This window comes from Lotus japonicus, chromosome 6 (genome assembly GCF_012489685.1).
Source record: "Lotus japonicus ecotype B-129 chromosome 6, LjGifu_v1.2".
In the NCBI taxonomy this organism is placed as follows: Eukaryota; Viridiplantae; Streptophyta; class Magnoliopsida; order Fabales; family Fabaceae; genus Lotus; species Lotus japonicus.
Window position 1 is genome coordinate 72344 of NC_080046.1, and position 71884 is coordinate 144227.

Consider the following 71884-nt stretch of genomic DNA (forward strand, 5'->3'; position numbering starts at 1 on the left):
CTTTGAGTGCAAAGAATCAGGGCACTACAAAAGTGACTGTCCAAAATTGAAGAAGGACAAGAAGCCAAAGAAGCACTTCAAGACCAAGAAGAGTCTGATGGTGACATTCGATGAATCAGAGTCAGAGGATGTTGACTCTGATGGTGAAGTCCAAGGACTCATGGCTATTGTCAAAGACAAAGGAACAGAGTCAAAGGAAGCTGTTGACTCTGACTCAGAATCAGAAGGAGATCCAGACTCTGACGATGAAAATGAGGTATTTGCTTCCTTCTCTACCTCTGAACTGAAACATGCTTTGTCTGATATCATGGATAAGTATAACTCCTTGTTGTCTAAGCATAAGAAGCTGAAAAAGAACTTATCTGCTGTTTCTAAAACTCCTTCTGAACATGAGAAAATCATATCTGATTTGAAAAATGATAACCATGCTTTAGTTAATTCTAACTCTGTGCTTAAGAATCAATTGCAAAGTTAGAAGAAGTTATTGCCTGCGATGCCTCTGATAGTAAGCATGAATCTAAGTATGAAAAATCTTTTCAAAGATTCCTGGCTAAAAGCGTAGATAGAAGCTTAATGGCTTCAATGATCTATGGTGTAAGCAGAAATGGAATGCATGGCATTGGCTATTCTAAACCAATTAGAAATGAGCCTTCTGTGTCTAAAGCTAAATCCTTGTATGAATGCTTTGTTCCCTCTGGTACCATATTGCCTGATCCTGTACCTGCTGAAGTTGCTAAAAACCCTCTTAAAAAGGGATCTTTCTCTATGACTAAATATCATGCAAATATTCCTTTAAAATATCATGTTGAGACACCCAAGGTGATCAGAACCTTTGGGGTAACTAACAAAAGAGGACCCAGAAAGTGGGTACCTAAGGACAAGATTATCTATGTTGCAGATATCCTTGATAGCTCCACTGAAACACCAATCATGGTATCTGGACAGTGGATGCTCGCGTCACATGACGGGAGAAAAGCGTATGTTCCGAGAGCTGAAACTTAAGCCTGGAGGCGAAGTTGGCTTTGGAGGAAATGAAAAGGGTAAAATTATTGGTACTGGTACTATTTGTGTAGATAGTAGTCCATGCATTGATAATGTTTTATTGGTAGACGGCTTAACACATAACTTATTGTCTATAAGTCAATTAGCTGACAAGGGTTATGATGTTATATTCAATCAAAAGTCCTGCCGGGCTGTAAGTCAGATCGATGGCTCTGTTCTGTTTAACAGCAAGAGGAAGAACAACATTTATAAGATCAGATTATCTGAGTTGGAGGCTCAGAATGTGAAGTGCCTTCTGTCTGTTAATGAAGAGCAGTGGGTATGGCATAGACGGTTAGGGCATGCCAGTATGAGAAAGATTTCTCAGCTGAGCAAGCTAAACCTTGTCAGGGGCTTACCCAATCTGAAGTTCGCTTCAGACGCTCTTTGTGAAGCATGTCAGAAAGGCAAATTCACAAAAGTCCCTTTCAAGGCAAAGAATGTTGTCTCAACCTCAAGGCCGTTAGAACTTCTGCATATCGACCTGTTTGGACCAGTGAAAACTGAGTCTATAGGTGGCAAGAGATATGGGATGGTTATCGTTGATGACTATAGCCGCTGGACATGGGTAAAGTTTCTAACCCGCAAGGATGAGTCTCATGCTGTGTTCTCTACCTTCATTGCTCAAGTGCAAAACGAGAAGGCTTGTAGAATTGTGCGTGTCAGAAGTGACCATGGTGGAGAGTTTGAGAATGACAAGTTTGAGAGTCTGTTTGATTCCTATGGAATTGCACATGATTTCTCTTGTCCCAGAACTCCTCAACAAAATGGTGTTGTTGAGAGGAAGAACAGAACTCTTCAGGAGATGGCTAGAACCATGCTCCAAGAAACTGGCATGGCTAAGCACTTTTGGGCAGAGGCAGTAAATACAGCATGTTACATTCAGAACAGAATCTCTGTGAGACCAATTCTGAATAAGACTCCTTATGAATTGTGGAAGAACATAAAACCCAACATTTCTTATTTTCATCCTTTTGGCTGTGTTTGTTATGTTCTCAATACTAAGGATAGATTGCATAAGTTTGATGCTAAATCTTCTAAGTGTCTATTACTTGGTTATTCTGATAGATCTAAAGGTTTTAGATTTTATAATACTGATGCTAAGACTATTGAAGAATCTATTCATGTTAGATTTGATGATAAGCTTGACTCTGACCAGTCAAAGCTAGTTGAAAAGTTTGCAGATTTAAGCATTAATGTTTCTGACAAAGGCAAAGCTCCAGAGGAAGTTGAGCCAGAGGAAGATGAACCAGAGGAAGAAGCTGGTCCCTCTAACTCACAAACTCTGAAGAAGAGCAGAATCACTGCAGCTCATCCTAAGGAATTGATTCTGGGCAACAAAGATGAACCAGTCAGAACCAGATCTGCCTTCAGACCCTCTGAAGAGACCTTGCTGAGTCTGAAAGGATTGGTGTCCTTAATTGAACCCAAGTCCATAGATGAAGCTCTTCAGGACAAGGATTGGATTCTGGCCATGGAAGAAGAATTGAATCAATTCTCCAAGAACGATGTTTGGAGCTTAGTGAAGAAGCCTGAGAATGTCCATGTTATTGGAACGAAATGGGTATTCAGAAACAAGCTAAATGAGAAAGGAGATGTAGTCAGAAACAAGGCAAGGCTAGTTGCTCAAGGCTACAGCCAGCAGGAAGGAATAGACTACACTGAAACATTTGCTCCAGTAGCAAGACTGGAGGCAATCAGACTATTGATTTCTTTCTCAGTAAATCACAACATAGTTCTACATCAGATGGACGTAAAGAGTGCCTTCCTAAATGGTTATATCTCAGAGGAAGTCTATGTTCATCAACCCCCAGGTTTTGAAGATGAAAAGAAACCAGACCATGTGTTCAAATTGAAGAAATCACTCTACGGTCTGAAGCAAGCTCCCAGAGCATGGTATGAGAGACTTAGCTCATTCCTTCTGGAGAATGAGTTTGTAAGGGGTAAAGTAGATACAACTCTCTTTTGCAAGACTTATAAAGATGATATCTTAATTGTGCAAATTTATGTTGATGATATTATATTTGGTTCTGCTAATCAATCTCTATGCAAAGAATTTTCTGAGATGATGCAGGCTGAATTTGAGATGAGTATGATGGGAGAATTAAAGTACTTTCTGGGAATACAAGTTGATCAAACACCAGAAGGAACATATATCCATCAGAGCAAGTACACTAAGGAACTTCTGAAGAAGTTCAATATGCTGGAATCTACAGTGGCCAAGACTCCAATGCATCCAACATGCATTCTGGAAAAAGAAGATATAAGTGGTAAAGTATGTCAGAAGCTCTATCGTGGCATGATAGGTTCACTTCTGTACTTAACTGCATCTAGGCCAGACATATTATTTAGTGTTCATTTATGTGCTCGTTTCCAATCAGATCCAAGGGAAACCCACTTAACTGCTGTTAAGAGGATCCTAAGGTATCTGAAAGGCACCACTAACCTTGGCTTGATGTATAAGAAAACATCAGAGTATAAGCTTTCAGGTTATTGTGATGCTGATTATGCTGGAGATAGAACAGAGAGAAAAAGTACTTCTGGAAATTGTCAATTTCTGGGAAGCAATCTAGTCTCATGGGCAAGCAAGAGGCAATCAACCATTGCTCTATCAACTGCAGAGGCAGAATATATCTCAGCAGCAATATGCAGCACTCAAATGCTCTGGATGAAACATCAGCTGGAGGACTATCAGATCCTTGAGAGCAATATCCCAATCTATTGTGATAACACTGCTGCAATTTCGTTGAGCAAGAATCCTATCTTGCATTCAAGGGCAAAGCACATTGAGGTAAAGTATCACTTCATTAGAGATTATGTGCAGAAGGGCGTACTTCTTCTGAAGTTTGTTGATACTGACCATCAATGGGCAGATATCTTTACAAAGCCCTTAGCTGAAGATAGATTTAATTTTATTCTGAAAAATCTAAACATGGACTTTTGTCCAGAGTGAAGATAGATCAGAACCTCTGACTATGATACTTCTTGATCAGAAGATGTCTAGTCCAGAAGGTAACTCAATCAGAGTGTGTGTGCCCACTGGTACTGACTCTGAAGCTGAGACAACAACACGTGCGTCAGAACTTCTGATGCATAGTTCCTTGTGCCCGTGTGACAGTCTGTTGTGATTGCGTGTAGATATGCTTATCTCCTGTGTGTGATTGTGTATTTTACTGTTACTGTCTATCTTTAATTTTCAACCGTTGATCTTAAAGTGCTTTTTGAATCAACAACGGTTATTTGATAAAACCCACTATACACACACGTTCTCTCTCACTTCCGGTTTTCACTCTCGCACTCCCTGCTTTTCAAAACCGCCTCCTTCGTGATTTCTCTCTCGATCTCTCTTCATCCTTCAAACTTCATCTTCTACCTCAAACCTTCAACCTCTTCAAGATGGTGAGACAAACCAGAAGATCTACTGCAGATGCTCCTCAGTTCCCTCACATGGTAGTCGGGTTGGCAACGGGTCAACGGGGCTCTGAGAACCCAGCACAAGAACAAGCTCAAGCTCAAGAGCAGGTTGTTCCTATTGCAGAACGGGGCTGTGCCGTTCACTGTGTATTTCCTCCTGAGGAACTCCAAGTCCTGGCAGAATGGAGAATCAACTTCGACAACTTGGCTGCAAATGGGTTTGATCTCCGTCCTGAAGTCCAAGCTCAAGGTTGGGGAAACTACTTCAATCGACTTCGAGGACCGGTGTATGAGAAGCTAGTAAAGGAATTCTGGAAGCACGCTGATTGTGATGACTCTCAGGTGGTCTCTTACATACTGGGTAGGAAGATCATCATCACGGAGAAGTCATTCGTGAATCTGCTAGGTGCAGAAACTGCTCATGGGTATCGGTTCTCACTGACGGAATCGAAGCTGAAACCCAGAACCAAGGACATCGTCAACAAGGCCCTGTACACCACCTTCAAACCGGGCAAGACGAGCTACAAGGTGATGGACCTTCACCCCAAACTGAGAATCTGGCACAAGATCCTGCTCCACTGCATCAATCAACGACCAAAGGGCAGTTCTCCAGACTACATCAACTTCAATCAGAAGGCGATGCTGTTCTTCATTCAAGACAAGGAGAAGATCTGCCTTCCCTACTTCCTGTTCTCCTATTTGAAGGAATGCATCCGGAAGTCTCGCACCACCTCCTCCATCAAGTCAGCCATCAAATATATCCCTTTTGGGAGGCTGATCTCAGACTTTCTCATTGAAAGCAACTTGGTGCAAGATTTGATCAATGCTGGTTGCACAGAGGACTTGAGCACAATTGTTAGCGATGTCTTCACCGCCACCTCTCTGAAGAAGATGGGCTTAGTCCAGAAGAAGATTGCTCCTGCTCATGAGGACACATCTTCTGAGATCAGAGGAAGAAGAATGCCTCTGAATGACTACCCTCTGTGGACTCAAGCAGACCATCCTGAAGCCATCAGATGCTATGTTGAAGACCTCAGGGCTCAAGGATTCGAGATTGACCTTGATGATTTCGTCAGCAGACTTCCACCAGCTCCAGAGTTTCCTTCTCCTCCCAAGAAGAAAACCAAGAGGAAGATGGTTCTGGACGAATCCTCAGAGGAATCTGATGTCCCTCTGGTCAAGAAGGCGAAGAGCAAGCCTGATGATGATGATGGTGATGATAGTGAGGATGGTCCTCCAAAGAAGAAGCAGAAGAAAGTCAGAATTGTGGTGAAGCCTACTCGGGTGGAACCAGCTGCTGCAGAGGTCAGAAGGACTGAACCTCCTGCCAGAGTGACTCGATCATCAGCACATACAAGTAAGCCTGCACTTACCTCTGATGATGATTTGAATTTATTTGATGCACTCCCAATTTCTGCCTTACTCCAACACTCTTCAAATCCCCTCACTCCTATTCATGAATCCCAGCCAGCCGCACAAACCACCTCTCCACCACATTCCCCAAGATCTTCATTCTTTCAACCTTCTCCTACTGAAGCACCACTCTGGAATTTGCTTCAGAACCAACCCTCTAGGTCAGAAGATCCAACCTCTCTCCTTACCATTCCATACGACCCATTAACTTCTGAACCCATCATCCCCAATCAACCAGAACCCAAACCAACAGAACCACAACCCAGAACGTCTGATCACTCTGCTCCCAGAGCATCAGCACGTCCTGCTGTCAGAACCACGGATACAGACTCTTCATCAGCCTTCACACCTGTATCCTTCCCCATCAATGTCTTTGACTCTCCTCCTTCCAATACCTCTGAATCACTTAGAAAATTCATGGAGGTTAGGAAAGAGAAGGTATCTGCCTTGGAAGATTATTACCTTACCTGTCCAAGCCCTAGGCAATATCCTGGCCCTAGACCTGAACGTCTAGTTGACCCAGATGAACCTATCTTGGCCAATCCTATCCAAGAGGCAGACCCCTTAGTCCAACAGGCTCACCCTGTCCCTGACCAACAAGAGCCAATTCAACCAGACCCTGAACCTGAACAATCAGTATCTAACCAATCCTCGGTTAGATCACCTCATCCTCTGGTTGAAACTTCAGACCCTCACCGTGGAACCTCTGAACCCAATGCTCCCATAATTAACATTGGTTCTCCACAAGGTGCCTCTGAAGCTCATAGCAGCAATCACCCAGCCTCTCCTGCACCCAACCTCTCCATCATTCCCTACACTCACCTTCAACCCACATCTCTCTCTGAGTGCATCAATATTTTCAATCATGAAGCCTCCTTGAGGCTCCGCAATGTGCACGGTCAGACTGACCTCAGTGAGAATGCTGAAAATGTGGCTGATGAGTGGAATGAGTTGAGCACTTGGCTGGTGGCTCAGTTTCCCGTTATGCTGCAGCTCCTGCATGCAGAGGGAAGTCAGAGCATTGAGGCTGCAAAGCAAAGATTTGCTAGGAGGGTGGCTCTTCACGAACTAGAACAGAGAACCAAGCTTCTTGAAGCCATTGAAGAAGCCAAGAGACAGAAAGAACAAGAAGAAGAAGCTGCCCGTCAAGCAGCAGCTCAGGCTGAACAAGCCAGACTTGAGGCAGAACGTCTTGAAGCTGAGGCTGAGGCAGAGCGACTTGCACCAGTTCCATTTACTCCTGCTGCTTCTGCTTCCATTCCAGAACCTCAAGCTGCTCAGAACGTTCCTTCCAGCTCTACTCCGACAAGCTCATCCAGACTCGACATCATGGAACAACGTCTTGACACTCATGAATCCATGCTGATTGAGATGAAGCACATGATGATGGAACTTCTGCGCCGTACTGACAAATCTTAGTTTTTTTAGGATCTCTTCTTTTTCTTCCTTTTCCTTTTTTATTTAACGTTGTTTTATTTAAACTCTGCTTATTTACTTACTTTAATTTGTTCATTTGTGATTCTATATGCATATATCTATATATATTTGTGTCACATATGTTTGCAAAACCTGTTTTATTCATAATTCTTTCCATCATACATTATTCCCTATATCTAGAATGGAGGATCCTTCCTCATTCTTCTGCATTCTTGGCGCTGCTCCACTCTTTCCTTCTCCAGACGATCCAATGCATACTCTATGTTGCAAAGTTTGATGCTCAGATCATCTTTTTCTAGACTATCTTCTGTCGTCTTGAGTCTCTTTTCCACAGTCTCCTTCTCTTCCAGCAGATTCAGCTCCCGCTGGCAAAGCTCCTGAATCTCTTCCACGAAGCAGAGGAACTCCTTCAGATCTTTCTCCATCTCTGGACCAAGATCTTCTTCAAGCAGTGTCTTCGTCAGCTCTTGTATGGTCTTTGTACCATCGGGATGCCTAATATTGAGGAACATATCTTCCTCAAACGCCTTCCTTCTGAGCTCTTCTAATGCCATTCTGTATGATGCCATTTTTTTTCTGAATATTATTCGAGGTGTGAAGCTTACCTTTCTCTCCAACGTTTTTATAGGCTTCACTTTCTCTCTGAAAGTTAATGCTCTTACAGTTTCTCGAGGTTAAGTTCTTGGTAACTGACCCTTCTATTTACTCACTTGACCGGTGGTAAACGTTCATCCCTTGCATTAACTCTTCTATTTATTATCGCCTCACTCTGATTCTTACATCGTCTTCATTTTCTTTCCACTTAGACCTTCTCTAAGGGGGAGTACCTTGTACTTCAAGCTAAGTTTTTCACACCCCGAGCTTTTTGCTTATGACAAAAAGGGGGAGTAAACCCAGTTTTTGATGTGTAAGATGTGTTAGTGTGACTTATTTTTCTTTTGGAGATTTTAAGAGTTCCACCTTCATGACCATAGATGTGTCACTGGGCAAATACAAGGAATACATTTCACTTCTTCTGAAGTGATTCTAAGTTGACTCTGATACCCAAGACTCTGATACCTTGTCCATGACTCTGATCACTTATGCGCTCTGATTATTCGTTTTTCATCTATGTCATAAGCTTTTCACTCTGAACTCTTATATGATTTAGCTCAGAATCTAGACTTTACTAACGTTTTCATCAAGTATTAGATTCAGGGGGAGCTAAGCTCAGAATCAAGCAGTGACTTGAATTCAGAATGAGCAAGATAAACTATTCACATCAGGATAAGTCTTATTCTATATCTCTAAACTCTGAGTGAATTCAGTTTAATGTTTAAGAATTGTTCATCAAAAATCTTAGTTTTGTCATCATCAAAAAGGGGGAGATTGTAAGATCAAGGTTTGATCTAGTAGTACAACTCTATGTTTTGATGATTACAAGTTAACCTTTTGATATGAACAATTGTGGTACTCTAACGTGTTTTTCTGAGTGTGCTATTTACAGGCTCTGACCCTGACTCAATTTCACACAAATCAGAAGCACTGTGTATAAAGGGTAACCCAAGCAACGCTTTCGCATTCACCATGTTCAGTATGAACAGTGGAAAAGCTTCAGAAGATCTGAAGCTATACAAACTCTGATGAGGACTCAGTCGCTAGAAGCTCTGATGATCCAGAAGTTCTGACAACCAAGAAACACTGAAGGTTCAGATGTTCCGATGGTGTAGAAGACTCTGAAGATCCAGAAGCTGAATAGTGGAAACTCTGAAGTCCAGAAGCAAGAAACTCTGAAGGCCATGTTCTTCCCTCTGAGTTCAGAATCAGAAGATACAATGGTCAGAGGATCTGTGCTATCCCTCTGACTCTGATCAACCGGCTTCACAAGTTCCAATACGAAGCATTCCTCTGATCAGAAGTCTCCTAGGTTAAAAGGTCAAGTCGCTATCCAAGTACAAAAGCAAGTGTACCTTCCTGACGACCTACCTAACGTTCTCAGCCACAGCAGAAGCTGGATTTTCCAGAACTGCCCTCCAACGGTAGCATTTCCCATGCAACGCTCAACCCTAATCCTTGGAGTATATATAGAGGCTGAAGATTGAAAGAAGCGGCTAAGAAACTAAGAAGCAACACACGCGCAAGACATTCAAAATATTCTAAGCTTTCTTTCATCTTGTAATTTATTTTAGTTTACACTCAGCTTATTCAGAAGCAAACCCTTGTAAACACCAACCTCAAACAGTTGTTTGATTTTTCCTTTAGGAGATCAAGGTTGATCGGATCCTAGAGAAGACTAAGAGAGTGAATCTTAGTGTGAGCTAAGTCAGTGTAATTGTTAGTCACTTGTAGGTTTCAAGTGCAGTTGTAACTCTTACCTGATTAGTGGATTGCCTTCATTCTAAGAAGGAAGAAATCACCTTAACGGGTGGACTGGAGTAGCTTGAGTGATTTATCAAGTGAACCAGGATAAAATCCTTGTGTGCTTTTCTATCTCTATCTTTTGCACTTAGTTCTCGAAAAGATTTGTTAAAATCTTTAAGGTGGTAGTTTTGTACTGAAAACGTTATTCAAACCCCCCCCTTTCTACCGTTTTTCATACCTTCACAGGGAAATTATATAGTGAATGGTCAAAGATGGACCCTTGTGGACACACATCAACTCTATCCTCAAGACAACACTTAGAAGATCGAAGTCTCTCACTCTCTTTCCCAAACATACAATCACTCCCCAAAAGAAAGCACAAAGTATCCACTTAAAAACATTTTCAAAACCAGCATCATGTGAGTGAGTAACACTTGGGAACATGTCATTTAAGTAAAGGGCATAAAGACCAAGGTACAAAAGACTCCATAAAAAAATACATGATAAAAAAAATAAACAAAATCTATAAAATAAAAATATGCTAAAAATGCATGGACAAAAACTTAGAGTAAGAAAAGAACCTCCTTTCAAGTGATTGAGTGCCTCCAAGTGTTCTCCACTTTTATTTCCTGAAAAACTAACAAAAGAAACAAAAACGTAAACTTGAAAAAAAAAACATGGGTTGCCTCCCATTCAGCCCTAAGTTATAGTCTTAGGTAGACTATACTTCAAACTCGTAACTCAAACAAAAAACCACAAACAATCCCCGGCAACAACGCAAAAAACTTGTTGGTAAATCCGCAAGTGTACGAATCCACCCGGCTTTAAATATCGAACCACAGGGATTGTGAGTGAATAGATTCGGTTTAAGCCTTGTGTAGTAATAAGGAAAAGTAAACATAAACTCGTAAAAGAACATGCTTTGGGTTCTTGTTCAACTAGTCAATTTAAGCACATCATTTTAAGCACATGAACTCATGAATCTCTCCTTGATGCTATAGCCTAGTTACTCACTTATTGATTCCTCACATAAGCAATTCTCTCATACTAAAAGCTAAGCTCAATTCCTTGTGTACTTAATCGTTTATATGAGGTTTTAGATCATGCAAATTCAGGCCAACAAACCCCAACCCTTCCTCTATTCCTAGTAGCCAAGATAGAAGGGGTAATCCCAAATCGGTTCCCTAATCTATAACAAACTTCCGTTCTGATTATAGAAAAGCATAAAGAAATCATGCATACAAGCTTAGATTGATATTCAGAAAATGGTATTCAATGAAAGAAGAAGATCATGTGGGAAAGAACTTAAGATTATAACTTAAACATGAAAAGTCTTTCATGAAAACCAAAGCATAAGAAGAGAGATTAGCCAAGCATGGCAAGACGAACCTGAATTACAAGCTTGGAAGCCTTCTCTCACTCTCCTAGATGATCCTCTACCTCTGAATTTTACAAAGTATGAAAAGATACAAAAGAAAATGACTAGAATCCTATTTATAGGCAAAATAGTCGAGCTGGGGCGCTCAAGCGCGCGCCCATAAGGCAGAAGCCAACTTCCTTGCTACTGGAAGGCTGGCGCTTGAGCGCCCATGCCTGACGTTCGAGCGCCAGACACACGTTCTGATGGTCTTTTTGGCTTCTTGTAACCCCCATTTGAATGTTTCCCTCAATTCTTCAAGTTTTTTGGCCTTCCCTCTTCATGAGTTACCTGCTGAAGAACTTAAGGACCAAGACAAGGAAAAATATCAAGAAATTCAAAGGGCTTTCAAGCACAATAGTCCTCACAATTCCATGGAAAACAAATGCAAGTCCTAAAATCTATAAAAATACAAGAAAGACCCTTATAAAACTATATAATTACTAAAGCAATGCAAAAACACTAATAAAGATAAAAATGCATGGAAATGCAAGAAACACTACATGAGACAAAGAAAAAAGACTCAAAACCTACAACGAAATGACCCTAAAAACACTACGAAATCCGGGTCATCACACCACTATACTCAACGACAGCTCGCCCTCGAGTGTCACTAAGATTAGCTTTCCCTCAAGCACCAAGAATTACTCCCAAAACACATGCCAAAAGAGGGATACATTTTCAGAAAACCGGAGGATCAAGTAAATGCAGTTAGTTCCAAGAGAAAGATTCAACAATCAACTTCGTGCAACCCTCAAACAAAGAAGAATTAGAGTCCACTATGAGAAGCATTTAGAGCTAACATCCTAGCATGAGACAATTGTTTAGTGCACTAAGCACACAAGCAAGTTCATAGGTTCTGAGAATCATTCACTCAAGAGCAACTAAAGTTGACAATGCATTATTCAATGAGACTTGAAAAAGGTTGTAATGTTGGCTAGGTAAAGCACAAGGTAGGTGGTCCCTAAGGAAAACTAAGGCTGCACAAAATTTTAGTGTGGTCCTTCATGAAAACCGGAGCTTAAAGCAATTGATACTTAACACAAGTCTCTTAACCCCTTGTTATTTCATAACTTTTTTCCTTTTTTTTTTGGAACTCCACCTTTGCACTGGAGTTCATTTTTTTTTTTTTGACTTCTTTTTGGAACTCCATCCGGGCCATGGAGTTCATTTTCTCTTTTGAATTTTGTCAATTTTTTTCTTTGGGTTAAGAGACAATTGCATTTTTTATAAACTAGCTCCATTAAGAGTTAAGAACCACAACTCCTCATTGAATCCAACCAACCATTCAGCCCAAATAAACAAGGTAACAATAAAATCTCCATAAGGCTCAAAAGGGTCAACTAGGGACAAATATATAAAGTACAAGCTCTGCAGACCAAGAAAACCTTTCAGTCTCAAAAATGCAAGTCTCATGGAGCTACTCTCAAGGGTGGGAAAAATGAAACACAGAACCAAGAAGTGCAAGTCAGTCAGGATCCTTCAGGGAAATTATATAGTGAATGGTCAAAGATGGACCCTTGTGGACACACATCAACTCTATCCTCAAGACAACACTTAGAAGATCGAAGTCTCTCACTCTCTTTCCCAAACATACAATCACTCCCCAAAAGAAAGCACAAAGTATCCACTTAAAAACATTTTCAAAACCAGCATCATGTGAGTGAGTAACACTTGGGAACATGTCATTTAAGTAAAGGGCATAAAGACCAAGGTACAAAAGACTCCATAAAAAAATACATGATAAAAAAAATAAACAAAATCTATAAAATAAAAATATGCTAAAAATGCATGGACAAAAACTTAGAGTAAGAAAAGAACCTCCTTTCAAGTGATTGAGTGCCTCCAAGTGTTCTCCACTTTTATTTCCTGAAAAACTAACAAAAGAAACAAAAACGTAAACTTGAAAAAAAAAACATGGGTTGCCTCCCATTCAGCCCTAAGTTATAGTCTTAGGTAGACTATACTTCAAACTCGTAACTCAAACAAAAAACCACAAACAATCCCCGGCAACAACGCAAAAAACTTGTTGGTAAATCCGCAAGTGTACGAATCCACCCGGCTTTAAATATCGAACCACAGGGATTGTGAGTGAATAGATTCGGTTTAAGCCTTGTGTAGTAATAAGGAAAAGTAAACATAAACTCGTAAAAGAACATGCTTTGGGTTCTTGTTCAACTAGTCAATTTAAGCACATCATTTTAAGCACATGAACTCATGAATCTCTCCTTGATGCTATAGCCTAGTTACTCACTTATTGATTCCTCACATAAGCAATTCTCTCATACTAAAAGCTAAGCTCAATTCCTTGTGTACTTAATCGTTTATATGAGGTTTTAGATCATGCAAATTCAGGCCAACAAACCCCAACCCTTCCTCTATTCCTAGTAGCCAAGATAGAAGGGGTAATCCCAAATCGGTTCCCTAATCTATAACAAACTTCCGTTCTGATTATAGAAAAGCATAAAGAAATCATGCATACAAGCTTAGATTGATATTCAGAAAATGGTATTCAATGAAAGAAGAAGATCATGTGGGAAAGAACTTAAGATTATAACTTAAACATGAAAAGTCTTTCATGAAAACCAAAGCATAAGAAGAGAGATTAGCCAAGCATGGCAAGACGAACCTGAATTACAAGCTTGGAAGCCTTCTCTCACTCTCCTAGATGATCCTCTACCTCTGAATTTTACAAAGTATGAAAAGATACAAAAGAAAATGACTAGAATCCTATTTATAGGCAAAATAGTCGAGCTGGGGCGCTCAAGCGCGCGCCCATAAGGCAGAAGCCAACTTCCTTGCTACTGGAAGGCTGGCGCTTGAGCGCCCATGCCTGACGTTCGAGCGCCAGACACACGTTCTGATGGTCTTTTTGGCTTCTTGTAACCCCCATTTGAATGTTTCCCTCAATTCTTCAAGTTTTTTGGCCTTCCCTCTTCATGAGTTACCTGCTGAAGAACTTAAGGACCAAGACAAGGAAAAATATCAAGAAATTCAAAGGGCTTTCAAGCACAATAGTCCTCACAATTCCATGGAAAACAAATGCAAGTCCTAAAATCTATAAAAATACAAGAAAGACCCTTATAAAACTATATAATTACTAAAGCAATGCAAAAACACTAATAAAGATAAAAATGCATGGAAATGCAAGAAACACTACATGAGACAAAGAAAAAAGACTCAAAACCTACAACGAAATGACCCTAAAAACACTACGAAATCCGGGTCATCACACCACTATACTCAACGACAGCTCGCCCTCGAGTGTCACTAAGATTAGCTTTCCCTCAAGCACCAAGAATTACTCCCAAAACACATGCCAAAAGAGGGATACATTTTCAGAAAACCGGAGGATCAAGTAAATGCAGTTAGTTCCAAGAGAAAGATTCAACAATCAACTTCGTGCAACCCTCAAACAAAGAAGAATTAGAGTCCACTATGAGAAGCATTTAGAGCTAACATCCTAGCATGAGACAATTGTTTAGTGCACTAAGCACACAAGCAAGTTCATAGGTTCTGAGAATCATTCACTCAAGAGCAACTAAAGTTGACAATGCATTATTCAATGAGACTTGAAAAAGGTTGTAATGTTGGCTAGGTAAAGCACAAGGTAGGTGGTCCCTAAGGAAAACTAAGGCTGCACAAAATTTTAGTGTGGTCCTTCATGAAAACCGGAGCTTAAAGCAATTGATACTTAACACAAGTCTCTTAACCCCTTGTTATTTCATAACTTTTTTCCTTTTTTTTTTGGAACTCCACCTTTGCACTGGAGTTCATTTTTTTTTTTTTGACTTCTTTTTGGAACTCCATCCGGGCCATGGAGTTCATTTTCTCTTTTGAATTTTGTCAATTTTTTTCTTTGGGTTAAGAGACAATTGCATTTTTTATAAACTAGCTCCATTAAGAGTTAAGAACCACAACTCCTCATTGAATCCAACCAACCATTCAGCCCAAATAAACAAGGTAACAATAAAATCTCCATAAGGCTCAAAAGGGTCAACTAGGGACAAATATATAAAGTACAAGCTCTGCAGACCAAGAAAACCTTTCAGTCTCAAAAATGCAAGTCTCATGGAGCTACTCTCAAGGGTGGGAAAAATGAAACACAGAACCAAGAAGTGCAAGTCAGTCAGGATCCTTCAGGGAAATTATATAGTGAATGGTCAAAGATGGACCCTTGTGGACACACATCAACTCTATCCTCAAGACAACACTTAGAAGATCGAAGTCTCTCACTCTCTTTCCCAAACATACAATCACTCCCCAAAAGAAAGCACAAAGTATCCACTTAAAAACATTTTCAAAACCAGCATCATGTGAGTGAGTAACACTTGGGAACATGTCATTTAAGTAAAGGGCATAAAGACCAAGGTACAAAAGACTCCATAAAAAAATACATGATAAAAAAAATAAACAAAATCTATAAAATAAAAATATGCTAAAAATGCATGGACAAAAACTTAGAGTAAGAAAAGAACCTCCTTTCAAGTGATTGAGTGCCTCCAAGTGTTCTCCACTTTTATTTCCTGAAAAACTAACAAAAGAAACAAAAACGTAAACTTGAAAAAAAAAACATGGGTTGCCTCCCATTCAGCCCTAAGTTATAGTCTTAGGTAGACTATACTTCAAACTCGTAACTCAAACAAAAAACCACAAACAATCCCCGGCAACAACGCAAAAAACTTGTTGGTAAATCCGCAAGTGTACGAATCCACCCGGCTTTAAATATCGAACCACAGGGATTGTGAGTGAATAGATTCGGTTTAAGCCTTGTGTAGTAATAAGGAAAAGTAAACATAAACTCGTAAAAGAACATGCTTTGGGTTCTTGTTCAACTAGTCAATTTAAGCACATCATTTTAAGCACATGAACTCATGAATCTCTCCTTGATGCTATAGCCTAGTTACTCACTTATTGATTCCTCACATAAGCAATTCTCTCATACTAAAAGCTAAGCTCAATTCCTTGTGTACTTAATCGTTTATATGAGGTTTTAGATCATGCAAATTCAGGCCAACAAACCCCAACCCTTCCTCTATTCCTAGTAGCCAAGATAGAAGGGGTAATCCCAAATCGGTTCCCTAATCTATAACAAACTTCCGTTCTGATTATAGAAAAGCATAAAGAAATCATGCATACAAGCTTAGATTGATATTCAGAAAATGGTATTCAAAGAAAGAAGAAGATCATGTGGGAAAGAACTTAAGATTATAACTTAAACATGAAAAGTCTTTCATGAAAACCAAAGCATAAGAAGAGAGATTAGCCAAGCATGGCAAGACGAACCTGAATTACAAGCTTGGAAGCCTTCTCTCACTCTCCTAGATGATCCTCTACCTCTGAATTTTACAAAGTATGAAAAGATACAAAAGAAAATGACTAGAATCCTATTTATAGGCAAAATAGTCGAGCTGGGGCGCTCAAGCGCGCGCCCATAAGGCAGAAGCCAACTTCCTTGCTACTGGAAGGCTGGCGCTTGAGCGCCCATGCCTGACGTTCGAGCGCCAGACACACGTTCTGATGGTCTTTTTGGCTTCTTGTAACCCCCATTTGAATGTTTCCCTCAATTCTTCAAGTTTTTTGGCCTTCCCTCTTCATGAGTTACCTGCTGAAGAACTTAAGGACCAAGACAAGGAAAAATATCAAGAAATTCAAAGGGCTTTCAAGCACAATAGTCCTCACAATTCCATGGAAAACAAATGCAAGTCCTAAAATCTATAAAAATACAAGAAAGACCCTTATAAAACTATATAATTACTAAAGCAATGCAAAAACACTAATAAAGATAAAAATGCATGGAAATGCAAGAAACACTACATGAGACAAAGAAAAAAGACTCAAAACCTACAACGAAATGACCCTAAAAACACTACGAAATCCGGGTCATCACACCACTATACTCAACGACAGCTCGCCCTCGAGTGTCACTAAGATTAGCTTTCCCTCAAGCACCAAGAATTACTCCCAAAACACATGCCAAAAGAGGGATACATTTTCAGAAAACCGGAGGATCAAGTAAATGCAGTTAGTTCCAAGAGAAAGATTCAACAATCAACTTCGTGCAACCCTCAAACAAAGAAGAATTAGAGTCCACTATGAGAAGCATTTAGAGCTAACATCCTAGCATGAGACAATTGTTTAGTGCACTAAGCACACAAGCAAGTTCATAGGTTCTGAGAATCATTCACTCAAGAGCAACTAAAGTTGACAATGCATTATTCAATGAGACTTGAAAAAGGTTGTAATGTTGGCTAGGTAAAGCACAAGGTAGGTGGTCCCTAAGGAAAACTAAGGCTGCACAAAATTTTAGTGTGGTCCTTCATGAAAACCGGAGCTTAAAGCAATTGATACTTAACACAAGTCTCTTAACCCCTTGTTATTTCATAACTTTTTTCCTTTTTTTTTGGAACTCCACCTTTGCACTGGAGTTCATATTTGTGTTTTTTTTACTTCTTTTTGGAACTCCATCCGGGCCATGGAGTTCATTTTCTCTTTTGAATTTTGTCAATTTTTTCTTTGGGGTAAGAGACAATTGTTGTTCCGGTCAAGAACATAGAATCAAGGCATGGTGCCTAGAGTGTGTGGAATGTGATCGGAAATCTGAGAGATGAACTCTTAACTGTTTAGAGAGAAAAGGTATAACTGAATTTCAATGTTGTTATTGCCAAATGAGATAAGAGTCCCTTACAATTGGTAACCGTCCCCTATTTATAGATTTGGGGTTGGGCCTTCGTGCCTTTAATCTGTCTAAATGGGCCGATTGGGCCTTGGGGAGAGCGGCCCAAGGTCCAGGCATGTTCCGCGCCTAAGGCTGAGTCTCCTGGGCGAGGGACCCTGTGGTCTCGCCTAGTCCACAAGTCCACAAGACACTGAGCTCGAAGCATGGGAGCTAAGTGTGTCTTTAAACAGAAGAAACCAAGGCGAGGACTATGAAAGACTAAACAATGATAAAACCTAAAGTTTTTAACAAAATGAAAAAACAATTGCCAACATGGCTGGGAGAATAAAGTCAAAAATCTTCGTGTTCTAAACTTTTCACTGCACCACCATTTTCCTAGGAAAACTGAGTCCACAAGCAGTCACAGGGCGATGACACTTGACCTCCTCGCCTTGCCAGTACTGCGCACGTGCCCTAACTCATGACACTTTGACAGGTGTCTTGCGTTCGCCACGCGTTGCGCCCTGAAGTAGTTTTTAAGTCAGTAAATCCCCTGAATCTCGACTACCACTTTTGAAATGTCTTTTCGATTCCCAGCGAACTCTGTCAACCCGAATTTCAACCAATAAGCTTCAGTTACGGTACCTTCCATTTAATGCGTTATGTCAAACCCTAACATTTTTTGAATTTAAACCAATCAGCGTCAACGATTACAACTTTTCGCCTAACACGCTGCCTTTCTTTTTCAGGATTAATGCCACGTTTCCCAAATAATCATTCCACCTTTGTCATGATTGATGACCCTATTTTAGTAGTGTTTTTAGGGTCATTTCTTTGTTTGTTTTGAGTCTTTTTGTTGAGTCTCATGTAGTGCTTCATGCATTTTTATCTTTTCTTGAGTCTTTACTTTGTTTTGGTAATTTTGTAGTTTTATAGGGACTTTTCTTGCATTTTAAGTAAGTTTATGACTTGCATGGTTTTGTTGTGTTAAATGAAGGACCTCTTGTGCTAATGAGCTCTTTGAGCTTTTAGATTCTTCCTTGACTTGTTGGTTAGGTTTGGAGAGCAGAAACTGAAGGTAATAGAAGGCCAAGAAGCATGGAATTGAAGGAGGACTTAAAGAGGGCTGAAGAGGAGTTACAAGAAGCTGAAAAGTTCATTCTAGCGAGGCTTGAGAGCCTAGGCGCTAGTGCAATTTTCAGAGGGTTTTTGGAATTGGCGCCCAGGCGCTGGGAATTGGCGCATAGGCGCCAATTAGCTCCAGAGAGCATGTTTTGGGCATGCAATTGGCGCTCAGGCGCTCTGAATTGGCGCCTGAGCGCCCAGACTCGTATTTTGTGGCTATAAATAAGGCTTAGGCCAATTTCTTTTGAGAATTAGTCATTTTACTCATTTTAGATCAAGTTTGAGAGCTGAGGAGAACCTTGGGGTTGTAGTAAGGCTTCCAACTTGTATTTTTCTCAGGTTCTATTTGCATTTTCTTTATGAATTCACTAGCCATGAGTGGCTAGTTCCCTTTATTACTTTGGGTTAAGAGATTCTATGAAGTTTTAGTTTGTTAAATCCTATATCTATGCATGAGTTCTTGATTTACCTTGTATTTCAATTCCTTTATGCATGTTTAGCTTTGGTGCACCCTTGCTATAGGCTAGATTATAATCAAATGGAAGTTTGTTATGATTTAGGGACATGAAATGGAATAGGTCCTTCTATACTTGCTTCTAGGCATAGAGTGAGGGTAGGGTTTTGTTGGCCTGAATATGTATGCTTAAAAAAAACCTCTTATGAATGATTAAGTACACAAGGAATTGGGCTTAACTTTCAGTTTGAGAGAATTACTTTTGTGAGGAATCAACTAGTAAGTACATAGGCTAAAGCAACAAGAGAAAAATCAAGATGTCACATGCATAGGATAGGTAAACTAAAGTGGATTAGATGATCAACAACCCAAGGCAATTTTCCATTAATTGTTAATTTCAACATTTTCGAACATTGCTCTTTCGCAAAACTTTTGTCACCAACAACCCAAACCAATTTCTGAATTTTACTGTTTTAAGAACTTGCAAATTTTAGACTTAAATCAACAATTCTCACTCACAATCCCTGTGGTTCGATATTTTTAAACCCGGAGATATTTGTGCACTTGCAGATTGACCAACAAGTTTTTGGCGTCGTTGCCGGGGATTGTTTGTGGTTTTCGATTTAAGTTGAAGAGTTTGTTTGTTTGTGTTACTAAGCATTGCATTGAATAGGTGTTACTGACCTTTTCTCTGTTTTTGTGATTTCAATTTATGCAAGGTATACTTGGCACGGATCCATTGGTGTTTGATCCGGAGCCAGAGCGTACTCTCCATCGTCGTCGAGCTCAGCAAAGAGCTGCTGAGATAGCCGCCATGGCTGTCCATATGACGGAGGAGGAGTTGCAAGCCTACATTGAAGAAAGAGTGAATGAGGCTATTGCTCAAGGACTTCAAGAGCAAGAAGCAGAGAATGCCAATCGTTCTCTTAGAGACCTCACCTCGGCTGCCATGAGGTACGATTATCCGGGCAGCATAGTTTCCCCCGATGGCACGGGAAACTTTGAGCTGAGGCCGGAATTCAACAACTTGGTGAGCCAAAATCAGTATGGTGGAGGTGCTCTTGAAGATCCTCATGCACACATGGAGGTTCATCCGCAATTGCAACACTTATCGAGTTCAAAATGTTTCAGCGGACACCATCCGCTTGAGTTTGTTTCCTTTCTCTTTGAGGGACACTGCTGAAGAGTGGTTGAATTCACAGCCCCAAGGTAGCATTACATCTTGGGAGGATCTAGCCGAGAAATTAACCACAAGATTTGTTCCAAGAGCCCTCTTGAGAAAGCTTAAAAATGACATCATGACGTTTGCTCAATCCACCGATGAAAATCTCTATGAAGCTTGGGAGAGGTTCAAAAAGCTCTTGAAGAGGTGTCCTCAACACAACCTCACCCAAGCTGAACAAGTGGCAAAGTTCTATGATGGTCTTCAATATTCTTCGAGGTTTGGCTTGGATGCGGCCTCAAATGGAGAGTTCGATGCCCTACTTCCACAAGTTGGGTACGAGTTGATTGAAAAAATGGCTATAAGAGCCATGAACTCTAGTAATGAGCGCCAAGCCCGAAGAGGAGTCCTTGAGGTTGAAGCTTATGATCAACTAATGGCCTCCAACAAGCAACTCTCCAAGCAAATGAATGAAATTCAAAATCAAATGAAGACGACCAAGGTGATTGGAGGTCGAGTTGCCAAAGTGGAGTGTGTGACTTGTGGAGGGCCACATGACAGTGAAGAATGCACCAAGACTAGACCAGAGGAGGAAGTGAAAGCCATGGGTCAAGCTCGGAATGACCCATTCTCAAACACTTATAATCCAGGATGGAGGAACCACCCTAATTTTTCTTGGAGGCAAGGGAATAATGGGCAAGGAAGTGGCTTTCAAAGGCAATTTTCTAGTCAACGGTTCCAAGGCCACAGCTCAAGACAACCTCAAGAGCGAGGAGAAGTTGAAGGTGGTGGTAGCAAGAAAAGCTTAGAGGAGTTGGTGGAAACTTTCATCAACCGAACGGAGAACAATTACAAGAACCAAGAGGCGGCTATCAAGAATCTTGAGAATCAATTTGGCCAGCTGGCCAAGCAAATAGCCGAGAGACCTCAAGGTTAGTTTCCTTCCGACACTATCCCCAATCCTAAGCAAGAAAATGCCTCTGTTGTGACCACTAGAAGTGGAAGAGTGATGAATGAATTGAAGAAAAAAACAGAGGGAGAAAAGAGAGAGAAGATGGTTGAGGGGGAAGTAGTTGTGCCTATCAAGGCGAGAGAGATAATTGACCTTACTCCTGAAACTAGCAAGGTTCTGTTTCCTAAAGCATTGGCTAAGAAGAGCTTAGATAAAAAGTTTTCAAAATTTGTTGATATTTTCAAAAAGCTCCACATTAGTATTCCTTTTGCCGATGCTTTGGAACAAATGCCTATATATGCTAAGTTTATGAAGGATATTCTGCATAAGAGAAGAAGGTTGAAGGGAGTAGATGAGACAGTGTTGATGACGGAGGAATGTGGTGCCATTTTGCAGCGGAAAATGCCGAAGAAAAGACGAGATCCCGGAAGTTTCACTATTCCGGTGGAAATTGAAGGCATGGCGGATGTGGAAGCTTTGTGTGATCTTGGAGCGAGCATCAATTTGATGCCGCTCACCATGTTTGAGAGGCTGAACTTAGGATAGGTTACTCCAACCATGCTCTCCTTGCAAATGGCGGATCGATCCCTCAAGACTCCATATGGGATTGTGGAGGATGTCATGGTGAGGGTAGACAAGTATGTATTCCCCGTGGAGTTTGTTGTGCTTGATATGGAGGAGGATGAGAAGATTCCTCTCATTCTTGGTCGACCTTTCTTAGCTACTGGTAGAGCTAAGATTGATGTTGACAAGGGTCACCTCATTCTCCATGTTGACAACGGTTTTCTGTTTTTAATCCTATGATTGAGACTAACCATGAAAATGATTTTGTTTGTGATGTGATTAGAAGCAAATCCAAGCTTTCGGAAGAGACCCCCAAAGCTAATGAAAAAGTTGATGAGTTTCATCCGGCTCTCATCAAGCTTGTTAGTGGTAACGAGTACGGGGGGTCTAAGTTGTAAGATCAAGTTTTGATCGTGTAGTACAACTCTTATGTTTTGATGATTACAAGTTAACATTTGAGTATGAACAATTATGGTACTCTAACGTGTTTTTCTGAGTGTGCTATTTACAGGCTCTGACCTCAATTCAATCTCACACAAATCAGAAGCACTGTGCATAAAGAGTGACCCAAGCAACGCTTTCGCAACATCTATGTTCACTATGAACAGTAGAAAAGCTTCAGAAGATCTGAAGTTATACAAGCTCTGATGTGGACTCAGTCACTAGAAGTTCTGAAGATCCAGAAGTTCTGATAACCAAGAAACACTGAAGGTTCAGATGTTCTGATGGTGTAGAAGACTCTGAAGATCCAGAAGCTGAATAGTGGAAACTCTGATGTCCAGAAGCAAGAAACTCTGAAGACCATGTACTTCCCTCTGAGTTCAGAATCAGAAGATACAACGGTCAGAGGATCTGTGCTTTCCCTCTGACTCTGATCAACCGGCTTCACAAGTTCCAACATGAAGCATTCCCCTGATCAGAAGTCTCCTAGGTTTAAAGGTCAAGTCACTATCCAAGTACAAAAGTAATTGTACCATCTTGACGACCTACCTAACGTTCTCAGCCACAGCAGAAGCTGGAATTTCCAGAACTGCCCTCCAACGGTAGCATTTCCATGCAGCGTTCAAACCCTAATCCTTGGAGTATAAATAGAGGCTGAAGTTTGAAAGATGCGGTTGGAAGAATTTACACAAGCACAAGCTATCTTCAAAAACCTTCAAGCATTCTTTCATCTGAAATCATTGTGTTTACTATTAGCTTTTTAGAAGCAAATCTCTTGTAAACTTTCTTTGTTAAACAGTTTGTTTAAGTTACCTTTAGGAGATCAAGGTTGATCAGATCCTAGAGAAGACTAAGAGAGTGAATCTTAGTGTGAGCTAAGTCAGTGTAATTGTTAGTCACTTGTAGGTTTCAAGTGCAGTTGTAACACTTTACCTGATTAGTGGATTGCCTTCATTCTAAGAAGGAAGAAATCACCTTGACGGGTGGACTGGATTAGCTTGAGGGATTTATCAAGTGAACCAGGATAATAATTCTTGTGTGCTTTTCTATCTCTTATCTTTAGCACTTAAGTTCTCGAAAGATTTGCTAGAATCTTTAAGGTGGAAGTTTTTACTTGAAAACGTTATTCAAACCCCCCCTTTCTACCGTTTTTCATACCTTCAATTGGTATCAGAGCGCAAGTTCTGATTACCACACCTAACAGTGTTCAGTGATCCGGGCCAGTGTGAAAAACAATGGCTACCACCAGTGAAACTCAAAGAGATGTGTAACACCCCGATTTCGGTGTCGTCACTTTAGTAACCAAAAATAAACTTAATGCGGAAAAACGTGAATATATATTTTTTTTTTTTGATAATAACTAAGACAAAACTGAATTAAATAAAACCCAATTGCGAAAAGCAATAAAACTAACGTACAATATATATAACAGCCCCCGCTGTAGTAGCAACCTCGTCACGAGTAAACCTCCAGTGACGGAAAGAGAAAGATGTAACGCCCGTAGGCAATATATACAAACAAAATGAAAAAGGTAAGTGTCCGCAACACTATCCCTCAAAACTGAGAATAAGCCGACCCAATGGTCTGAAAATAAGACCTCCTAAGTCCAACCAACTCTCTGTAATTCCCGTAAAGAAACCACACAAAAGCTATAGGTGGGAAACTACCCTGTCCCCAAAGAAATAAATGTTGTTCAGAGCTAAGACTCTACTCCTACACTAATCCCATCTCGAGGAGCTCACACTAACACTCAAGCCTACATGCTAGCATGATCGTCGTCTGAATTCGAAATCCAGAACGACCTAGTCTATGTACATCATCCGTCCTCCTCTCGCTACCGCGATGCGCTCCTGTTCCAGCATCCCAACTTTAGTTCCCCCCGAAGGGTGAACCATCATGATCTAGTCCGCCATGGACATCTGACAAAAGGCGTTTGTCCGCCAAAGCACACACAGAAGACGCGAGGGTCAACTCCAAAGAATTATGTAAATAATAGCATCGATAGATACAGATGATAGAATAGCCACTTAGGCTTATAGCTAGGGATAACTTCCTAGGGTTGCATATTCCATAATGAACATAACAGCAATAATAACAATTAACATGTTCCAATTAGGATTAACAAATAACAATCACATTCAACAACTAAATTAGTATGCATGTTGCAAGATATGATATGCAGGTTAACCCAGTCAACCAATATGCAATCCGGAAAGGGATGGACATCAAACGGATCAGCCCTAACACCAGCCACGGTGGGACCATTTCGGCCCGTGTGCCTCTTACTCCAACATCAGCGGTAGTCAGATCAGTAGTAAACCCGTAGGTCTGCCATTTCGGTCTGCTACAAGAGACGTCTACAAACGCTCTTTCACGGCATTCCGGGTCTTATGACCATTTTGGAAACCGACGAGGTCCAGAGTACGTCCTGTGTTAATACCTCATTAATGTTGCATGTATGCAGGATGATTAGTCAAACAACGTCTCCGAATCTCACTCGACACGTCGCCACGTGTTCTAGGTAAATTAAAGTCTCTAAAAGCTTACCCTAAGGTAACGTCGATTCTGCGACCAAAAGACACACTTCACCACAACACATAGCTGCTCCAACAGCACAAGAGTATCATATACTCGGGAACTATCAGTTCCCCGGACTTATCCCCAGGATAGCCCCACAACATAGCTGCTCCAACAGCACAACAACAAACGCTGCTCCAACAGCACAACAACAAACGCTGCTCCAACAGCACAACAACGACATACTCAACACTTGGATCCGACGACACTTCTCGTTTTTTCCAAAATTAAGATTTGACTTCCAATGCCTTCCTTCGAGGTTGTTATCATTACTTAAAGATTTAGAGGTTATTTAAGGTCTTATGAGTTTTCTTTATAAAATAGATTCTATTTTGTCTTATCGCAATTCTTATACATTTTCAGGATCTCCCAATCCCAAGTCGCTTCCAGAGAATGTCTCGATCTACTAAACAAAAATAAGGCCCGAACCTCGTTCGTCCTATCAAACTTTCTCAAAACTCTCAAAATAAAATCGGCATGACCTGCCCGCTATTCTCACCATTCAGAATCTCAGATTCCAGTGCAAAGCATATTTAAATCATCACAATCAACAACATGTCATATATCAATAAATCTCATCATAAACACTTAGCACTTAGCATATAAAGCATACACCACACATCCTAGATTACCCACATAGCACATAGCATGTAAGTCAATCTCAAAAACATTCAGTAGATGAATCATCTACATTGTCAGCCGAAGCCTCAGAAAACATTTTCCAATCACACACAATCCAGTGCATAAACAGTAAACAATGTCGAAAACATCGACCCTAAGCATTAACTAAAGATTCAGTGAGAAGCCCTCACCTGTAGGTTCTCCAGAGTGATCTCCTAACTCCTCTTCACAAGCAAAGTCTTGTTCCTCGGGAAATTCCTCAAAATCACCTTTAGAACAAAACCACAGAAATCAATCAAAATCTATCGGAAACTAAGCTATCAATACATCACTAAGGTCACACGAAGTAGTACATGCTCCAAGGTACGATAATCTAGCGCGAAAGACAAGTTTTCGGAAAAGGAAATTTTCCTCCTCCCCCTTAATAGGTTCGGCCACTTTAGGTAATTAGGGAACTCTATTTTTCTTCGATCAAACTTGGTTCCTATGCTATCATTAGCCGTAACTAAGGTTATTCTGAACTCGGAAAAATTATCGGATCAAAAACTGTCGCAGGGGTATTTTGGTCATGATTTTTAACTTAGAAATTTCAAAACTGAAATCCCAAAAACCAAATTTTGCAGGGACGTCACCAACGACGTTTATGACAACTAATCCTACTAGCACTAAGCTAAGGCGATAGTTTTCAGCCTAAAGGTTGAAGCTTTACTCCAAAAATTCCAAAAATGGGTATTTAAGGCTAAAATTGATTCCGGCGGAATTCCGGCGACATAACGGAAAATCTAATCCGGCAGAAGTGATCTTGGGCACATAAAGAAGAGGTTTAGAATCAGAAATGAAAGATTCGGGATAGTTTTGCAAAAACCCATAAACTATCAGCTCAGAAAAGTCTACAGAAAAGCTATGGAAAAAGCGATCAGAGGTAAGGATTAGCGACTATACCTCGAAACCTTGAAGCAGCAACTAACGGATCAACGATCAAGCAAGTAATGAAGAAAATTCTTCTTCCTTGGAGAAGCTCGCGGCCTTGAGGAGAGAAAATGGAGGAGTTTTGTGTTTTTTTCTCCTCGAAACGATTGTGAGATATGGAAAAAGAGAAGTTCTAACATTTCTCTGAAGATTTTTGGAATTAACTTCCATCGTGCCTATAAGTGAAAACTAGCTATATACTAGGGTTTCTGACCTAGGTTTAGGTGTATAACGATCGTGCTATAACTTTTATCGACTTCAATACGAACCTCAGACTTTTCCTGAACTTTCTCCTTCATACATTTATTTCATTTACTAAACTCTTGTTCAGGTTTCCCTTCACGACACATCAACCCTATTCGTGAATAAGAAGTTTATTCACTTAGCATAAGCTTAAAAACTTGGGTCTTACAAGATGGTTACAATGCAAAGCCTCCCTTGTTCGACGGTCAAAGATTCGAATATTGGAAAGATAGACTTGAAAGTTTCTTTCTGGGTTTTGATGCAGATCTCTGGGATATTATTGTGGATGGCTATGAGCGTCCAGTTGATGCAGAAGGCAAGAAGATCCCAAGGTCAGAGATGACTGCAGATCAAAAGAAGCTGTACTCACAACATCACAAAGCTAGAGCAATTCTTCTAAGTGCTATTTCCTACGAAGAGTACCAGAAGATTACAGATCGTGAGTATGCAAAAGACATTTTTGAATCTCTGAAGATGTCTCATGAAGGAAACAAGAAAGTCAAAGAATCAAAGGCGTTGTCTTTGATCCAAAAGTATGAATCCTTCGTCATGGAGCCAAACGAGTCCATTGAAGAAATGTTTTCCAGATTTCAGTTGCTTGTAGCTGGAATACGACCTCTCAACAAGAGCTACACAACTAAAGATCATGTCATAAGGGTCATCAGATGTCTTCCTGAAAGCTGGATGCCCTTGGTGACTTCAATAGAGCTCACAAGAGATGTTGAGCATATGAGTTTAGAAGAACTCATCAGCATACTGAAGTGCCATGAGCTGAAGCGCTCAGAGATGCAACATCTGAGGAAGAAGTCAATAGCCTTAAAATCCAAATCTGAGAAGGCTAAAGCAGAAAAGTCAAAAGCTCTTCAAGTTGAAGAAGAAGAATCTGAAGAAGCATCAGAAGATTCTGATGAAGATGAGCTGACTCTGATCTCTAAAAGACTCAACCGAATCTGGAAGCATAGCAGAGCAAGTACAAAGGCTCTGGGAAGGCCAAAGGAAAGTCTGAATCCTCAGGTCAGAAGAAGTCATCACTTAAGGAAGTCACATGCTTTGAGTGCAAAGAATCTGGGCACTACAGAAGTGACTGTCCAAAATTGAAGAAGGACAAGAAGCCAAAGAAGCACTTCAAGACCAAGAAAAGTCTGATGGTGACTTTTGATGAATCAGAGTCAGAGGATGTTGACTCTAATGGTGAAGTCCAAGGACTCATGGCTATTGTCAAAGACAAAGGAGCAGAGTCAAAGGAAGCTGTTGACTCTGACTCAGAATCAGAAGGAGATCCTAATTCAGACGATGAAAATGAGGTATTCGCTTCTTTCTCTACTTCTGAACTGAAACATGCTTTGTCTGATATTATGGATAAGTATAACTCTTTGTTGTCTAAGCATAAGAAGCTGAAAAAGAACTTATCTGCTGTCTCTAAAACTCTTTCTGAACATGAGAAAATCATATCTGATTTGAAAAATGATAACCATGCTTTAGTTAATTCTAACTCTGTGCTTAAGAATAAAATTGCTAAGTTAGAAGAAGTCATTGCATGCGATGCCTCTGATAGTAAGCATGAATCTAAGTATGAAAAATCCTTTCAAAGATTCCTGGCTAAAAGCGTAGATAGAAGCTTGATGGCTTCATTAATCTATGGCGTGAGCAGAAATGGAATGCATGGCATTGGGTATTCTAAAACTCACCTTTGCTCCGGCGAGGGATGAAAACCAAGCATTTGGTAAAGGTTAGATACCAAAAACTTATTTAAGCCTAAAAATTTCATCATACCAGTATTTACCGGCCGTTTTGAACTGCTGCAATATGAATGAGAGAACATCATTCCTTGCATACTAGTATTTAGCACGTTTACCCGTGCTATGCACGGGGAATTTTAATTTGAATAAACTACTAATTATTATGATAGAATATAGGTGAGTACGGAATATTATAATGACGTATTTACTGATTGCAATTATTTTCTATTGATGTTGTTACATATCATTTTCAGTGTGGAGATTAATTGGATAGTTTTCCAGTTTGAAATGTGCTACGCACTCTATATGATTGTTGTTATGCACATTATTGGATGTAAATGGCAAGCAAAGTAACAAAATAATCTAACATATGAAATAAAGGTTATTGGGTCAATTAGGGATGGCGATAGGAGATGGTTTTTGGATACAGATTGCAGAATTTACATTGGGCCAAAAAAGCAAAAAAGGCCACCAAAATAATGAAATAGATACAATGAATTTAGAATCTTCAGGAGGTGTTCAGCAAAAAGACTTGGACGGTTCCTTGCATGAAAGGGTATTGGGGGATAGTTAATACAAATATCAATATTCAAAAAGATTGTGATAAACATGGGAATAATGAATTATTGACCAGCAATATTGTATTCCCAAAATATTCACTACCACAATGAAATCAGTTTTATATGGAGTGCACATGAATCTGGTTGAGTTCAATAGCATAATGATAAGATTCTCTTTGTAATTCTTTAATGATTAATATTAAAATATTCTACACATAAAATATTTTTCCACAAATAAATCATTATTGTATTTATTAATATTTATAATTCCTTCTCCATGTCACACTCAGTCAGTAAAAATACTTGAAATAGAGTACTTAGATATGCATGCTTAAGTGTCAATGATGCTCTTCTTTCTTCTACATTCTCCATAGATTGATGCAAGTTTCCTCTTTTGCTTCTTCTCTTACTTTGTCCTTTGATCTTCTTCCAAAATAATAAATGCTCTAAATATTTGCTCTCAAAATGGATAGAGTTATAAAAGTTAGAAAAAATTACAGAGTTTTCTAATATCTTAAGTAGATAAAAATATCTGCTTGACTCCTTTTACTTCTTCGGTTTTTTGAAACACAAAACTTGGAGATTCCATTCTTCAACCTGCATGAAATGTAACTATATCACGAAATGCAAACGCAACCGAGAAGAAACAAATGCTGAGTATGAGAAGGATGAACACAACCAATTCTTCAAAATATAAAATATTATAGCAATATCGTCTCCTTAATCTATATTTAGGCCGTTTACTTAATTGGCTCGAAAGAAGAATCCACCCCTCACAAATGTAAACAGTATATGATCCAGAAGTTCCTGATCAAACTTGATGGAGGATAAAGAAGCAAGAGCTTTCATCTCACCACACAACTTTGTTACCTCCAGATATTTCCCTCTAATGGCAGCATACCAAGTGATCATAGAATGGAGAGTTTGTGCATTGAGGGAGTAGCCTAACCTTCTCATATCCTTCAGCCTTTTCTGCATCTTGCATTAGTCTCTTCTTAAAAAAAGTGGATCATGTTATTCCAATCAAACTCCATAATCCACACAGTGTCCTTCCTTGATTTCCTACAATAGCTCTGTCATCAGCACAACTTCCTCTATTTATGCACCACTTTTGGTTAGCATGTCAGCTTTCCTGCAAGTAAAATGATAACATACCACGAAGAGAATAAATCAAATCAATAAGTTTTTTACCATATCTATCTAGGGAACACTTTGGCTAATTACGACAACACTCCAAACTCAAGTTGTGCTATCAAGACAAATCATGCCTAACAAAAATCAAGAAATAGAATCAACCTTTAAAGCGTCATTTTTTTCCATTGGTGATGTGATTCTTTGCATTGTAGTTTATATGGACTCCTACCATCATTAATTAAACTAAGCCTATTAATAAGTCAAATAGAGAGCTGAGAGCATCAGCTTTAAATCAAACAAAGACCATCACGTTTAAGTCATTTTAGTCTTCTTGCCTAGAGAAAGATGTATCTCTTCTCTCATAATTATCAACTTCACTAAAACCCCAAATACTAAAAACTAGAAATTATACCCGTGCGTTGCACGGGTTTATTTATAATATTTTAAAAATTATATATGATATTATAGTTTTAATAAATATATAAATATGTTTAATTATAAAATATAATAATTTAAATAACAATGGAGGTGAGACATTTCATTGAGTAGAATTAGAGTTCTCTAAATCTAAATAATTAATATTACTCAAATTTGATAATTGACATTTTTTAAAAAAAGAAAACCTTATAGAAACGCAATAAAAATGAGAAAAACCTTCTCATTTAGATAATTACATTGGATCACAACAGACCCATATCTGTTGTTCCCTACCACACCCTTGATTTGCCAAAAAGTTTGTCATAGTGTTTTCCTGACTCAATACATGCACCACACCAACACAATGAATTATAGACATCAGATGATCTATATGATTAAATACATGTTCCAATTTCCATGACCTCCTATCTTTTTTTATAAGCCCAATGACCTCTTATCTACCATAGACGTACTCACCCAACCACTGAGGAGGAATCACTCTCAACTACCACATTTGAAAATTTAAATTTCTGGAAAAATAACAAAGCATGTAACACTGCTTGAACCTTCGTCAAAAGCCCACAACATTCCAGTTCCTTTTGCAAAGGAACCTAACAAATCCCTTGCTTGATCCCTCAAAATCCCGCCAATACCACTCACCACTGGGTTCCCTTTCGACGCCTCATCTACATTAAACTTCAAAACAGTTTCTGACGGTGGCTCCCAATATACTGTTCGTGGCATCTTTTGTTTTCGTGGCCATTTAATACGCTCAAAGCCTCTAGCAAACTGTTCCAAATCATATGAACAATCATTCCACTTCCCCTTGACTCACCAAAACACACAAACCAAGCAATAGTCTCATATATGTTCAAGTGAAACAACATTGTTATTAAACACGCATGCATTTCTCTCTAGTAATTGATATTAAATAATTAGCACTGAAGTAGTCTTAATATTTTATTCATTTAAAAATATAGAAATCATTATGTGAATTTGAAATATATTAAATCAAATAATAAGTTTTTAATATCATAAATAATTTATAATGACATATTTTTTTACACTTTATATCAACAATAAAGTAATTTTAACTTTTAAAATTACAATATGAAATGATTTTATCAGTGTAAAGAATTATTTATTAAATTTAAATTATTCAACTCTAGTTATAGTTATTTTACTCTGTTATTCTTTCTCAAGTCATTTCTACTAATATATAATAGATCAAAAATTATATTTGAAGAATTTTTTCAACGAATACACACATATTATAGTTAATGGTAAATACTCATAGAGTGACTTTTTATTTAAAGACTACTTTTTCTTAATTATTTTTAATAAATATTATTTTATTATAATTAATTTTAACTCTCAGTATTTTTTGTATAAAAAATATTACTTAGTTCTATTTTAATTTTCTTTCCTTCAATCTATGATTGATAATTAATATTCTAACATTTTTTAATTAATATTGAATAAACCATTTTTTTATAAGTAACTGCAATTTATAATTAATAGTTAATACAATTAATACAAACATGGGTTTTTTATTATCTAATGTATATTATATTTTTACTATTTAATATATAATACTTTCATATGATTTAATGTAGTATTTTTATAGTTGATGAATTTTTTTTTTTCTGAAATAAAGAAATGATAAATGAGTAATGTAAAAAACAAATTCAAAATTTAGTTTATAATTTTATTATTTAGTATAGGTAGCTAAATAGTCTCTAGTTAATTTCTTTCAGTTTTCAATATTTATATTTAATGTATTTAATAAAAATAGTATTACATAACTTAATCAAAGGTTACATCATATTGACATGTGTAAAGACAAGAATCATAAAAATTGAAATGTTTCGAAAGTTTCATTATATTGAAAGTTGAATAGAAATTTAATTTGTTTAACTTCATTGTTTAATGCATTTAATATTTATAGCTCAAGTGAGCTTTACATATATATATAGATAATTAAGAAAACTTTAATAGTTTTCATTCAAGATGAACACCCATCTCTCACAGAAACAATAGTATTAGAAAAAACAAAAAAGATAAAAATCCAAAAAAAGAAAGAGAACATTCACTGTCAAAACATAGAAAAAATAATGAAGGTAGGAAAAATTAAACTCGGTCAAGCAGAGGAAGGAAGAAGAGCAGACAACAATATTAATTAAATTGAATTCTAACATTGTATAGCAGGAAATCAGCCAAGATTCAAGCAAAAATCTGATTGGAAAAAGGTAACGTGAAAGATTGATTGTTACCTATACTTAATTCCATGTTCCCAACATTAAATCAGACATTTATAACAATTGAACCATTTTTATGATTTAAATAAAGTCATAATTAAATGATATATATACGCATAGAAGAAACAGAATAATAATTTGTGAAATTAATTACTATTCAATATTATTCATTGTCATTATCTCACAGAAAAAACTAAATTAGCTGAGGAAGGAAGAAGAGCAGCCAGCCACATCATTGCAAACAACATCAACAAAATCGCAAACAAACCATGAAAAGAATATTTTTTTCAATAAACTAATGCAAAACATTGATGTGTAAAATTGCTCATGTAAAAAAGGAAAACCCATGAACTTCCTAACCTCTTAGATTGATCCCTTTTGACAGAACATAAACCAACTTATGAGCATACATCATCAACTCGTACCTACAAATCAAGATCAAACTCTCATTTAGATCCATGAGTAAAGTGGTATGGTTTCAAAATTCTTCTGTGCGAATTGATATAAAGAGGTAGGTATATAGTGAAGGAACATCTCAAGATTCATGAATTCTAAAGCCTAGTGAACAATGGGTATTTTGGCTTCATATTTAATATATAGTATGTAGTCAACAAAAGTAGCTTATAATGGCGGTGACTGAGTAAAAAAAATACATAAATTACCACAAAGGTTAAAGTACCAGCCACATTAATTGTAATACTATTGGATTGATTGAACAAACCTTTGTATAGGTTGACCTTCGCCAGCCTCACTGTAGCTACTTGAGGACCATCCCACCCTCTAGCCATAAACTCATTAACTATGTCAACAAAGTTCCCAAACAAAGACCATTGCAACTTCCCCTACAATAGACAAATTAAACACATTAATTTAATCTGTCAAACATAATAAGTTATTAAGGGATTGGCCCTCACATAGATGACCTGATGAGACATCTATAATATTGCCCTTTCTCCTTTAAATGTGTCACCAGTAGAAGAACTCTGCTAGAAAGATATATTACATAGTACACAATATTGGTAATAAAGTCACATGGCATGATATTGGAAGAAAACCATGTATTATATGGATGGATATAATATCCCATAGCATATTTGAGAAACCATCTCAATTAATAGCATGGTCATATACACTTAAAATACTTCATTTCATTTCTATTTCCATATCGATAAATGAGGAAGGAGGAGTACAACAACAGAATAGATATAACAAAATAGCCATTGATAAGCACCAAAATTCACATTAATATAAATATACTTTTTTCCATAGAGGTGGTTCTTATCCATTTTAAGGAAATTTGAGAAAAGATATTGATCTGAACATGAATCATGATAACAGTCAACAACTATACGATGATCATGATGAGGAGCTTCTTGCTGGACAATCTAAGCTTTCAATTAAAAAAAATCATATGTACACCAGAAAAGTTAGGAACATACCAGGAAGATTGAAAACAAAACTTACTATTGGAAAAATAAGTAAAGAAGAGCAAACAATTTACTTTTGATTAATATTAGTTTCATACTGAATCAAAAGAAATTTAAAGTTTAAAGCCTACATAAAACACAAAAAACATATATTTTAGTTACTTATCATGCTTATTGGTGATGATGAAGGTTAACTTTATACCATGGAAGTAATTATCTATTAAATCACTTGGAAGAAAGAAGTACGCAACCTTTCCAAATGACAATCACTACCTAAAGTAACTAATCATGCTTAATGCACATGAAACATAAAGTGAATAGATCAATGTCATGAGAAGAAAAACAACTGTTTTATTTTAATGGGCCTAACAAAATTATTTAAACAGGGGTGAAGGTGGACCATGAATACCTGTCATCTGTTAGTTCCATCTGTATAACCCTAGTAACTTTGGAATCCTTCAGATACTGCTTCTCCTCAGAAACACCAGTTACCAAGCCAATCCCATCTTCATACAAAAAATTAAAAATGAATGACCAAATGGACTAATGAACATCAACATATATAGAGATAAAGTGGATAAATATGAAATTAAACATATTTTAAAGGATTGTCAGTACACTCACCAACCAAATAATAAGATTCACCCATAGTGAAATTTCTTTAGTGTTCTTCAGGTTCAAACAATTTCCAAACAGTTCAATAAAATGAGTAAAAACATACCCATACTCAAAATATAGAACGACTTTGGAGTGAGGATTGTGTGAATTGTGGTGGAGTGAGAGTTGTGTGAGCATATTTATAGGCAAATGGATCTGAAGAAACATTCAAAGGAGAAAATGTTGTGTAAAGAACTCCACCTATAACCCTAGATCTACAAACCTAATTTCAACTTCAAATCAGAATGGAAATGACAGAGGCATAAAAATTGGATGAACTAAAGATAACAATAGGGAATGGTTGCAAACCAAGTACCAAATCCCCCAAAAAAGGAACATCTAATCAACAATATCAGATGAAAAAAACGAAAAAAAGGACGAAATTAGGAGGAAGCGTATGAGAACTACATAGCTACAGTGAGTTGAAGTTCACAGAAGGACTGTTACGAAGACTTACCCACGTAATGATTGATGGGGCGACGTGATGGCCAACGCCGGAGAAGCCATGGGAAGACGCCGAAGATCGCGGATAGTAGATCTTCTGAGCGTGGTGACGTCGAACGCAGCTGGCACGGGAGAAGAATAAGAGAGAGTTGGTGGCGTGCAACTGAGTTTTGGAAGAAGAATGAGAGAGAGTTGAGTGACCAGATTTAGGGCCGGCTTAAGAGATTTGGGTTGGGAAAAAAAAAGTCAAGCAAGAAGGACACATGGAGGAACTCTATTGGAGGTCTTTTAGGAATAGTAACTCACAAATAAGATGTAGTAGATAGATGTGGTGATTTTTAACTGTCTCTTACAGTCCTCAAATGTGAATAAGAGAACGACCGTAAAATCTCTTCTCGGCGTATGATTTCTCAGCGGTTGGGAAACCTCCATAGAGTAACATTTGCGAGAGTTTAACCCACGATCTATTTACTTCTTACCGCGTCTAAAAACAAACTTTGTTATACTGCCAGGCAGTTAAATATTGTTCCGTAGACATAAAAGAAGGCGTAAGAAATCTTGTGATAAGGTTGGCGGCACACCCGTTGAGCCTCCGAACAATGATAAGAAACAAAATCAAAATCCACGGGTAGAGCAAGGAAACTATCGTAGAACGCACACGTGCTCATGTCTGTTGTGTATTTAGTGCATTGACGTTTAACATCATCATCCACCTAGGGATTAGAGGTGAAATCAAAAGCACCATCTACCTCTTCATTAGACCATCTAGTTTTCAACACTCAACACCACTTTTTCTCTTCCCAACACTCCACATCATCTTCTCTCTCCAATTCAACACTCATTCAACTTTTACCCACTCCAATAGTTTTTCATTCAACACCCTACCCCACCACTTTTTTATTTCATATTTTTATTTAATTTTATATTTTTTTTATGATTACATAAAATTACAATTATCGATTTAAATTAAATTAAAACAATAAACATTTAACAATTTAATTTTTTTTTAAATATAGAAAATAATTTATTTTATTTTCTTAACTTAAAATGCAAGACAACAAACTACGCACACAATAACTTAAAATGCAAGACAACAAACTAAGCACACAACACACAAATAACGTAATTAGTACGATACAAATCATCTTCAATCACGAAACATTCCAAACTTTGCCCAGATGTGCTTCACTAGATCTGCTTGCAGTTCGTGATGAACATTTGAATCACGCAGCTCGGATCTAGAACGCACATGATTTGCAAAAGTGGGTAACACCTCGGCCGAGTATGGTTGCGGTGTACTAGATCCACCTTCCCCAGATTGCTCAAAATCGGTCCAACGTTGAGCATATGAATCTCGTTCATCCCCAACAATCATATTATGTAATATGATGCATGACCTCATAATGATACCCAAATCAGCTATGTCCCACAAGCGAGCTGGTTCACGGATGATTTTAAAACGAGCTTGAAGCACTCCAAATGCACGTTCGATGTCCTTCCGACATCCCTCCTGAACTTTTGCAAATAACTTATCGGGTTCACTTTGAGGAAGTCTAATCGATTTGACGAAAGTGGGATAAGAAGGGTAGATACCATCAGCTAGATAGTATGCCATATTATAGGGGCGTTGATTCACAAAGAAATTCACAGTTGGAGCCTTTCCCTGTTCCACGTCATCAAACATTGGTGACCGGTCTAGAACGTTTATATCGTTCAACGTTCCCGGACATCCGAAAAAGGCATGCCTGATCCATAGATCATGAGATGCAACTGCTTTAAAAATAACTGTTATGGTTCCCTTATCCCCTCTAGCAAATTGACCTTCCCATGCTTTAGGACAATTTTTCCACTCCCAGTGCATGCAGTCAATATTCCCGATCATGCATGGGAACCCCCGCATTTCACTAACATGTAGTATTTTTTGCAGGTCATCTTGGGTTGGTGCTCTCAGGTACACTTGCTCATACAATCGTATGATTCCTTTGCAGAATCTACGTAAACACTCCAATGTTGTAGTACCTCCTATTTTGATATACTCATCGACCGCATCTGCTGCCACACCATATGCTAACATTTGCATTGTTGTGGTACATTTTGCTAAGGGTGATATACCTTCTTTATTGGCTGCATCAACTCGCTGGGTGAAGTAGTTGTCACTACTTGAAAGGTCCCCAACGATTCGAAGGAAAACATGTTTCTGCATCCGGTACCGACGACGAAACATTGCATTGTCATATGTAGGCTCGTTGGCAAAGTAGTCGTCAACTAGCCTTTGGTTTGCCGCTGCATGATCTCTATTGAAATATTTTCTGCTACGAGGTGCATTATCTTCCAATATTTTGTTCCAACGCTCTGTAAATTGGTTGACTATGTAAGTTTCCTCAATTTCACGATTTTGAAGGTATGTTGCCATATCAAAACGATACTCTGATGGATCCATTTGTTGTGAAATTTGAAGTAGATTGGAAGAGATTTGGGATATTGGTACATCAATGGATCTATGAGTCCATATATATAATTACATTGAATGGTAGACACTGACGGATTCGAAATAAGTTATCAACTAGAGTTAATTATCGAAAAAGGACTAGATTCGAATTGAGTGGTACATATTCCAACACAGTTACCCATACATTAATGCATACACTACAGACTTGACACCACTGACAAATTATTAAAGCAAACACTAGACTTGACACCACTTGAAAATTATTAAAGCAAACACTACAGACTTGACACCACTGACAAATTATTAAAGCAAACACTACAGACTTGACACCACTGGCAAATTCGAAATAAGTTATCAACTAGAGTTAATTATCGGAAAAGGACTAGATTTGAATTGAGTGGTACCTATTCCAACACAATTACCCATACATTAAAGCAAACACTACAGACTTGACACCACTGACAAATTATTAAAGCAAACACTACAGACTTGACACCACTTGAAAATTATTAAAACAAACACTACAGACTTCACACCACTGAAAAATTATTAAAGCAAACACTACAGACATGACAACACTGACAAGTTCGACCGAATACAGACAAATACTCGTTTGAAATTAATTTCCAAATAGCTCTTGGGACAACTGCTTCAACAGCTTTTTCTTACGGTCATTGAGATGCTCTTCGGAACTTAGCTGTAGAAACATTTTCATTTTCTCCAATCGGTTAGCCTCTTGTTGCACCGATGATATTTTCTCCAATCTTTCAAGCTCTTTCTCTCTCAATTGTTTGTATTCAGACCAATCGTTGTTCAACACTTCCAAGGCAGCTTCTCTACTTTTCTTTTTACTCTTTTTTTTAGCTGCCTCCCTACCCATTGGACGAGGAATCGATCCTATAGAGTTTGAGCCACATGCATCACTCTCGTGGGATTTCTTAGATCCACTACTTCCTGAGCCAAGATTTCCTCCTACTTGACTACAATAACGTGATTGATCACGGAGAGCGCGCCATTCTTCCATCAAAGTAAATGGGTGTGAATTCTTCCCATTTGTGTATATATCCTGCGCTTTTGCCAAAATATCATTCTCTTACCAACCGCTTCCTTGCACACGCTTAGCGCCATCATAAGCGCCAATCCATTTATTCAGTTGTTTGCTCATATAATTAAAACGGTTTCGGCATGCACCTCCCTCGCGAGGAGGATCGAATGAGCAATGCTCATTACAATACTCAGCAAGTTGACCCCAATATGTTTCTCCTTTATGATTTCTCCCGACAACATTGCTTGTTCCATATTTGATCCACCCACTAATTAGCACCAAATTTTGTTCAGTGTTCCATGTCGGTGACTGGGTTTTCCTGCTCCTAGGAGTTGAATCCTCTTCATTTGGCATGACTTCATTCACAGCTGTGTTGCCACCAAGAGTCATTTGTGTTGAAAATTCGGGAAAATCAGGTACACCAACATTAAACGGGGGTGTTTGAGATGGATTCCTTAACATAGATCCATGATATTGATGAAAGTTTGGAACAGAGGATGACTGGTTGAAATTTGGTGCCAAAACAAAATTATGTATGTTTTGAGGACGTTGGTTGGAAAATTGACTTGGATCTTGATAATTGTTGGAATTTTGGTAGTTGGAAAATTGATTTGGATCTTGAAAATTGTTGGGATTTTGGTTGCTAAATGGGTAGTTAGAAGAATTCTGGGTGTTGAAATGGTAATTGTTGTGATCCATTTCAAAACAAAGGCTAATAGAAAGATAATAAGATGGTGAGAAAGATAATAAGATGGTGAAAAACTTGGATTTTTTTTCTGTGTCCAAATCTAACAAACCAAGTCTCTATTTATAGAGGAAAAAAAAATCATGAATTTTGGTTAAAATAAATTTTCCGGAAATTTTTTTTTCAATGAAATAATTGAGTTCAAGAGATTAAGAAGATAAAAATCCAGCGAGCCAATCAGGAATCGCCACGTGTCTGCCTATCCACCCACTCAGATTTCTCTCTCCGCCCCTTCCTGTCATCCACGCGCCTTGTCGGGTCGTGTACCACACGCGCCTGACGCGGCCAATGGTTGGCCGCCACGTGGCACCTTCGCAGGTCTCTCAACATGTTGAGTTTACTCAACACCTCTCTCCTCTCTCCTCAATCTCAACACACCACTAAACACCACTACACTACTCTCTCAACACTCAACACTCAACTCAACTCACCCATTGCACTTGGTCTTATCTAGTATAACATTATATCCTTCTAAAGGACCCATACTAGAAAGAGTAACCCCCCTTGGAGTTCCCTTTCTTTTCATCACTACTACGACTTTTAGCGCCACTAGAGCCACCACGAGAAGAAGTCCAGGTGGAGTTGGAAGAGTCTTTGAACTCGATAAGGCAAAATGAAGGGGATAAAGACAAAGGGAAAAAAGTATGGAGAGTACCTGGAGGATATAAATTCGGAAAGATCGTTTCAGACACGCTTATGATTGAGGAACAGGGGTGAAAGGAAAAAGTTGCAAGGGGGAACATGGGTGTGATACGGGGGGGGGGGGGGTTGGGTAATTCACATGGTTGAGCTAAGGGTAATTGTAGATGAAGGGCTAGGGTTCGAACCCTGCAGAAGGATAATTTGTGCTAATTTACTAACAACTAACATTTGCCTATAAAAAAAAACATCATGTATGACACCTCTCATATTTAAAGGAAGAATGAGGTGCGACCTAAAAAAATGTGGCATGATGGAAAGATATCATCCAATGAATGAGAGTCAAACGACACACCTCCTTAACTATATGATTGCGGTTTGACTTGAAAAGAAATGACCTAATGACCAGAAAACATCCAACGAATAGGAACCAAACATCACACCTCCATGACCACTAGATCACCATGCTTGACCCTAAAATAATACAATGAAATCCAATAGGGAGGGGTATGTGCCACAAGCTATCCTTCAGGCCTAATTACGTGCAAGTTCATTCACATACGAATGAGTTGTTTACCCTTCCATCCAGTCGTTATGAAGGGCGTGATCCTTAAAAGGGGTATATATGTAACATCCCGCACTCTCGCCGACCAGGTAATGACCTCCTATTCGATACTTTAGCCCTAGTGTCGAGAATAAGCTAAATGTATGAATATATATATGTATGTGTGTGGTGTAGCATGTATGTGCATGCCAAGACTCGATTTACGCGTAGTCGAATAATCGATAATTCGATTAGGGAAACCCCGACAATAAGTACCAAGGACATGGTCGTCACAATCCAATAGGAATTCAAAACCCGAGAGATAAGTAATCTGATCAGCACTCCTGACAATGGGGAACATTGTCTCAGAGTGATCGTAACTTGAGCCTAGTCGGAAGGTTGAGACTTTGACGACTCATATCACATGGCACTGAGCCTTGAGAAGGAAATACACTCTTATAACTCAACATTATGGTTGATTAGTAACCTATTCATCATGTTCCGAAGACATAATTAAAGTTGATTTAAACATACGATCAACCAGTGTGACTAGTCACTATTCCTGATTGATAAGGTCATTATTTATCAATAGTAACTGACCATAATCAGTTTTAACCTCATCCTGAACCCTTCTGAAGCCTGTCAGCTTGTGCACATCCATCCCATCATGCCTTAATCCTTGAGCTAAGCCTTGTAAGATCAAGTTTTGATCTAGTAGTACAACTCTATGTTTTGATGATTACAAGTTAACCTTTTGATATGAACAATTGTGGTACTCTAACGTGTTTTTCTGAGTGTGCTATTTGCAGGTTCTGACCTCAACTCAATCTCACACAAATCAGAAGCACTGTGTATAAAGAGTGACCCAAGCAACGCTTTCGCATTCACCATGTTCAGTATGAACAGTGGAAAAGCTTCAGAAGTTCTGAAGTTATACAAACTCTGATGTGGACTCAGTTACTAGAAGCTCTGAAGATCCAGAAGTTCTGATAACCAAGAAACACTGAAGGTTCAGATGTTCTGATGGTGTAGAAGACTCTGAAGATCCAGAAGCTGAATAGTGGAAACTCTGAAGTCCAGAAGCAAGAAACTCTGAAGGCCATGTTCTTCCCTCTGAGTTCAGAATCAGAAGATACAATGGTCAGAGGATCTGTGCTTTCCCTCTGACTCTGATCAACCGGCTTCACAAGTTCCAATACGAAGCATTCCCCTAATCAGAAGTCTCCTAGGTTTAAAGGTCGCATCGCTATCCAAGTACAAAAGCTACTGTACCTTCCTGACGACCTACCTAACGTTCTCAGCCACAGCAGAAGCTGGATTTTCCAGAACTGCCCTCCAACGGTAGCATTTCCCATGCATCGCTTAACCCTAATCCTTGGAGTATATAAAGAGGCTGAAGACTGAAAGAAACGGCCAGAAGAAGCATTCACATACGCAAGACATATTCAAAAATCTTCTAAGTTTTCTTTCATCTGAAATTCATTGAGTTTACTATTAGCTTTTCAGAAGCAAATCTCTTGTAAACAATTCTTTGATAAACAGTTTGTTTAGTTCCTTTAGGAGATCAAGGTTGATCGGATCCTAGAGAAGACTAAGAGAGTGAATCTTAGTGTGAGCTAAGTCAGTGTAATTGTTAGTCACTTGTAGGTTTCAAGTGCAGTTATAACTCTTACCTGATTAGTGGATTGCCTTCATTCTAAGAAGGAAGAAATCACCTTAACGGGTGGACTGGAGTAGCTTGAGTGATTTATCAAGTGAACCAGGATAAAATCCTTGTGTGCTTTTCTATCTCTTATCTTTAGCACTTAAGTTCTCGAAAGATTTGTCAAAATCTTTAAGGTGGAAGTTTTATACTGAAAACGTTATTCAAACCCCCCCTTTCTACCGTTTTTCATACCTTCAAGCCTCTTGCATGAAACTCCATTGGTGGCGCAACAAGCTTAAGGCAAAGCTTGATTCTAGAGTTTAATCACCTTCCAGGCTATAAAATGGCACCCAATGATGCCCTGGAGCACTCAGAAGTCGAGCTTAATGTCCTAGAGAAAGTGAGGCAGAGTGGAGAGCCCCAAAACCTCTCAAACCTGAGCCATCACCTTCAATATTCTTCTCTTCGATTCTTCTTCCTTGAGTTTTTGTGAGAAATTCTTCCTATATTGTGAGCAAAGCTTGATTCTGGAGTTTAATCACCTTCCAGGCTATAAAATGGCACCCAATGAAGCCCTGGAGCACTCAGAAGTCGAGCTTAATGTCCTAGAGAAAGTGAGGCAGAGTGGAGAGCCCCCAAACCTCTCAAACCTGAGCCATCACCTTCAATATTCTTCTCTTTGATTCTTCTTCCTTGAGTTTTTGTGAGAAATTCTTCTTCTATTGAGTCCCTGGAGAGTAGAGGAGTCAATCTTGGTCAATTTGGTGACGTTTTGGGCAGGAAAGAGTGGAAAACGAAGACGATTCATCTTCTCCGGCGAGTTTTCTAGTTTCCGGCGAGCTTGACCTACCTATAGCTCCATTTTCCGTTCACCTCCTACCGATCACGCACCATCCACCACCACCATTCTCTTCCTCCCAACGAGGGGAACAAGTCTCTACATCCATAAGACCTCTGGCGAGGGAACCACTGCGAGCGCCGCCGACCAATTCATCATCTCCGGCGAGCACCCACTGTGAGAACCCTGAAACTCGTTTTTTCTTCACGTTTTCAATTCTAATTCCATTCTTAAGCTTAGTAAGATGATTTTAGGAAGGATTAGAGTAGTTTTAGGCCCTGGAACCATAGAAATCGAAGGAGACAAGTCTTGAACCTTATAACTCAAAATTCTTCTTGAATTGAGGCTTTGGTCGAGCTTTAGAGCGCTCTAAGATCATGAAGTGAGCCCTGGAACCTCTTGGAACCCAGTAGGTAACCTAGAAAGTGAAGAGAGGGCATGAGGAGGAAAATTCACCATTTCACCTTCTCGGGTAGCTTGAAAAGTAAAGGTTCATGGAGGATTCCATGGCCAGAGCTCTCTGGAACCAAGAGAGCAAGTACTTGTAGATAGAAATTGATAGGTTCATTGAAGAAAAACTGAGTTGTGAAGGTAGTATAGTAGAATATTAAGTGGCAAGTAAACTTGAAGCTTAAGAACCCTAGGGGAGAGAAAGTGAACAACCCTAGGCAGGAGAGTTTGCTGAAATTGTGAGTTAGAATGAGGGAAGGTCAGAGATAGATAGTTGTATTATATATATAAGGAAAGAAAGAGTGATAGAAAGAAGCTTGGTGAGAAATTTGGAAGAAAACCCTAAAGGTGAGCGTAGGCGATAAGATATGAGTAAGCTAATAAACTTATAAATGAAAAAATGTTTGAGATATCATAGTATTCTACTCTATAAACCTATTGTGACATTAGTATAATCAATAATGCAGAGGAAAGAGACCTAGACACTCGTGACGAACGTCAATTAGAAGTTCGAGGTAAGGGGGTTGGACTAGACCTTGTCTTGGTACATACCATATAAGTTAATCGTTATAACGATAGAAAGCATATTTTTATTGCTTATATGTTATTGAATGCATGTTTTATTTATAAATTGAAATGCTCTGTGCTGTGATATTGAACTGTCTTTGATTGTGAATCATGATGTGAAGTGTATGTGCATGACTATGATGTTGCACTGTTAGAAAGGGTTATAAAGTACGTTATGAGATATAGTGGTACTTAGGAATGATAGCCTTATGGCTTAGTATCAAGATTTTCGTAAGACAATGATACTTATTCATATAGGGTAGAAGGGAAGAGAAAAATAATTCCTCGACTTAAAAAGGTATGACGAGGGACCCTTTGCTTCAAATAAGTCATGAAGGAGAAGTTTAACTGAAGGATGGAGTTATAAGGAGATAAACACCCATATTGCATTGTATTCAGTGTGTTTGTTAACATGTTTATGATGATGATATGTTGACTTGAAATTTTAACTTATGACTTGTGTGTTATGTATTAAGTGCAAAGTTTTGTTTGGCTCACCCTTGCACCATTCTTCTAAATATAGAAAATCACAGGTATTTGAATGGATCATACTCTGGTGGTTGCCATCCTTGCTGATTTCTCGACGCGTTCGAGCTGACACTTCAAACATACTACTAGGTTTTGTTTGTACACAGGTATCACCATATTTTTGTACAGGGTACCGAAACCCGATCAATTGGGGTACTCGATTATGATGCCCCTACTGTCGCAGTACACCATAGGGTACAACCCTCACCACCTAGGACACCTCCACCACATACACCATCACCGGGTGCAGGTCCTATCCTTGACGGGAAGCCCATTCCGGTGCACGTCATGAGTCCCCTCTGTCAATCCGACGATGATCTGCAGTTCAGCGAATCAGTGGGATAACCTCCCCCACGAAGGATAGGTCCTTGCTTCCGGACTACAGAAAGGAAGAGGGTGATGCAGCCTCAAGTACGAGCCCTTTATCTGAGGTTCCCCTAGTTCACTTCGGGTTTGTGTATGCCCCCGTACTCCTTAAGAACGCTTCTAACTAGACTTAAGAGACTGTGTACCCTCCTACTAAGTCAGCTTGAAGAACATGGCCTTCAACCCAGGTACCCCAATAAAACTTACCTAGTGGGAATAAACCATGCTGGCGATCGTCCGACTCCACTTGACCAACTTGCACCTTAGGCCCCACTGAGTAATGGGACATCCCTAGGTAACTAACGGTTCCAGGGATCACATGCGACAATAACATAGAATCAGATATTAAAGGGGAACATATCCCAAGGACACATGAAGTGGTAGTGACGTGAGCAAAGATTCCAAATAGTACACACAAAAGAATGATGTAGAGGGACTTGCGTCCTAACATCTATCATGCCTAAATGAAGAAAGGGATATTGATGCAAACGAGAAAAAAAAGGAGCAATTGGATTGAAGCAGAGAAGGCCCAAGCAACATAATAAAGTTCAAGAAAAAAGAATAAAGCGTGCTCACTTTACAACAACACAGGGCTATAACAATAGAGATTGAGGCTTCTCCTTTAGGACTTTTCATTGGCTTGTAACTCTAGTAAGAGCACCTCGTATTAGTGTTATTAAAACCAGCTCGTACCGGCCAGTTGGACCGATTCGATTAGAACTCGGTTAGACAGCCGATGCATGTTTTGGAATGTGGATGAACCAATAAGAATTGACCAGGCAAAACCAGTTATCTGGTCGACTATTTTGAACTTGTTTGACTTAAAAGACAACTGAAGAGAATGGGATTAAAACAAAAATCAATCATCCAACGTCAGAGCTTTGAAACCCAAAGAGCTTGAGAGATACCAACTTTTTAAAAGCATTGTTATTTGTCCCGATTAATTTTTAAACGAAACCCACGAATTCAGCTTATGACTAATCACAGAAAAGAACATACATGTATTCATAGGAGAGAAGGAGAGAAGTAAAAAAATTGAATATTTTATGTTTATAATAATAAATTATTTTGTAGTATTACAACATGTGTCTTCTTAAAGCCCGAGATCAACTTAGGAATGGGTTTCAGTTCCGATTAGGCGACGATAGGACCTCTCTCTGGTATGCGGATTGGGGTGGAAGGGGAGCAGTGGCAAACAGAATCTCGTATGTTGATATTCATGACACAGTCGTGGCTTTGAGGGATATTATCGTGGCAAGAAGATGGTGTTTCGAGGACCTATATACGGTGCTACCAGAGTGGTGTATTCAACAGTTGCAGAACGTAAATCCCTTGCTCATCCAGAATGGAGAGATGTGTGGATATGGGAAAGAAATGACATGGGGTGTTACACTGTTAGAGATGCGTATTTATGGCTTCAAAACCCTAATCAACCGTCCATGGCTACTATAGACTGGAGATGGGTGTGGCAGCTTAAAGTTCCAGAAAGAATGAGTTTTTTTCCATATGGTTGGTGTTGCATAACTCAATTCAGACAAATAGTTACTGTTATCGCTGCAACATGGCGGTCTCCCCGAGTTGTGCTAGGTGTTCGGCGGCGGAGGAGGACATCCTCCATTGCCTCCGAGACTGTCCTCATTCAAGAGAAATTTGGATGGCGACAGGTGCTTGGGTGTGGCCAGGTTTCAACGACGGCAGTCGCAAGGGGGAAAAATGTTCGTTTCATTGCTTGCTTGTGGGGAATCTTGAAGTGGAGGAACAATATGATATTTGAAGATGTTCCTTGGTCCGTGCATGAGGCGTGGAGACGGGTCTGTCATGAGCATGACGAAATCAGGAGATTCATGGGGGATAACGCAGATATGGATGACGAAGATTGGATGGAAAGAAGATGGATCACACCGCCGAAGGGGAAGGTGAACCTGTGTACCGATGGCAGCTATGGGCAAGCTGATGGTTGTATGGGGTTTGGTGGTTTAATTCGTGACCACCATGGGTAGTGGCTCGTTGGCTTCCACGGGTTCATGAAGGGAGGCAACGCACTGGTTTCTGAAGCAATGGCTCTCAAAAGTGGGCTGCAAATTTCCTGAGATATATCAAGCGTGTCGAGATATTATCTACAATGTGGATTGCACTGGGCTGCTGCGTGCGTTAGAGAGTGAAGAATGCCATCGGCTCATGCCTTTCTGGATGAAATCTCTGAATTGTTGAGAAGGAGCTGGTTTGTGGCGTTGAGGGGAATTAGTAGAGAGTGCAACAACCCGCTGATTGGTTAGCTCGGAAGGGAGCCTCGACGTCGTCTATGGCGTTGTGCACGCTTGCAACTCCTCCCTTGGAATTAAAGATCTCCATCCTGAGGGATCTTCTCGCGGCTCTTTAGTTTCGTTTTGTCTTTAGTTTTCCGATGTATAAAAAAAAAGTGTCATTTTCCAATTTGGCACTACATAGTTGCTAGTTTCAAAAAAAAAAATTACCTGTTACTACTAGTACTAGAGTTATCCATATTAGCAAAAAGTATTGATTCATGCACATTTTACTTTCTCTTTCATTTATTTTTCATCAAATTTACACCCAGTTTCTCTTCTTATCTCATCATTTTTCATATGTCTCATTTCTCTTTCTATTTATCTCTCGTTGTAAGTGTATATGAAGTTTGAACAAAACATTATTCAATAGCAAATTTCGTGTTCTCGAAGAATAGCTCAAGTAATAAGAGTCAAGAGACATAAGATGGCAAGCGCAAGTTATGTGAAAGGGTTGAAAAATCCCTACAAATTTCATTAACAATTGAATTGGTTGAATCTCACTTTGATTAATTTTGAAGGTATACGAATTTGATTTTTGTAATTAAAACTAAAAATTAAAATCATACCTTTCTAAAAGTATAGTGTCCTATAAAATATAATTAAGGCCAAATTAATATTATCGTAGTTACATGCAAGTTTATTTTGTTCTATTTTTGGTGGAGAAATCACGTGCAGGTTGCGTTAATGAAGATGAAATGAAGGCCCACAGATCACTTTATATCCCTTGCTTGTCATTGTATATTGGAATGAAGGCCCACACAGTTCCTTTAACCTTTAGTAGTCCTATATATATATTCTTTCCTTGAAGGGTTTGACGACTTACCTGGCTGGTATCTTTATCAAAAGACGCAATTATAAGGAAAACTTTGACACAGTTATACACATAGTTGTTAATGACTACATCTCTATCAAATTTCGAAAAACTACCATGTACTATATTAATAAATAATATCACTCTACCTATATTTTAATTAATATTACAAGATTTCATTGCTGAGATAGATATTGAGAACATTTTAAGAATAGATGATCTTGTTTTTTTATTGATCTTCAAACTCCAATTACAAAGTTTTATCCATAATCATAAGTCTGAGTGATTTTTGATGTGTTATAAATATAATTATTCATATGTTCTTTATTAATAGTTTAAACTTTTAAAATAATTAATTTATGATTAAGTATTCAAGTGGTCTAGAATTCAAACACTGTTTGCCCAATTTTTATAACAAAAAAATAGTTGAATTTTAGCACTTATCAAATTTTTTATAACTAGGCAATTTATAGCGGTGAGAAACGCTTGCCACTTGCGTGTGTCATATCCTCTTTTTTTAGAATCCAAATAAGGGACTGATATATAGATAGTACAAAATGGGGTAAATGGTCACAATGGTCCCTGGAAGTTCCCACCGACTTCAGAATCGTCCCTGGATGAATTTAATTAGGCTCGCGGTCCCCAGAAGTTACAAAAAATAGTCATAGTAGTCCCTGACGTTAAAATCATATAACGTCCGTTAACCTTTTACTGACATGGAATTTTTTTTTTCCCACAATCAATGCCTACGTGGAAATAGAAAATGTTCCCCCCCTAAAATGAAAGATCCAAAAGAAGTCAAATTGGTCCCTAGGTATGTGTTGGATTCTGATTGGGTTAGAAGGAGGTCACATTGGTCCTTGTTACAATCTCCCTCCATTTTAGAAACTCCTACTATTCTCCATGAAAGCAGAACGTTGGTGAAGGTTGAGAGAGAGAGAAGAGGAAGAAGAACGACACTAGTTGGAAGCTTGGAAGCTCTCTTGCTCGCTGGTGTTGTGAAAAATCGCTCTGTCGCTCGCTGAGGAAGAAGAACGAAGGAGGGCGAACCCTTCGTTTGCAGCGTCAAGGTATGTCTCCCAAACCCCAAGTCCTTGCAATTTGCAGTTGAAAGTTCTTACCTTTATGCATGTTAACCCTAAATTTTGACACATCTGTACCTTGTCTGCGATTTTGAAGTTCAAGTTATGATTTTTATGGAAAAGACATGAATTTTTGTGGAAAAGATATGATTTTTATGGTTTATGTGGTTCTCTGAAGTTGGTATGTTGGTATATTAGAGTTGGGTTTGGGGTTTTATAAGGAATGAGATTGATTGTGGGTGTAAGATTGTGAAATTTTGAAACCCTTAAGATTGTGAAATTCTGAGATTTTATTTTGCTATTGTGGTGTAGATGGATTCAAGGATCATTGTGATATTGATGCATGGTGGTGAGATAAGTTTGCATGTGGATGGCACTGCCTCATACTTTGGGGGAACTATGTGTGTGTGGGAGGATCTTGATTCTGACAGGCTGAACCTATTTGATCTGGAAGCTATGGCAAGGGAACATGGATATGTTATGACTATGAAGATGTGGTGGCGTAATCCTCAAGTTCCAGATGTGCTTAAGTTAAATGAACTTTGCACTGATTCTGACCTAGAAGGAATGCCAACAGACCTAGAAGAAATGCTACTCCTGCTAATACAGCTCCTGTGCCTACAAGTAGTGGAAATGCCCCTCTTTCAAACACTATGCCTGCTGCTGCACCTATTGGGTTTGTGATTTGGCCCAATAGACCAACTGGAATTGCAAGTAGGCCTGCTGGAATTGTTTATAGGCCCACTCCTGCTCCTGCTGCCTATAGGCCCCCTTCAATTAGGCCACCTAGGCAATCAGTGGAAGCATCTTCCTCAACTCGTCCACAATTCCAAGCTTCAACTTCAGTACCACCAAGGGCAGAAACAGCAAGAAGCTCACCACCACCAGGGCAAGTGACATATGCTTATCCTGGAGGAAATATGTGTTTCATGCCAACACCTTCTATGTTCCAAAACACCTCAGAGGACAATTGATGACAATGAAGTTCCAGAAGAGTCTTTTTGTGATGCAGCAGCTAGCCTATGTCTCTTTTTTGTTTTAAAACTGGTTGTGTTATGTACTGACTGATGACATTATATTTAGTAGCCTTAGTAACTTGGCATTGACATTATGGTTGTCTATTTAAGTTCTGGTTGTTGTTATGCTATTTAGCATTGAACTTTGTAATGGTTGACAGTATTGTGTTATGTGTTTGTTCAGACTTTGTAAGGGTTGATCTTTTATTATGAATGGTTATCTATTTCACATTATGGTTGTCTATTTAAGTTCTGGTTGTTGCTATGGAATATGTGTTTGTTCAGACTTTGTAATGATCTTATATTATGAATGGAGTAGAAGATTTGGTGGAAATGACCAAAAGCAAGCATGACAAAATGCATACCAAAAGCATCAATAATGCATTTCATTGATAATTTGACAATATCATTACATTCATCACTCAAAAGACTACATTGTTACATGATCCCCCACATTACATGAACTTCCCAATCATCATTACAAACACAAACAAAGTCATCAATATGACACAAATTCTCATCAATTGAACTTGTTGAGCTGCAAGGTCATTGTTCTTGCACATGGCTGCATTCATGTACCTAATTTGTTCAATCACCATCTCATTTTTCTTCAAAATAGCTTCCTTCATAAGCACCACCTCCTGCATCAACACTGCATTCTTCAGAGAAATCTCATTCAACACCCTCACAACTTCTTCATTCTGCATACAGTTTGGGGCATTCGATTCAACTTCATTTCCATCTTCAACCCATCGAAAGAAGTTGCAATTAGATAAATGACCCTGTACAACAAAACCCATACAACCCAGAAATTATGAATTCATGCCAACATATGCAAAAATGAAGAACCCAGAAAATCATTTACTTGCCTTTGGTAGATAGCAGCTATAGAAGGGTTTTCCTGGGTTGGCATCAGTTTTGGAAACCCTAACCACTGCTTCTTCACCACACTTGCAATGGGGCACTCCATCGTTCATCCCTGAGCTAGAACTTCCCATGGGTTTTTTCGATGGCCTCTGTGGAAGTCGCGACCTAGAACTACCACTCATCTCCCTTCTCCCTTTCAGATTGAAGGTTGATGAATTTGGGATTTTCCCCCAAATGTTAGGGTTCATCTTCATATAGATGATTTCAGGGACTAATTTGAAGTGTTTAACATAAACCCCCAACGGCTATTTCCACGTAGGCATTGATTGTGGGAAAAAAAAAATTCCATGTCAGTAAAAGGTTAACGGACGTTATATGATTTTAACGTCAGGGACTACTATGACTATTTTTTGTAACTTCTGGGGACCGCGAGCCTAATTAAATTCATCCAGGGACGATTCTGAATTTGGTGGGAACTTCCAGGGACCATTGTGACCATTTACCCGTACAAAATGCAATCAATAATGTTATCTTCACACCTCTCTTTGAGGTGGAGAGAGGTGGAATAAAGAGAGATAGGAAGAAAAGAAAAAGTAAGAGAGGGAAAGTATTAGATGTGATAGATAATAAGAGGAGAGAGATAGAAATAAAAAAATGTAGAAATGAAGTGTTTCAAAGATGAGGTGTGTATATATCATTACTCGTACAAAATGGCTACACCGGCCATCTCTACTTACCTTGTATGAACCGTAAACATGCAAGTTTATATTGTAAAATATTCGAGGCAGCGTAAAGCGTTTGATAAATAGTTTCTTTAGTCACACACTCTGCTAAAGCTGCTATGCTAAGTGTAAACTATAGTCCACTGTTAATCTTATAAATAGGCCAGACAACGAAAGAAAAGAACAAGGTAACATTTGCACCAAAATCAAAACTTGAGACATATCTCCAGAGTCTAGAATGACTAACATGTCGTCAATGTCAGTTTCAGTCCCCAATATGTCTAATTTTCAGCCAACGAAGGCTTGGAGGCCGTTAGCTTGGACTGATGAGAAGATCCTGGAGAAAGTTTACGTAACCCACGTCCTCACCGCTGAGAAGCACGATGTGGAATCGCTTTTCAATGTTACTTCAAACATTATCAGGCGTTCCGCCGCAGTTGCTGACAGTGTTACAGGCACAGCTAAGGTAAGAAAACCGTTTAAGTACAACCATTTGTTTTAAGAAAAATACTTAATGGAAGAAGTGGTAGTTATATATCATCCCCTATCTCATGATTTCCGCCAAATAATATATTCAGCATTTAACTTCAACATTTCTTGCAGCTTTCCTTCATAACATATAATGTTGGTGTTGTTTTAATTTGCAGACTAGTACACCTGTTGGTCTTATAGAAGACAAGGCTCCCTTACCCAATTTTGATCCACCGCTCCGTAAACTGAAGCAAATTGCTTCTCAGGTTATCTAGCTAGCCGCGTATATACTTTGTTATCGGATTTGCCACTTCCACCTTTCTTTGCATGGAAACTCATGAATTTGAGAAATTTATAGTTTCATGAAATTAAATTTGTAACTTACCCAAATTGAAGTTTTAAGGAAGTAAGTAACTAATCCTCCATATGGTTACAAAATTCCACACATGCTATAGTGGCACATTCCGTGTGTTTATAGTGATTGATGATTATTCCAATCGTGCGGACATCCATTCGACACAACAGAGCTATCAAAATACATTTCGCAAATTTGTTTCTGAAATCTATTTTTATATCTAGAACTGCCACAAATTGCCAGAAAAAAAAGAATTGCACTCCAGAAATTAGTTTCACAATGCATTTCTGTAGCTTTACACATTATTGGAGGTTTCAGTTAGCCACAAATTGCTTGTATCGAATGGATATGTCGCGTACCGTGTGTGTCTATGGGGGACCCTTTTAACTATGTGAAACTTTTACGATGGCTTTTGTGAAAATAATTTATTGATTTTGCGATTGTAGATGATGAACACACCTCAGGGTGAGCATCATGCTCATGAGACAACAATGTCGATACTGGAACAGCTTAAAAGCCATAGTTGGGATGGAAAAGCAATATTTGCTCTGGCTGCTTTTGCTTTGGAATATGGGAATTTCTGGCACCTTGTCCAGGTTCCTAGTGGAGATCAACTTGGAAGATCATTAGCACAGATGAATCGAGTTCAAACCATCGAAAGGAATAGGCAAGCTATTGCTGATCATAATACTTTGGTCAAGAACGTGTTGTTGGTCGTTGAGTGTATCACTGAGCTGGAGAGGCTGTTCGCCAAAGTTTATGACACAAAGGATGTGCCAGCATTGACAGAAGCCATGCAAGAGATCCCTGTTGCTGTCTACTGGGCAATCATCACCACTGTAGTTTGTGCTAATCATCTTGATCTCCTCACCGGTGGTGATTCGTAAGTTCTCACTCTTGTCTAAACTACTAGCTAGTATGTTTAATTGAATCAGCTTCTGTTTCATTAAAATAATTTACAAATTCAGAAATTTTTCTTTGAGTCTTCCTTTTTCTCTGAGTGCCTGTCGCACTTTATATAACTCATATGGCTTTCGTTCAGGGAGGACAGATATGAAATATCAAATTTTGATGTCAAGCTTGCCTCCGTTATCACAAAATTAAAGGGGCATCTCACGAGGAGCAGAAAGAAAATAGGTTGTGTTCAGAGATTCTTTCCTTTTATCTCTCTGTTTTTTTTTTCTAGTTGTGAGACATCATTGAATTATCAATCACATAAATATAATGCTGACAACACATTGTATCTGCTTATTGCAGCTGAACTAGAAGATTACAGGAGACGTCAGAAGGTCTTTCAAACTCCAACAGAAATTGTAGAGGTTTTGAAGGTTCTGATCTTCCACAATGAAATTCAGGACCCAATGGTGTTTGATGGCTTGAATAGACAAATGGTATTAAAGTGTTTATGCTGCACCATGCATGACCATTATATTTATGGCTTTTGGGGCAGATACAAACTTACATGATATTTGTAACTGACATGTCACAATTTTATTGGTAGGAGATTAAATTGATACAACATTAAAAGACAGAATATTTCAGTTCAATTTTAACATGATTCACAATCGAATTGTTCATTTTCTTGTTTTCTAGCTATCATCTGTGTTCGGTTCAATTGAAAATCTGACTATATAGGCCCTCACTTCCTTTTAATTGTTTGAACCCAAACAGGTTAGCATCGAAGTGTTCAGGAAGAAGAATGTTTTATTGTTCATTTCAGGCCTCGACAGCATCAGAGATGAGATCCGGCTCCTACAATCTATCTATTTCGGATTGCAAGAAGATCCTCAAGACGTGAAAGGTTACAGGAAAGCTGATTTTAAGATTTTGTGGGTCCCCATCGTGGATGAGTGGAACCTTTTTCACAAGGCAGAATTTGATAATCTGAAGCTTGAAATGCCATGGTATGTGGTTGAGTACTTCTATCCCTTAGCAGGAATCAGATTGATAAGAGAGTACATGAACTATCAGAATAAGCCTATCATCCCTGTGTTGAACCCTCGAGGAGAGGTGGTAAACTATAATGCAATGCACATGATTTTCGTATGGGGGATCGATGCCTTCCCTTTCAGGCCCACTGATGATGAGGTACTTACTCAGAAATGGAATTGGTTTTGGGCCGAAATGAAGAAAGTGAATCCAAAATTACAAGACATTGTAAGTACAGATACACTTGCTTTCAATTTCAAAAGGAATCATGTGCAGAAACACAATACACATTTTGACCTTAGTTAGCAAGCAATGGATCAGTTGAGTTAGGCCTGTTTGGTCTGAGCTTGCTAATCTAGTTGATTGTTGTGTGTATTAGTTGATAATTATTGGTTTTGGTTTTGGATCATAAGCGGTGAGATCATTTGAGTTATAATACCACTTGTTTGATTTGGAAGTGCTGACCCAAAATATACATGTAGTTTTGAGGGAGTGTGTTATGCATAGTTGTGGGTTTGGAGTGTGGTTCAAAATTAAAACCCCTTTTAGTTTCAAGTTTCAACAATGTGGCTGACTCAAATATGTCAATCATTCAACATAGATTTTTCCGATTAGAAAAATACATTATTTACTTGAACCGTGTCAATCAAAATAAAGTTTTGTTCAAATGTGTATGTGAATGCAGATTAAAGGGGATACTTTCTTCTTCATCTATGGAGGCAAGGACAATCAATGGATGCAAGAGTTCACGGTGGCAGTGGAGAAATTCAAAAGGCACGAGTTTATCAAGAAAGCAGATGCCATCATAGAGCACTATCCATTTGGAAAAGAGGATCACAGGATCGTTCCTCGCTTCTGGATTGGCATAGAGAGCTTGTTCGCGAACATGATCTTGAAGAAGAAAAAAGATCCCACGATCGAAGAGATAAAGAGCTTGCTCTGCCTCAAACAAGACCAACCAGGATGGGTTCTTCTTAGTAAAGGTTCAAACGTGAAGCTTCTGGGTCGTGGTGACGAGATGTTGGCAACTGCAGTGGATTTTGAGCTATGGAAAGATAAAGTGTTGGAGAGAGCAGGGTTTGATGTAGCTTTCAAAGAATACTATGAGCGCAAGCGGAGAGATTTTCCAACACAGTGTGCGCATATGCAATTGGCTAACTATCCTTCGAATATTCTTGACCCGATTAATTGCCCAGATCAAACATGTGGGCGATCTATGGAGATTGAATCTGTTAGTTACAAATGCTGCCATGGTCACAGCCACAAAGCTGAAGTTCCTGCAGAGAGTGGTGTTGTTAAGATTGAGAAAAAGTACTCTCCCTGAGTTTGGTTAACTTGGAGTTTGCCTGGAGTAACTAAAATGTTTGGCATTAGTTTGTGTGCACCGTTATATTTTTATTTTTATTTCGCGTGTCAGTTCAGTCATGGCTTCTTGGGGTTGTTCAGAATAATGGCATCAAACATCTGTAATCTGTTACATGCTATTGAGTTCAATAAATTAGAAAGAAACGAGTTCAATTATCCTTGCACAAATCAAACAATTCTAGTTTTTCCTTCTTTGATTACTTATTAGTTATTAGGGTTAAATATGTTTTTGTCTCTAATTATAAGCTCGAATATGAAATGGTTGCTGAAAAAATTTGTTTCATTTAAAATGGTCTATCTATCGTCATAATGTCTTTTTGACATTTTTATTTATCAGTAACCAGTCCACGTCGGCGGTCCACATGTATTGTTTTGATCCTCAACAATTTCTTTAATCAAATGTAGTTTTCTCCCCTAATTTTAGGTGTTCTTCATAATCTTGGGTAGTCTCTATCTTCATCGCCCCCATCAAAGTGAACATACCTTGAGGAGTAAACAGTCATTCTAGTCCTTGAATGTGTTCACTTGTGATGAAGTGGTCCTCAGCCGTTGAAAATGGTCTTTTTTCATCCCTGAATGTGTTGCCGTCGGTCAAGTTAGTCCTTGGACCAGTTTTCCGTTAGTCCCTCAAACGGAAAACACCACATGTCACGTTTTTTTACACGTTGGCGTCCTAGTTGGCTCTCCAACGGTCAGAATGAAAGTTTCTAACCTGTCAATTTAGTCATCATCCCTGAATCTACATAATCACCCCCAATTCTTAACCCTGGAGCCCCAAATCAGAAACCCTAGTTCTTCAAACCTACAATTGCCTTCTTCAATTCTCTCAATCGTGAAATCCCTACCTCTCGTAGTCGATTCTCATCCATTAACATGGCAGTGGGCTCTAATTCTCGTGGTGATCAGAGGTCAGGGCCAACATATCGTGAAGGTGGAAGTGCTTCTGTGAATGGCAGAGTTGTGCGCTGCAAATGTGGTGTCAAAGCAAAAGTGAGGATCTCTAGAACAAATTTGAACCCAGGTAAACCTTGGTATGGTTGTCATCTACTAAAGGTGAGTTTCTTCTTCTTGAATGTTGATGCATGTTATATTTGTAACCCATGAACTCGTGATGAATGTTGTTGTTTTTTTCCCAGTATCATCCTCAAAATTGCAATTATTTCCTCTGGGTTGGAGATGAAGAAGATGGAATTACAGAAGTAACTAGCTCAAGGGAGGAAGAGATCATGCAACTGAAATCAATTTTACTGAAAAATCAAGCCATGATTGAAGAATTGAGGGTTAAGAATGAAGTTGTCATTGAAGGTATAATGGTGCTGAATCAAGCCATGATGGTGAAGAATGAGAGAGTCATACAAGAACTGAGGATTGTAAGACCCAAGTTTTTAAACTTATGCCAAGTAAATAGAATCCTATTCACGATTAGGGTTGATGTATCGTGAAGGGAAACCTGAACTAGAGTTTACCAAATGGAATAAATTTATGAAGGAGAAAGTTCAGGAAAAGTCCAAGGATTGCATTATGGTCGATAAAAGTTATAGCACGATCGTTATACGCTTAAACCTAGGTCAGAAACCCTAGTATATAGCTAGTTTTCACTTTTAGGCACGATGGAAGTTAATTCCAAAAATCTTCAGAGAAATGTTAGAACTTTTCTTTTTCCATATATCAAAATCGTTTCGAGGCGAAACTCTAGGATCTACGAACGTCCGATTCCAATCATCGGAAGTTTGCCGAAACCGAAACCCTGGTATTTCAAAACCCTAGAATCACCCGAAAATGAAGACTTTTTCTATTCAGAGCTTCAAATGAATATTCCACACGCGTACACCCATTTCTCTTGATGATTTCAATCTTTCTTCAGAAGGAAGTTTTCCATTCCGACATTCGATGCAAAAAGCAACTTATCGGGTAAAATAGTTTTATACCGATTATGCATTAGTCGCCAAAAATACAAGGAGACCTCATTTTAGTTTTGGAATTCTTTCGCCAAAACATATCTTAGAATTCACGGAGAATGACGCCGGAAAAATCAGATTCGCGAAACTTTCATTTTACCGCGTTTTGCCAACCTCTATATATAGCCAAGAAATGAGAAAAAAACACAAAACCATACCCATTTTCCCCACCAAGGCCGCGAGTTTGAGAGGAGAGGAGGAGGAGAAGATTTTCTTCATTTCTTGCTTGATCGCCGATCCAACAGTTGCTACTTCAAGGTGCCGAGGTATAGTCGCTAATCCTTACCTCTGATCGCTTTTTCCATAGCTTTTCTGTAGACTTTTCTGAGCTGATAGTTTATGGGTTTTTGCAAAACTATCCTGAATATTTCATTTCTGATTCTAAACCTCTTCCTTATGTGCCCAAGATCACTTCTGTCGGGTTAGATTTTCCGTTATGTCGTCGGATTTCCGCCGGAATCAATTTTAGCCTTAAATACCCATTTTTGGAGTTTTTGAAGTAAAGCTTCAACCTTTAGGCTGAAAACTATCGCCTTAGCTTAGTGCTAGTAGGATTAGTTGTCATAAACATCGTTGGTGACGTCCCTGTCAAATTTGATTTTTGGGATTTCAGTTTTGAAAATTCTAAGTTAAAAATCATGACCAAAATACCCCTGCGACAGTTTTTGATCCGATAATTTTTCCGAGTTCAGAATACCCTTAGTTACGGCTAATGATAGCATAGGAACCAAGTTTGATCGAAGAAAAACCGAACCTTACAATTACCAAAAGTGGCCGTGAGCTTTTAGGGGGGAGGAGGAAAATTTCCTTTTCCGAAAACTTGTTCTTTCGCGCTAGATTATCGTACCTCGGAGTATATATTACTTCATGTAACCTTAGTGCGTATTGATAGCTTAGTTTCCGATAGATTCTGATAGTATTTCTGTGGTTTTGCTCTAAAGGTGATTTTGAGGAATTCCCAGAGGAGCAAGCCTTTGATTGTGAACAAGTGTTAGGAGATCGTCCTGGAGAATCTACAGGTGAGGGCTACTCACTGAATCCCTAGTTAATGCTTAGGGTCGATACTTTCGACTTGATTTACTGTTTATGCAATTGTTTGTGTTTGATTGGAAAAACGTTTTCTGAGGCTTCGGCTGACAATGTAGATGATGCATCTACTGAATGTTTTTGATGATTGACTTACATGCTACGTGCTATGTGGGTAATTTAGGATGTGTGGTGCATGCCTTATATGCTAAGTGCTATGTGGTTATTGCTTAATATGTTGACACATGCCATGTTGATTGATTGTGCTGAGTATTTATGCTTTGGTAATGAAATCTGAGATTCTGTATAGTGAGGATTGCGGGCAGGTCATGCCGATTTTATTTTGAGAATTTTTGAGAATGTTTGATAGGACGAACGAGGTTCGGGCCTTGTTTTTGTTAGTGGATCGAGACATTCTCTGGAAGTGATTTGGGATTGGGAGATCCTGAAAATGTATAAGATTTGCGATAAGACAAAATGGAATCTATTTTATAAAGAAAACTCATAAGACCTTAAATAACCTCTAAATCTTTAAGTAATGATAACAACCTCGAAGGAAGGCATTGGAAGTCAAATCTTAGTTTTGGAAAACGAGAAGTGTCGTCGGATCCCAGTGTTGAGAAAGTGGAGAGGCTTTGAGTATGTAGATGTTGTTGTGCTGTTGGAGCAGCTGTTGTTATTGTGCTGTGGGAGCAGCTGTTGTTGTTGTGCTGTTGGAGTAGCTATGTGTTGTTGGGCTATCCTGGGGATAAGTCCGGGAAACCGTTAGTTTTCGAGAGTGTGATACTCTGTGCTCGTTGAGCAGTTTTGATCATCGGATTGAGATGAGTCGGATGATTTGGAGATCATCATGAGTTACATGTGTTTTGTTGTGAAGAAGTGTCTTTTGTCGCAGAATCGACTTTACCTTAGGGTAAGCTTTTAGAGACTTTAATTTACCTAGAACACGTGGCGACGTGTCGAGTGAGATTCGGAGGCGTTGTTTGACTAATCATCCTGCATTCATGCAACATTAATGAGGTATTAACACAGGACGTACTCTGGACCTCGTCGGTTTCCAAAATGGTCATAAGACCCGGAATGCCGTGTAAGAGCGTTTGTAGACGACTCTTGTAGCAGACCGAAATGGCAGACCTACGGGTTTACTGCTGATCTGGCTACCTTGGTTTGGTGTAAGAGACACACGGGCAGAAATGGTCCCACCGTTGCTGGTGCTAGGATTGACCCGTTGATGCCCATCCCAGAGGCACACGAGCGGAAATGGTCCCACCGTTGCTGGTGCTAGGATTGACTCGTTGTTGTCCATACCTTTGTTTGGTGTAAGAGGCACGCGGGCAGAAATGGTCCCACCGTTGCTGGTGCTAGGATTGATCCGTTTGATGTCCATCCGTTTCCGGATTGCATATTGGTTGACTGGGTTAACCTGCATATCATTTCATGCAACATGCATACCACTACTACAGAAAAGGCTTTTCGTCACGGTTAAAACCGCCCATTCGTCACGGTTTAACCGTGACAATAGAAGGCGTGACAATTGCTCAATTGTCACGGTTAAAGGCGGAACCGTGACAATTGATATGGCTGTTATCACGGTTTGCAAAACGTAACCGTGGCAATAGAGGCCACATATTGTCACGGTTACCTATTTAACCGTGACAATAGAGGCCATATATTGTCACGGTTACCTATTTAACCGTGACAATTGATTAGCCTGTTATCACGGTTTGTAAAGAGTAACCGTGACAATAGGTTCCCTCTATTGCCACGGTTGAGTAAGTAACCGTGGCAATAGGTGGCCTCTATTGCCACGGTTGTAACCGTGACAATAGGTCATACACCTGGTCTGTGAAATTGCTACAGAATTTTTGATTTTTTTCTTTTTACCTGGTGTGTGCATAAATTTTAGTACGTTTATATTGAAAAATAAATTGCATAAAATCACCAACATTCACATATTCTAGCCAAATTACTCAAATATTCCAACCTTGAATAAGAAAACAATACATTTACACTAATTTTTCCAAAACAATACTAATTGTTGTTGAGAACATACTCTCACAAGAAATTAAACCAAATAGCCAACACTAGCCAGTACAGTACACTGCTTGAACCAAATACTCTAAAATAACATGCAGTGCAGTTCCATACCATAAGTAGCCCATACTCTCACAAGGAATTAAAGCAAATAGCCCACACTAGGCAAAATTCTTTAACACATAAGTAGCCCACTCTTCTTTAATTTCATTTAGTTGATCCTCATCGTAGAAGCCAAATTGACAATCAGAGAAGTACTGCAAAATGATGGTAAAAGTTACAAAATTTAGAGTCACACTTAAAAATAGGAAAAATTAAGAATTTAGTCAAAGTTCCATACCGCTTGTGGAATTGTAGATTTTTTGTGCGCAATTATCTCCTTTAGAAAGCTTAGTACATAGTACCCGCAATCTATATAATTTGTTTGGGCAGGGCACTATAAAAAACAAATATAATATATATCAGTGATTTGGTAGCTAGATCTAATTGTTTTCAGCTATGTAAATTTGTATACCTTTATAGTATTCCATTTGGCTTTGGACCATGTAATCCTCTTGTCATTGCAATTAGCACGGTAGATCATCATTGCACTAACAAATTGAATGAAAAAATCATGATTAAATATGTTGAATAGCATGACTAACATAGCAAGTAGATCTATATAAGCTTACTTATCAAACATCTCTTTCATGACTTTGCGTTGATTCAAACTACCATGTATAGGATCCAAGTAAAATAAGGTCCCTGTAGTGGCATTGATCACAACCAACACCCAATGTGCCCTACAAGCAAGACATGTTAAATTATAATATTAATAAATCAAGTAGCTAATCATATAAATTAATCAAGTAACTATGAATTAATATTTACAAATTTCATCCAATATTTCTCACCCTATATTGACCGGTGCAAGATATAATTGGTTTGGGTGTCCATTTGCCATAATTGCATCCGAAATATATTGGCTTTGATTGGTCAGCCCATGTGCCGTTCGATGAGGACTCAAAAAGGCAAATTTCTCAGTCAAGTTTTCAGCCACACAGTGATCAAATAAGAACCTTAAATAAGAATATACAAATAAAATACAATGTTAAAAAATTGCTTAGATAAGAAAACTAAAAACTTTGTTTTCAGTCAAGTTTAAAAAACAGGTCTGGGAGAACCTATTCAACTCGCGAAACATGTTTTACAGAAGTAGATCATTTACCACTCAACTTGCGAAACATGCATTATGAAATTCCATAGAATATAATGACAGAAAAAGGCAATTTTGCCAAGACTATTATTCCTGCACCTGATCCTAGCAGAAGTTCAGAGACTCCTTCCATATGAGCTCCTTTATATCTTCTTCGTCAAGAGTTGCCTGCTCGAAATCAAAAATTAAAGGAGATGGGCAACTGGGTTCCTCGTTGATCTCATGAAGACTTGCCTTATAAGGGTGATTCAGTAACCTTGGATGAAATCAGCTTCTGAAAATATAGAAACTAAATTGATCAAAGTGATGAAAACTGAAAACCCAGATGAGAAAAATAAGAGGCATGCGTTAGAACTCACAAAGAATAGGAAAAAGAGTAATTTACAAATCAGGAAAATGAAAAGCTAATCTATTAAAAAAAAAGGAATGACACAATGCCACCATTTCTAAACATATGAAATGCAGCATGCACTTTATGACGATTGAAATAAAACGAATTTCACTTTAATGAAGCAATGGCAGAATATTCTCTAAAGTGGCTTTCCTTCTGAAGTATTTATTTATGGATGAATAAAAACATACCAGAAAGATTACATTGTTTCTTGGTGAGCGAGTCTTCAGACAACCCTGTGTTAACATGGGCAATCCTCTCACCAAGTGCAAGAAGTTCCTAGTCAAACCCATCATCAAAGTAATTTAAGATGTTTCAAAGTACATAACAACAATAATTGTAGCACTACAAACGATTGTAAGATGAATAATAACCTCATAGCTCATGTTATCTACGCCCATCCTCATGTCTCTGTGATGGTCAAGAATATTCCTAGAACCATACAGCGATGCTCGCTCAAACGAAGTAGAAGAAGTTAAACTTTTTGTTGCTTATTTTCTCAAAGCGTCCATGGACCTGTGCTTTCTATTCTTACACTTGCACGCATAATAGGTGTAGAATAGAAACTCACAAACCAAATACAAAATGAAATCAGATGTCATTTAAGAACCTCAATAAAAGAGCATGCTACAAATAGAGAAGGGAGAGATAATGGCTCACCTTATTCACCGTCCATTGCCATGCTCTGAATGAAAAAATGATAAATGATGAAATCAAACTCTGAATTCATAACATAAATCAAAACGAAGGAGAAAATCAAATGGCACAGTATGTAAGCTCCAAGAAATAAAGTCACGAACAAACTAAAATTGAAATTACAATGTGAACTAACCTTTTGACCATTGAGTGAGAGCGTGACGACGAGGTGGTGGCTGGCCATGGCCATGACGGAGAAGGGTGATGCGAGGGTGTTAGGCGGAGCTTCTCGCAACTCGCGCGCAAACACACAGAAAAATTAAATGTTTTTCCATCTGAAATTTCAACTTAAGATCACAAAATTCATAAAATTGAAACACACAGAAATCAGAATCAACCTGGTCACTAACTCTACTTGATTCCAATCACAAAAAAAATAGATATTACTAACTAAGTATATCACAAATCACAAGCCTTACAAAAACCCTATATTCCACTGTAAATGATTATCATGATTGAAATGCAAAATTCGTAGAGGTTATTAGGCAAAGAGAGAAAAGAAGGGCCTCATAGTCATTTCTGTGAGCACCAAGGACGTCAAGAGCTTCAACATCGAAGGAATCAACTCGAGGACCAGTGCGAATGAGTCTCTGCTCGGTGGTGCCATCATCCTCCTCGTCGGAATCAAGCAGCTGCACAGGAGCACCGTTTCGTCGGCCTCTCAATCACAAATCAGCGTCAAAGCCCCACCTTGATTCCGTGGAGTCCATCGAGTACCCGCGCTCGCCATTGATCTCCCCTCTCTCCTCATCCATCAAATCTGGATTGATTCGATTCTACACGGACAGGAACCGAGAACAGGGGGACGTGAGAGGAAAGGACTTCGATGGAAGGGAAGGAGGAACCAGATCCGCGAGTGGATGAGAAGATCCCGTCAAAATACTCCTTTCATCTTTCAGGAACAAGCGGCGCCGGTGGGAGAGAGGGAACGGGTCGATGGAGAGTGGGAGGGAAGGACAGGGAAACGAGAGAGGGACGTGAACAGATCGGAGCTTCGTTGGAACATGTCGATGGAGTGTGGAGAGTGGGATAGAGCGTGGGAGGGAGAGGGTTTGCACAGCTTTAGGGTTTTCTTCTGAAAAAAGTTGGAGAGTGTGTCTATTGTCACGGTCCCTAGAAAAAAATAATAAAATATTGTACTCTATTGCCACGGTTCCGCTTATAACCGTGACAATTGAGCTTTTGCCACGGTTTCGCCTATAACCGTGGCAATTGGGGCGTGGCAAAATGTCATTTCTGTAGTAGTGTACTGACTTAGTTGATGAGTGTGTGTGATACTTGTTAATTCTATTTGAGGCATGTTAACTGTGATTTACTGTCGTTTATGTTCATTGAGAAATATGCAACCCTAGGATGTTATCCCTAGCTATAAGCCTAAGTGGCTATTTCCTTATCTGTATCTATCGGTGGTATTATTTATATAATTCTTTGGAGTTGACCCTCGCGACTTCTGTGTGTGCTTTGGCGGACAAACGCCCATTGTCAGATGTCTTTGGCGGGCTAGTTCATGATGGTTCACCCTTCGGGGGGAACTAGGTTGGGATGCTGGAACAGGAGCGCGTCGCGGTAGCGAGAGGATGACAGATGGTGTACATAGACTAGGTCGTTCTGGATTTCGAATTCGGACGACGATCATGCTAGCATGTAGGTTTTAGTGCTGGTGTGAGCTCCTCAAGATGGGATTAGTGTAGGAGTAGAGTCTTAGCTCTGAACATCATTTGTTTCTTTTGGGACAGGGTAGTTTCCCACCTATAGCTTTTTGTGTGGTTTCTTTACGGGAATCACAGAGAGTTGGTTGGACTTAGGAGGTCTTGCTTCAGGCCGATGGGCCAGCTGATTCTCAGTTTTGAGGGATGGTGTTGCGGACACTTCACCTTTACTTTCAGTCTGTACATATTGCCTTCGGGCGCTACACTTTTCTTTCCGTCACTGGAGGTTACTCGTGACGAGGTTGTTACTTACAGCGGGGGCTGTATTATATATTGTACATTAGTTCTGTTGCTTGTCGCTTTTGGGTTTGACTTAATTTAGTCTTGTCTTAGTTATTATCGAAAAAAAAAATATTCACGTTTTTCCGCATTAAGTTAACTTTTGGTTACTAAAGTGACGCCACCGAAATCGGGGTGTTACAAGGATGTTGAGAGTTTCTGTCTTAGGTTTAGTGTTGATGTTGGTGATAGTGTTCTTTTTGTTGTTTTATTCAGGTTCTATTCACTTTCTAGGCAGTTAGAGGTTGAGTATGTTATGGAGAATAAGAATGTATGTAATGTTTAAGAATTATGCAATCCTCCTTGTTATGAATCATGCTACCATTTTAATGCAAAATGAAAATGACTGTGTTCAATTCTTGTTATCCCTGACAACTACAATCACTGGCAAAGATATACCAAATCAGGATAAATTCATTCTGCATAACTCAAGTACCATAAGTTTTTGGCACATAAGTCAGGATCTTGTCATTGAAGATAATTACATAACCACACAATGACAAACATATACCAAATAAGCAAATTGACATTCAACATAAATAGATCCAATACATAAGTCAGTTACCACAAAGTTATGGCACATTAAACAAACAGCATTGTTCCCAAAATATATGAAGACCATAAAAGGCTTCCAAATGTAACCAAGACCATAAAAGGTGTCCAAATGCAACCAAGACCATAAAAGGGTTCCTTGGCAAATTACAATCCCATCATACTATGGATAGGGATATAAAAAAACAAAAAGACTTGGTTCCTTAGTTGTTGTTGTTTTGGCCATTCCTTGGGAAATTGGGGGTAGGCTCCATTGAAGACAGCAGGGACAGGACCTGGTGATGGTGAGCTTCTGACTTGAAATTGCATAGGGCAAACTGAAGTTGTTGGAGTGGAAGACATATTTATGTTGCGGGGGGGGCCTGAAAACAATTCTTGTGCCTCTGGCTCTGATAGGAGGAGGCCTAAATCCAGCATGCATTGGATGCACATGTTGCATTGTCTGGAAGGATGGGCTAGAATTCATGCTTTGTCTTGGTGGCATTGGCTGAGCTGGAGCTCTTGGTGGCATAGGAGGTCTTAGTGGCATAACTTGAGTTGGAGCAGTTGGTGCCATTGGCTGAGTTGGAGCTCTTGGTGCCCTAGCTCTTGGTGCCATAGCCTGAGTTGGAGCAGTTGGTGCTATAGCCTGAGTAGGAGCTGTTGGTGCCCTAGCTCTTGGTGCCCTAGCTCTTGGTGCCTTCCTAGTGGTTGTGGCATGTAAAGTAGTCATAAAATTGAAATTATCTCATCATACATTAGTGGTTTTCTATCAATGAATTAAAACAACACCATACCTCATTTGATGAGCCTGCATTTTCATTCTTTCTTTGTCTTGATGCTCTCCTTCTGGTTGTAACCTGTAAAGAACCATGTTGGATGTTAATCAAGAGGGTGAAACTAAACTTAAACTGATGATGGAGCAGGATTTTACCTCAGATGATGGAGCAGGATTTGCAGCATTTTCACTGACAGGCTGAGGGATAGGCTGAGACAAATTTTCCTCAGGTGGTGCATTCTGTGATAAATCAATCTCTGTTTGATTTCCCTCATTTTCCTCAGGTGGTGGTTGAACCCATCCTGTAGGCATTACTGGACAACCATAGTTAATGCAGCCTATAGTGTTATAATTGACTCCACCACACCTAGAACACTGAATGTCAACATATGTTCGTGCCCCCAGCTGTTGTTGCCTCTGTGCTATCCCTTCTCCTACACTTCTTTGGCCTCCCAGGTTTTCTCTTCATTGGTGGTGGAACTGGCTTCAGGTATGGAGTAGCCTCCTAGAACTCTTGGCTATGTGTTGGTTGTACATAGAACTCATAAGTAGCATTGTATGCACCTGTTGTCAGCCAACCATTGCAATAATTCTCTGGCCTTTAATTTTTGTGAGCAATGGCAGCAATTGCATGCTTGCAAGGCATACCTGTGAGTTGCCAAAGTCTACAGGTGCAAGTTCCTTCATGCAATTTGACATCAACTCTTGTGTCATGACATTGAACCTCAAATCTATTCCCATCTGCATCACCAGCCCATACAGCGGTCCAAGGGCGACTACTTATCTTTTCCTTATCCAACTTACTCTGTTGGACTGGTGTTAGCAAACCTCTGTGTGCTGCTAGCTTCATTTTGTTGTTTGCCATATTCCTCATTATGTAGCATCTTACTTCCTCCAGCAGAGTTAGAATTGGTTTCCCTCTATACTTGAGGATCTTGGCATTGAAGACCTCACAAGCATTATTGCATATATTATCTCATTTGCATATGACACTGAAGTATGACTTGGTCCAAGCATGTTTTGGCCATTTGTCCAGGTATGCCCAAGCACGTTCACTCTTCAACTTCACCCTGTCCATCTTCTTGTTGAATTCTATCACAGTAGTTGCTCTAGCACATTCCCAGACTGCATTCTTCAATTCTTTGTCTTTCCATTGCTTAGTAAAGTTTCTCCACATATGCATTGCACAAAATCTGTGATCCACTCCTGGCATCACCTCCTGCATTGCTGGAATCAAACCCTGCAAGTGTATCAAAACAAAAATAAGTCCTTCAATTTCACAACTTAAAACCAAAATTGTCCTTAAACAATTCGAGAACAGTCAATCTAGTCCTTGTTAACCTTCTGCATATCAGATATGAAGTTCCATCCATGTTGTCTGTAATCTCCAAGGTCCTCATGCAAGAGTCTCAGGAACCATAACCAATTATCCTTGTTCTCCACATCCACTATTGCATATGCAATCACAAAAATGTGATTGTTTGCATCCTGTCCAACTGTTGATAGTAGTTGCCCTCCAAAGTAACCTTTCAGAAAGCATCCATCAAGACCTATAAGAGGTCTGCAGCCAGCTTTGAACCCTCTCTTGCAAGCAGCAAGGCAGATATAAATCCTCTGAAACTGTGGATCAGAGCCAGTGATGGGAATGGTATCCATTGCAACAGTTGTACTAGGATTGCTCCTTCTAAGTTCCTGAGCATAGTCCCATAATTTAGCATATTGCTCCTTTTCACTACCTTCTACAGCTTTCCTTGCCATTTTCAGTGCTCTGTAAATCTTGGTGACATCTAGATGGATGCCATATTCTTCCTTCATAACATCAAATGCTTCATGGTGAGATAGTGTTGGTTGAGTTCTCAATCTGGCTTGAAGTTTCTGAGCAACCCAAGTTGTTTTTGGCTTGCTTGTTCCTGAATGTCCTGTAGCAAGTGTGTGTCTCCACAAATGTCTTCACTTGAAAGCACTTTTGTGGCTTGCTCCAAGGACATAAGATCACCCAAGGGCAACTGTCTAACCTGCATACAACCCTGGCCCTGGTGCTATCACTTTTCTCCCATCTCATTTGCCTACCTACATCAATTGTGTAATCCCTAACTGCAGCTTTAAAGGTTGACAAATCTGCAAATTCCATACCAAGCTCCAAAACCACTTTCCCACCCGGTTGTGCCTTGTACTAGGGGAAAATACGAGTCCTACTTTCTCCCTCATCACCTGAACTCACAAGACTCATAAGCTCTTCACTGTGATAGCTCATGGCCCCTTCTTCACATGACCATTCAGTTTGTTCCACTTGGTCAGCAGGCTCCACATGTGCACAGTCTGAATCTGTACTTCCATAAGAAGCAGATTCAGTTTCACTGCTATCCTCATCCCTTCTTCTCTTTCCCTTCCTCTTGTTGTTCACCTTCTTTCCCTTCTTACCCTTACCCTTATCCTTGCTTGGCTTGTTCTTACTAACTTTCTTACCCTTGCCCTTCTTAGCTTGCCGTGCAGCATTCTTCTCATTCAATATGTCAGCCAAAATTGCATCAACATCATCTGAAAAGTCATTCCTGGAGCCATGCACCACAGCCTCCCTTACAGCCACCCACACAGGTTCTTGACCAACATCATCCACCACAGCTTCTTCCACCGCAGCTTCTTCCACCACAACCTCTTCCACCACAACTTCATCAACCACAACCTCTTCCACAACTTCATCAACCACAACCTCTTCCACCACAACTTCATCAACCACAACCTCTTCCACCACAGCTGCTTCAACACCAACATTTCCAATTCCAACTCCATGGCCAGACAGTAACTGATCATCATCATGATCAATGACCACATCAAACTCAAGCATTGGTGCTGGCGGCACAATAGTGAGTGGTTCAAACTCAGGGTGCTCAAAGTAAATGTAAAGATCCCCCTCAGTAAACTTGGCCAGTGAGATCATGTTAATCACAGAACCATCTCCATCAACCTTCTTCAAGTTAAGATCCTCTCCACTAGCCTTCCACCATATATTCTTGAAGCTCTCAAAAGCATGCTCTCTTCCCATTGCTTCAACAAGGAATGTATTCAAAGTGTCACCATCAATTTCCTCCCAAACACAAACTTCACCATTGACATATTCCCAGTCTCCAGATTCCTTGTCTACTATGAGGTTGTCCACCATGGTGCAAAAGCAAATTCACCCTGGAAGCCATCTGCATTCAACCCTAAGATTATTTTAGGACACTCACTCAAAATTTTGGGATTTAAAGACTACAAAAATAATCGACCAAGTAGAAAGGACATATGACAATTTAACACAACAAAGATATCAACTTTCATCTCACAACCATGTTAACTGACAAAAAACCCAAAAAATTTCGAGTAAAAGCTTAACTTAACATGGAATCTTTTCTTCGAAAACCCTAAACAAGCTTCACAACTACTTCAATCAACCAACAACAAGCTCAAATCATGAAACCTAACCGTAAATTTCAAAACATGCAGATGAAAGAAACGAAGTTTACATACCTGAAAGCAAGGGAACAAAACCTCTCCTCCACAAGCTTTCCAACGTCGATCACAACTCCGGTTAACTTCGATTCACAGAGCCGTTGCAATGGAGGAGAAACCTAGGGTTCTTCAGCCGTTCTTCACTCTCCTCTCTCTGTGTTTTTGGTTGCTTATCTCATGGGTAATAGATCAAGAAACGCTTTGTTTCCATAAGAAGATGGCAGGGACTTATTTGCCCGACTTCTGCATCCATTAGAGGGTCGACACCTGTCCAGGGACTTATTTGACAGTAAAGTTTTGGAGGGAATATTGATGACCCTTGTTTAGTGGTGTTTTTAGGGTCATTTCTTTCTTTGTTTTGAGTCTTTTTGTTGAGTTTCATGTAGTGTTTCATGCATTTTTATCTTTCTTTGAGTCTTTACTTCGTTTTGGTAATTTTGTAGTTTTATAGGGAGTTTTATTGCATTTTAAGTAAGTTTAGGACTTGCATGGTTTTATTGTGTTAATTGAAGGATCTCTTGTGCTAATAAGCTCTTTGAGCTTCTGGAATTTTCCTTGGCTTGTTGGTTAAGTTTGCAGATCAGGAACTGAAGGTGAAAGAAGGCCAAGAAGCTTGGAATTGAAGGAGGACTTAAAGAGGCTTGGAAGAGGAGTTACAAGAAGCTAAAAAGTCTTTTCCAGCGAGCTTAAGCGCCTAGGCGCTGGGAATTGGCGCCTAGGCGCCAGTTATGTTTTGTCAGGCTGCTGGAATCTAGGCGCCAATTACCTTCCAGAGAGCATTTTTTGGCTGGAATTAGCTCTCTGAATTGGCACCTGAGCGCCCAGACTCGACTGTTTTGCTTATAAATTGGTTTTTAGACATTTCTCTTGGGACCTTTTGTCATTTTATCATTTTTTCATAAGTTAGAAGAGAGAGCTTGAGTTATGGAGCTTTGGGAGCTTTCCCTAGGCCTTATGTTCCAGGTTTTATCTTTATTTTCTAGCATGGATTTCATAGCCATGTTTGGCTAAAAACCCCTTTTGCTTTGGGTTCTTTGTAAGACTTTGAATGTTTTAGCTTTTCACCATTTTCTATTCATGATGTTTTGAGTAAACCCTTGAATCTCACTCCTATGCTTTATCTCTCAAGCTTGAATGCATGCTAGCTTTTTACTTTTCTATAATCATAACGATAGTTTGTTATAGAATTGGGACTTGTTGTGAGATTACCTCTTCTATACTTGCTGCTAGGAATAGAGGAAGGGTTGGGGTTTGTTGGCCTGAATTGCATGCTTAGTGCTTCTAACAAATGTTTAGGTTATCAAGGAATTGAATCTATCTTTTGATTAGAAAGGGTTTTCTTTACGAGGCATCGATAGATGACTATCTAGGCTAGAACATCAAGGAGAGACTCAGAATTAATTGAATAGGAAGGTTTGCTAAAACTGAATTTGTTGAATCTCTGTTTTTCAATCGCTTTATTACTTGAGCACTTGTCTTTTTACAAACTTAAGAAACAAACAACCTTTAAAACTGAATTTTACTTGCTTTTCAACCTTGAACTTGACTCTTAAACTGGATTTGTAATCTAATTCCCTGAGGTTCGATAATTTAA

The 71884-nt window shown here is 39.1% G+C and overlaps 3 protein-coding genes, 2 long non-coding RNA genes and 1 other non-coding gene across 13 annotated transcripts; 1 reads left to right on the plus strand and 5 right to left on the minus strand.

The window, feature by feature from the left end:
• Nucleotides 1-20579: 20579 nt before the first annotated feature.
• Nucleotides 20580-20686, minus strand: LOC130727067 (small nucleolar RNA R71). The gene has a single exon (XR_009015107.1). It is a non-coding gene; the product is annotated as a small nucleolar RNA R71 (small nucleolar RNA).
• An 8676-nt stretch (nt 20687-29362) lies between these two features.
• Nucleotides 29363-35667, minus strand: LOC130726773 (uncharacterized). 4 transcript variants are annotated; one of them, XR_009014996.1, is made up of 7 exons: nt 35478-35665; nt 34773-34869; nt 33658-33778; nt 33297-33361; nt 31245-31467; nt 30077-30259; nt 29363-29724 (listed from the first exon to the last, which is right to left on the minus strand). It is a non-coding gene; the product is annotated as an uncharacterized LOC130726773 (long non-coding RNA). The 4 variants fall into 4 exon arrangements; XR_009014993.1 differs by having other exon boundaries at nt 30077-31467; nt 35478-35667; XR_009014995.1 differs by having other exon boundaries at nt 29998-31467; nt 35478-35667.
• Nucleotides 35668-50950: 15283 nt separating this feature from the next.
• LOC130722764 (uncharacterized protein At4g04775-like) lies at nt 50951-51493 on the minus strand. Its single transcript, XM_057573596.1, has 2 exons — nt 51365-51493; nt 50951-51277 (listed from the first exon to the last, which is right to left on the minus strand). The coding sequence occupies exons 1-2, from the start codon at nt 51491-51493 to the stop codon at nt 50951-50953; spliced, it is 456 nt and encodes a 151-aa protein (XP_057429579.1).
• A 771-nt stretch (nt 51494-52264) lies between these two features.
• Nucleotides 52265-56357, plus strand: LOC130724164 (protein SIEVE ELEMENT OCCLUSION B-like). Its single transcript, XM_057575336.1, has 7 exons — nt 52265-52550; nt 52732-52821; nt 53357-53793; nt 53953-54047; nt 54168-54301; nt 54582-55067; nt 55525-56357. The coding sequence occupies exons 1-7, from the start codon at nt 52323-52325 to the stop codon at nt 56161-56163; spliced, it is 2109 nt and encodes a 702-aa protein (XP_057431319.1). The 5' UTR covers nt 52265-52322; the 3' UTR covers nt 56164-56357.
• A 4836-nt stretch (nt 56358-61193) lies between these two features.
• Nucleotides 61194-62283, minus strand: LOC130724703 (uncharacterized). The gene is made up of 5 exons (XM_057575990.1): nt 62116-62283; nt 61894-62004; nt 61737-61812; nt 61563-61658; nt 61194-61479 (listed from the first exon to the last, which is right to left on the minus strand). Exons 1-5 carry the CDS (start codon nt 62163-62165, stop codon nt 61384-61386), a joined length of 429 nt encoding a protein of 142 aa, XP_057431973.1. The 5' UTR covers nt 62166-62283; the 3' UTR covers nt 61194-61383.
• Nucleotides 62284-62381: 98 nt separating this feature from the next.
• Nucleotides 62382-63929, minus strand: LOC130723813 (uncharacterized). Of its 5 annotated transcripts, XR_009014355.1 has the most exons (5): nt 63641-63929; nt 63469-63528; nt 63183-63374; nt 63000-63087; nt 62382-62691 (listed from the first exon to the last, which is right to left on the minus strand). It is a non-coding gene; the product is annotated as an uncharacterized LOC130723813 (long non-coding RNA). The 5 variants fall into 5 exon arrangements; XR_009014353.1 differs by having other exon boundaries at nt 63183-63528; nt 63641-63922; XR_009014352.1 differs by having other exon boundaries at nt 63183-63493; nt 63641-63893.
• Nucleotides 63930-71884: the final 7955 nt, after the last annotated feature.

Bases quoted from the DNA above. Each gene is read 5' to 3' on its own strand.
- LOC130722764 (XM_057573596.1), bottom strand. From the start codon at position 51,493: ATGGGAAGTTCTAGCTCAGGGATGAACGATGGAGTGCCCCATTGCAAG. The intron at 51,278-51,364 runs GCAAGTAAATGA...TTTGTTGTACAG, and splicing joins ATAGCTGCTATCTACCAAAG to GGTCATTTATCTAATTGCAA.
- LOC130724164 (XM_057575336.1), top strand. From the start codon at position 52,323: ATGACTAACATGTCGTCAATGTCAGTTTCAGTCCCCAATATGTCTAAT. The intron at 52,822-53,356 runs GTTATCTAGCTA...TTGCGATTGTAG, and splicing joins TGAAGCAAATTGCTTCTCAG to ATGATGAACACACCTCAGGG. The intron at 53,794-53,952 runs GTAAGTTCTCAC...GCTTTCGTTCAG, and splicing joins CTCCTCACCGGTGGTGATTC to GGAGGACAGATATGAAATAT.
- LOC130724703 (XM_057575990.1), bottom strand. From the start codon at position 62,165: ATGGCAAATGGACACCCAAACCAATTATATCTTGCACCGGTCAATATA. The intron at 62,005-62,115 runs GTGAGAAATATT...TCTTGCTTGTAG, and splicing joins CTTGCACCGGTCAATATAGG to GGCACATTGGGTGTTGGTTG. The intron at 61,480-61,562 runs GTATGGAACTTT...ATCATTTTGCAG, and splicing joins AATCTACAATTCCACAAGCG to TACTTCTCTGATTGTCAATT.